Genomic DNA, 72,089 nt, shown 5'->3' on the forward strand with positions numbered 1-72,089 from the left:
GTTTTAAGTGACTCTTGAAGGTTCAGCACCACATCCTCTTTTACCACTGTTTAAAGAATTAATCTTACAGAACAGGTTTGAATGAATTTTGGATAGCTTGAATGGTTTTGTCGTGGTGATTTTTTGAAATAATAGTAAAAAAGGAACCAGTAAAAAAAAGTGCAGCTTCTAAACACTTCAAAAAAAATGTACACATAGAAGACAAGTCATTCTGAGGAAATATGCATAGTTTCATGACTATACAACATTATATGGATGACAGAAAATTAAAAAACATACATCTGATGTCACTCTGTCCCTCTGTCACTGTGTGTGTGTGTTTGTGTGTGTTTTAAGTGAATTAGGTGTGAAACTATCAGTGAGCATTTAGTCTCCAGCGCCAACATTTTACAGAACTGCCACTTTCCTGGAGTCTCAGAATTACAATGTGTCAGGTTCTGAGAGATCTAAGATTCCAAAAAAATATTTAATTAGAATACCATGAAGTATTGTGAAATACTATATATTAAGACTTTATATATAGGCTTAATGAACAGATTAGACTGACTCGTGAAGGACCAGCACCACCTCCTCTTGTCCGATGGTTTGAGGAATATATCTTCCAGAATCCGGGATTAAGATTTAGGAGCTCATTTTTATTCCACCTCCTTTCCTGAAAGTCTGTCTTGCAGAATTGACTAAAAATTAATCTTCACATTAATTCCTAATTCTTTTGCAATTCTTTTGTCAGTTCTTCTTGACCTGTTTTTCTCTTCCAGCTTTCCTGGACTATTGTATAGCACTCATAAATGATTAAATAAAAAATAATGGTAGTTATTAAGATTGATATGGTTTGGAATTGGTAAAATGTGCTTGGAAAAAAATCACAATAAAACAATGTTTTAATGTTTAAGTTTGGAATATTAACTGACATGAATGAATGCTATATAAATATTGTTCATGTTAACATAATGTTTATAAATGAAATCTTATTGTAAAGTGTTACTAAAGTTATATATATATATATATATATATTGTTCTGTGAATGTGATTTTAAAGTCTAGATGATTCGGATTAACCCTTTAACTGCCATATCAAGTTCAAGTTCAAGTTCAAGTTCAATTTATTTGTATAGCGCATTTACATCAGCCTCCTGGCTGACCAAAGTGCTTTAACATAAGAGCAAGAATATTACACATACATAAAAATAGACCAGACAAAAAATTTAAAACCACCCATTTCAAAATGTAGCATAACACAGTAGTCAGTACACTAAGGAAAATAAAAAAGTTTTTAGCAAAGATTTAAAAATAGACAAGGAAGGGGCCAGTCTGATCTCTAAAGGCAGGGTATTCCAGAGTCGTGGCCCAGCCACTGCAAATGCACGCTCCCCTCTACGCTCCCCTCTATCCTTTAAAACCTCACTGCCAGAGGGATATTGTGAATGCATGTGCCCGCTGGGCACAGTTTACCTGATGCCACCGGGGTGGTGATGGCATTGGTGGCTTGAGCCCGCCATCGCTGCTTGCAGCTATATTTAGGGCTCAAGCCTGGAGGGCGAGAGCCCTATTGTTTTCCTTAGGATTATTTGTTATTATTATTATTATTTTTCTTCAAGGTTTCGGGGGCCTTTGGGGCCCTTAACATGCTTAAAAAGTCTTGAAAATTGGCACACACATTGGAACCTGCGGCCATTAGGGCCGGGCAGAGACTGATACACGGGCGTGAAACAGGGGCTCTACAGTGCCCCCTGGAATACTGAGGGCCATATATCATACATACTTGCACGTAGACGCACGAAACTCGGTACACATGTAGATCTCATCAAACCAAACAACTTTCGTACTGCATGTCATAGGCTCCGCCCAACAGGAAGTTGGATATTTAGGGTTTAGTATTCATATTTTTCGTCAAAGTTGTGGGGGCTTTTGGGGTCCTTAAAATACTCAAAAACTCTTGAAAATTTGCGCACACTTTGGAATCTGTGGCCTTTAGGAGCCTGCAGAGGCTGGGACCCGGGCGTGGCACAAGGGCTCTACGGCGCCCCCTGGATCACAGTCAGAAATGTTGATGCATAGCTAACACATACTTGCACATATTAATATCAAACTCAGTACACATATAGATCTCATCGTGCTAAACAACTTTCGTATTGCATGTCATAGGCTCCGCCCAACAGGAAGTCAGCTATTTAGAGTTATGTAAAAAGCGCATGCTCTGGAATTTGAAATACTTGTCATAGGGTTTTTTGCCGATTGACACCAAACTCGGTCAACATGATCTCAAGACATTGGGGATGAAAAATTGCCAGGGGATTTTTGATATCTCGAACGGTTTGCTCGTAGCGAGGCGTTGAATTTATGGCGAGAATTGAGAAACAGGAAGTGTCTAATACCATCCACATACATTTCCTAATTGTAATCAAACTTCATCAGATTATTCATTGTATGATGTCGATCGCATATATGTGACTATTAGGAGTCAAAGTTATAGCGCCACCAACTGGCAGCAGGAAGTGTGTCATTTTCAAAATGCTTTGAATTCAGGATCTTATTTTTACTCGATTTGCTTCAAACTTCATCAGAATAATGTTAAAACACAGTCTATATAAATCTGCTGGGGGATATTGATATCTAAAAATATTGTTGCCGTGGCAACATGTCAAACTGGAATACTTCTCAGGTGATTTTGAGGCATATAACATGCTTAGAATTTCATCAAACTGAGAACACATATCAGTATTAGTGACAGCTAGACACTGGCAAAAGTTCATAAGAGGGCGTGGAAGAGGCACTCTATAGCGCCACCTTTTGTCAAAAGTGGGGGGGGTTAGTTTTAGCTACAGACACCAAAATCAGTACAAAAATTGTTCTTATCAAGACGGACAACTTTCTACTTGACAGTCATTAGCTACGACCAACAGGAAGTCGGCTATTTTGATTTGAATGTGGATTGTTTTTTACATTTAGCTGTGAATTAATGCATACTGCTCAGAGGAGAGTAACACTATAAACACCAAACTTTGTCTACATGTTGAAAAAACATTGAGGAACTTAAATTGTGAATGGGTTTTGGATAGCTTGGATGGTTTTGTCGTGGTGATTTTTTTAAATGACAGTAAAAATGGAATTATTAATTTTCCTGCATTTTTAAATTCCAAACACTTCAAAACCTTTTTTCATACAGAAAAAAAAGTTATTCTGAGTAAATATGCATAGTTTCATGACTTTACAACACTGTATGGATAACAGAAAATTAAAAAACTCTCAGACATCTCATCTCACTCTGTCCCTCTGTTTGAGTGTGTGTGCTTAGACTTCCATTGTCTGAGAGAAATAGCGCCCCTACAGGTGCATATCCTGAACTAAAAAAGGGAGGAGACTCTCTTTTGGTTTCACTTTTAAATCGGTTAAAATACAAATAAATACTTGGATTTAATTCACACTGACAAGCTAAACCAACATATATGATTATTATCAGGTCAGGGCTCATTAATAATCAGTGGTGGACGAAGTACACAAATCAAGTACTTGAGTAAAAGTACAGATACATATGTTAAAATATTACTCCAGTAAAAGTAAAAGTACTCCTTTTTCAATTTTACTCAAGTGAAAGTATAAAAGTACTCGAGTTTTTATGTACTTAAGTAAAAAAGTACTGCAAGATAGATGTTTGCAATTTTATATAGGCTACTTAATTTAATTTTATATTAGCACATATTCTTTTTATAATCCTACTGCTCAAAATACCTTGGATTTTTTCAAAATAACCACTATATGGAGTCAAGATATATTTTTGTTGTTGATATGGACTACGCTGATGAGAGTAATGTTCACTGTGAAGCACTTACACTGTGATGTACCCGAGAGAAAACAGAGATGACCATCTGATTTTCACCAGTAAGAAAAAAGTATTTTAAAGTTTGTTGTTTTACAGAATATCAAAGTTACAGTAAAGACCAAAAGTTTGGACACACCTTCTCATTCAAAGAGTTTCCTTTATTTTCATGACTATGAAAATTGTAGAGTCTCACTCAAGGCATCAAGGGCTATTTGAGCAAGAAGGAGAGTGATGGGGTGCTGCTCCAGATGACCTGGCCTCCACAGTCACCGGACCTGAACCCAATCCAGATGGTTTAGGAGTGAGCTGGACCGCAGACTGAAGGCAAAAGAACCAACAAGTGCTACGCATCTCTCTGAGAACTCCTTCAAGACTGTTGGAAGACCATTTTAGGTGACTACCTCTTGAAGCTCATCGAGAGAATGCCAAGAGTGTGCAAAGCAGTAATCAAAGCAAAAGGTGGCTTTTTTGAAGAACCTGCAATATGACATATTTTCAGTTGTTTCACACTTTTTTGTTATGTATATAATTCAATATATAATTCCACATGTGTTAATTCATAGTTTTGATGCCTTCAGTGTGAATCTACAATTTTCATAGTCATGAAAATAAAGAAAACTCTTTAAATGAGAAGGTGTGTCCAAACTTTTGGTCTGTACTGTATATATGACATGATAACAAGGCCTGAAGTTAGGAAGAACATTTTACGGAAAAAAATAATAAAAAAAATGTAAATCAAGATAATGATTTTTTCCTTCTCAAATCTTGTCTGTGGTTTAAAAACACCCCTGGCCAAACGGGGTGCATCTCTTCCCACTGATAATTACTGTAGTTAGCATGTTCTGAACATCACATCCTTTCTTTTCTAACCAGATGTAAACTATATTTTATATATATATATATATATATATATATATATATATATATATATATATATATATATATATATATATATAGGTGGCTGAATAAAAATATTTGGACATTATTTATAAAAATTACATCAATTTAGCACCAACAAGCTTGTTAGCTAGACAGTTAGCATCAGCTAACAATATTTACTTATTTTCAGTACGATGAACATTCATGTCTGTCTACTCGTCTAGTTAATCTAAACAATATACATATGTATAACGTTACTGTCGATAAACAATATAAAAACAGACGTAACATAGGACATTTTAATAAAACTGTTAACATTACGGCAGCGGGGAATTTGAACGTGCACGAGTTATTGTATTTAATCTGTGTTATTTTATGGGTTTTTTGTTGTTGTTGTTTTTTACCTAAAATTGATGTGTCTGCATCGTCTGCACTCGAGCATTTCAGTGGGCTTAAATAGATCACTCTTTACAACGGATTTAGTTTCCAAACAACTGACAGTTTTGACCTAAATATGATTTTCAGTTACAATAATTAATCCAAAATTTCGACATTAATAACTTACTTTTAGCAACGTCAGACGCACGCGCGCTCACAAGATCTCCCGGTTCTTACTTCTGGTGACTCGCACTAAACGGTTCATTTGAATCAGTGAGTGGTCGACTCCAGAACAGCTGCAATCGGATCATTCTAATTCCTAAACGAATCGTTTGGTGCGATTCGCGATCCGATTTAAAAGTTTATTTTGAAAAGACTCAGTTCATTCATGATGAATCAGACACCGCTTCTGCGTGTCGGAGCACGTGATATATTATAGGGAGTAACGATATGTTTTATGAAATGTAGTGAAGTAAAAAGTACGATTTTATGCTTTGGAATGTAGTGAAGTAAAAGTAAAAGTTGCTCAAAATAAAACTACTCCAGTAAAGTACAGATACTTGAAAAATGTACTTAAGTACAGTAACGAAGTAAAGCTACTCCGTTACTGTCCACCACTGTTAATAATGGATGTGTGGTCAGTGATACGTGAGAAACACGAGAGATGAATCACCGCTCTGAGCAAGAGCGTGTGGAATGATGAGCTCAGAAAAAACGAGTTTATTCTTGTTTTATAGCTATTAAAAATAAAGTATTGCAGCGATATCACACAATTCACCAATTAGAACACACCAAGAGCTAAATTAAGATGTTTTTGAACTGTTTGTGTGAAAATGAAATATTTGCGGCTGCCTATCTGAAATCACTGCCTCCGATCAGCGCGTACAGTGTCACAAGTTCAAAACAAACGAATTTATTCTTGTTTAAGAGCTTTTTAAAATAAATTATTGCCATAAATGCACACAATACACCCATTATAACACAACACGAGCTAAATACAGGTGTTTGTGACCCGTTTATGTGTGCAAGACTATTTGAAAGCGCGACTGGCAGAATAACATATATCTCTCGAGCTGCAGGATTCTGCCTTTCGTCGTAAGAACGAACACATCACGGACAAGATTATTTCAAAATAAATAATAGCTTGGCTAATATAAACGAAAACAGCCACGTGAACATAAACTGTTGAGAAATAAATCTGAAGTGGATCTACTGGATTTTAATATTAAGTGACCGCATATACCAGCTGCTTCTGTCTTCAATTTTAATCTATATAAAAAATTAAACTCATTAATCTTGGCTGCTTTTTTAATGTGTGTAGGTATTTATTTATTATTTTGCTCTAACAAGACTTAATCTATATTTAATTAAATCAATTACATTTTATTTTACATTTGATTTGTCCATTTCTGCATCTAAACGCCTAAAAACCTAAAACATGCTCTATTATACTATTGTTAGCAATTTCTTTATCGTCCAATTTATCTGGTGAACACACTTTTATTTTCATAATAAACTTGTTTGTTAGATTATACACAGTTACAGTGGTCTATAATAAATATTAACAGGTTTTATTCAAGCTGTTTAGAATGATTGCCGTAGGCTAATTTTTAAATGTAAATCCATACAGCTATAAATAGCTTGTTCTTGGTTTATAAGCACATTTATTAAAAAGGAGAGTAAAGGGTCAGTTATCTTCCTATGAAAAATAAAAAAATAAAAATAAACAAACAACAACACAGATTGATACAGAACTCAGAAATGTTATTGTGGATTTATGATAAACTCAGCCTGTAAATGAATTCATACTCCTCCAAGAAGACACAAGTAGTTCACACCTGTTTTACTGTTTTAACATGAAGCCATATACTGAAGATGTTCAATTTCGAATGGGTTTAGGATACCTTAAATGGTGTGGCCATAGCGATTTATTAAAGTAACATAAAAAAATACAAGTTATTTTACTATATCTTAAAATTTTTTAATTCCAACTCTTCATAATTTTTTATATACATAGAAGTCATCATTTGAAGGAAGCACAGTAAGTTTCATAGCTTTATCATTTTCAAGAGCCAGCATAAAATTAAAACTATCATAACATATAAATCAAGCTTGCAATTCTTAGTACCAATAATGGCCACCAGATGGAGCTATAGGATTACTTTTAAATAATTATTGTAGAAACAAGTATGATTTAAATCATTTATAGAAGTCTTTCAAAGAAAAATAATATGTATTTTATGTATTTTACTGATAAAAAGACCCTCACTTAATTAGAATAACAAGCTGAAGTATTGTGAACTGTATATTAAGAATAATTCTTTATAGGCTTTATGGACAGATAAGTTTTGAGTGACTCTTGAAGGTTCAGCACCACATCCTCTTTTACCACTGTTTAAAGAATGTATCTTACAGAACAGGTGCGAATGAATTTTGAATAGCTTGAATGGTTTGTCGTGGTGATTTTTTGAAATAACAGTAAAAAAGTAACCAGTAAATGTCTTCTATTTTATTTTTTTTAAGTGCAGCTTCTAAACACTTCAAAAAAATGTACACATAGGAAATATGTGAAATATGCATAGTTTCATGACTATACAACACTATATGGATGATAGAAAATTAAAAAAACTATCATACATCTGATATCACTCTGTCCCTCTGTCACTGTGGGTAATGTGTGTGTGTGTGTGTGTGTGTGTGTGTGTGTGTGTGTGTGTGTGTGTGTGTGTGTGTTAAGTGAATTAGGTGTGAAACTATCAGGGAGCATTTAGTCTCCAGCGCCAATATTTTACAGAACTGCCACTTTCCTGGAGTCTCAGAATTACAATGTGTCAGGTTCTGAGAGATCTAAGATTCCAAAAAATTATTTGATTAGAATACCATGAAGTATTGTGAAATACTATATATTAAGACTTTATATATAGGCTTTATGAACAGATTATAGTGACTCGTGAAGGACCAGCACCACCTCCTCTTGTCCGATGGTTTGAGGAATATATTTTCCTGAATCCGGGATTAAGATTTAGGAGCTCATTTTTATTCCACCTCCTTTCCTGAAAGTCTGTCTTGCAGAATTGACTAAAAATTAATCTTCACATTAATTCCTAATTATTTTGCAATTATTTTTGTCAGTTCTTCTTGACCTGTTTTTTTTTCTTCTTCTTTTCTGACCTCATGACCCAGTCAGCATTTTTGTACAATGGTCAAGTCTTAACTTATCCATTTCTGTATTGCATTTGTGTTTGATATTTCTCATGGGTATTTCATAATTTTCGACTTTGAGTTAAAACAGTTTGAGTTAAAACTCTTTTTTAGCGCATTTCATCTGTAAAAGAAAACATGCCTAATAATTCTGCACACATGAATATAAGGAGTTTTTCTCTTCCAGCTTTCCTGGACTATTGTATAGCACTCATAAATTATTAAATAAAAAATAATGGTAGTTATTAAAGGTGCTGTAGGGAACTTTTGTAAAAAAAATATTTTTTACATATTTATTAAACCTGTCATTATGTCCTGACAGTAGAATATGAGACAGATAATCTGTGAAAAAAATCAAGCTCAGCGGAGTAACCCACTACCTTTGTGATTCTTCATAGACATAAACAGAGAGAAGTAGCTCCAGCTACAATGTTCTTCCGCAAGACGCGAGCAGTTCTGTTTATTAACCGCTAGATCGTCAAAAGTTCCCTACTGCAGCTTTAAGATTGATATGGTTTGGAATTGGTACAATGTGCTTGGAAACAAATCACAATAAAACAATGTTTTAATGTTTAAGTTTGGAATATTAACTGACATGAATGAATGCTATATAAATATTGTTCATGTTAACAATATTTATAAATGAAATCTTATTGTAAAGTGTTACTAAATATATAAATATATATTGTTCTGTGAATGTGATTTTAAAGTCTAGATGATTCGGATTAACCCTTTAACTGCCATATCCTTTAAAACCTCACTGCCAGAGGGATATTGTGAATGCATGTGCCCGCTGGGCACAGTTTACCTGATGCCACCGGGGTGGCGATGGCATTGGTGGCTTGAGCCCGCCATCGCTGCTTGCAGCTATATTTATTATTCTTCTTCTTCTTCTCCCGAATGAATCGCATTTTTGAGGGCTTTAACATGCTCAAAAAGTCATGAAACTTTGCACACGCGTCAAACCTGGTGAAAATTTTCGTCTGATATAGGATTCAGAAGAGGGTGTGGCAAAATGGCTCGACAGCGCCACCTATACCAAGAAAATCAACAGCCTTCCAGCTATGTTTCACGTACATGCACGAAAATTGGCACACATATGTAACACACCAATACCTACAAAAAAGACTCTTGGAGCGAAATTCTAAAACCAACAGGAAGTCGGTTATTTTTAATATTATGAGCATATTTTGTGTAATTTTGGTCATTTCCATGTGTTGTATTTTAACGAACTCCTCCTAGAGAGTTCTTCAAATCAACACCAAATTTGGTATGCCTAATCTAAAGGCCTTTGCGATGTTAAATTGCGAAGATCTTGAGTTTTCGTTGAAGGGCGTGTCCGTGGCGGCCTGGCGAATTTCGATGATTCGCCATGAAAAATGAAGTTGCTATAACTCACACATACAATGTCCAATCTGCCCCAAACTTCACATGTTGGATGAGACTCCGAACCTGAACAGATTGACATGCCCATATTCAGTTATAGTCATAGCGCCACCTATTGGCAACAGGAAGTGACATATTTTACGCTGCGACGAACTACTCCTAGAAATTTTATGACATCAATGTCTTTTTTGTGGTCAGTCTAATCTAAAGGCCTGTGCGATGTTCAGTTGTGAAGATCTTGAGTTTTCGTTAAAAGGCTTGTTCATGGCGCCGTGACGAAGTTCGATGTCTCGCCATGGGAATAAAAGATGTTATAACTCAGGCATAAAATGTCCGATCTTCCCCAAACTTCAAATGTGTGATAAGAGTCCTGGCCTGAACAGATCTGCAGGCCAATATTCCACCGGGTGTGGCAGAATGGCTCGATAGCGCCACCTATACACTTTCAACGAAGTGCGCCTCGAGCTATGTTTCACGTACATGTACAAAAATTGGTACACACATGTAACACTCCAATACCTACAAAAAAGTCTCTTGGTACAATATCCGGATCCCAACAGGAAGTCAGTTATTTTGAATTTTCCCTTCAAAATTGGTGTTGTTTTTGCCATTTTCAGGGGTTGTACTTTAACGAACTCCTCCTAGAGATTTATTCAGATCAACACCAAACTTGGTCAGTGTAATCTAAAGCCCTTTGCGATAATAAATTGTGAAGGACTTGAGGTTCCGTTAAAGGGCGGGTCCATGGCGGCCTGACAAATTTCGATGTTTCGCCATGAAAAAGGAAGTTGCTGTAACTCAGACATACAATGTCCAATCTACCCCAAACTTCACATGTTGGATAAGACTCTTGACCTGAACAGATCTACATGCCAATATTCAGTTATAGTCATAGCGCCACCTATTGGCAACAGGAAGTTACATATTTTACACTGCGACAAACTACTCCTAGAAATTTTATGACATCAATGTCTTTTTTGTGGTCAGTCTAATCTAAAGACCTGTGTGATGTTTAGTTGTGAAGATCTTGAGTTTTTGTTAAAAGGTGTGTCCATGGCGCTGTGATGAAGTTCGATGTCTCGCCATGGGGATAAAAGATGTTATAACTCAGGCATAAAATGTCCGATCTGGCCCAAACTTCACTTGTGTGATAAGGGTCCTGGCCTAAACAGATCTGAAGGCGAATATTTCATCGAGTGTGGCAAAATGGCTCGATAGCGCCACCTATACACTTTCAACAGAGTGCGTATACACTTTAAACGGAGTGCGCGTCGAGCTATGTTTCATGTACATGTACAAAAATCGGTACATACATGTAACACACCAATATCTACGAAAAAATCTCTTGTTACGAAATCCGAATCCCAACAGGAAGTCAGTTATTTAGAATTTTCTCTGCAAAATTAGTGTTGTTTTGGCCATTTTCAGGGGTTGGACTTTAACGAACTCCTCCTAGAGATTTATTCAGATCAACACCAAACTTGGTCAGTCTAATCTAAACCCTTTTGCGATCTTAGATTGCGAAGATCTTGAGGTTTCGTTAAAGGGCGTGTCCATGGTGGCCTGACAAATTTCGATGTTTCGCCATGAAATAGGATGTTGTTGTAACTCAGGCATAAAATGTCCAATCCTCCCCAAACCTCACATGTTCGACAAAAGTCCTGCCCTGAACACATCTGAAGGCCAATATTCCACTATAATGATAGCGCCACCTGCTGGCAACAGGAAGATTGGCACATATTTGGAATAAACATTGATATATTCTACTTATATTTATGAGTTTAAACGCATATTTCTCACCGTTCACCTATTAACTAAAGCCACTCGCTGCTGGTGAGCCCGGGTGCGAGGGCCCGTTCATCGCTGCTTGCAGCTTTAATTACTCTGTGTATTTCATTGATCAACCTGAACATGTAGATTATTTTCATGTACTGTCATGACATACATTTGTTTTTTATTTACTAGCACCATCTTGTGGCAGTTTGATGTTATAACAAAGAAATTGATTATTGTAAACCATTTTCTTAGTGGTTGGTTTAGGTCATGTGACTCTTGGGTTAGAGGTTAACCAGGAAATAGCCACTGTGTTCCAGTTTCTTTCTGTGTGGTGGGCCAACAAGTCATCTCTCTGTTTTCTTCACGTTTTTGTGCCTCAGAAAGGCTTTGCCTGTAAGTTTATCTTTTTTGCAGTTTTTGCATGAATGTGTATATAAATATTTGTAATTCATTAGTTTGAGTTTAAAAACGAACTATTCAACAGTGATGGCAATTTGTGTATAATTACACTAAGAGAACTGATTATAGCCTTTAATATGTGCTCAGAGAATATTTGTAAACAGCAGAAATTCATTTGTGTTTATTTTGAGAATATTTTGTAACGAGACATTTGTAATCTTTGTATATTTCAGTTTTACAAAAAAAAGAGAAAGAAGAGGAAAGAACAAAACAGTAAAACTTTCAACTTTACTACTGCGTCTGCCCTTTTCTGACTCCTGTTAGCTATCTGTCAATGTTGCGTAGATGGAACACGCATCTAGGACAGAATAGTAAAAAGGCAACCGCTCAGTAGGTACTGAAGTTCAAAGAAAGCAAGCTTCAACTCCATCATTCCTCGTTCATCATCACGCCCTGTACTCCTAGACAGTATTAGCAATTCATGATGGCGGAGAAATCTACGGAGGCTGAGAAAGCTATGGAGGCTGGGGAAGCTACAGAGCGAAGTCAAGCATTTGAAACAAGATCTATAGCTTCTGCTTCAACTAATAGATCTAGAAGCTCATCGGCTAGCGCAGCTGCTGCCAAGGCTCGCGCTAAACTGGAAGCTGCACGGGCCAGGACTGAATTCCTTAAAAAAGAATCAGAAATCTTGATTGAGAAAGCTCAACTGAAAGTTACAGAGGCATGCATGGAAGCGTCACTGGCAGCTATAAAGCATGAAAGTGAGGTGGCAGCAGCCATTGCTGAGACGAAGGTTTTGGAGGCAGCAGCAGATAGTGAACTCGGAGAAAGGATTTCTGATGTGAGAGAAGTTTCTGATCGCACTCGTGATTACGTCATGAATCAGTCTCAACTGAGGTTATTGTCTCCAGCTGGAGATGAGCCATGTCAACTACCTCTAAAGCCCATTGTCCATGTGTTGAGGCCTGAGACACCTCCAAGGCATCATCGCTTAGCATCTTGGGATGTCAGAGATTCTAACAATAAACCTGATACTGAGAGTATAACGCAGCATCCTCAGAAGTCAGTGCAAACAACTAGTCAAAAATACCAAATTCCACCCTTCACTTCTTCTCCATATAAAACAACACCACAACCATCGTTCAACAACGACACTAATGTGAGTGAGGTCGCCAGGTACTTAGCACGCCGAGAGCTTGTTAATTCAGGGCTCTTCAAGTTTGACGATCGTCCCGAGAATTATTGGGCGTGGAAGTCCTCTTTCATCAACGCAATTGAAGGTTTGCATCTGTCAGCTGCTGAGCAGTTAGACCTTCTGTCTAAATGGTTGGGAGAACAGTCTTCACAACATGTGCGAAGGATCAGAGCTGTGCACACAGGTAATCCAAACGCAGGCTTGGGAAAAGCATGGGAGCGCTTGGAGGATTGCTATGGCTCTCCAGAGATTATAGAGAAATCCCTCTTTGACAGGATTGATAGCTTTCCAAATATCAGCAACAAAGATGCGAAAAAGCTTAGAGAACTTGGAGATCTTCTACAGGAAGTGGAGTCTGCGAAACATGAAGGCTACCTACCCGGTCTTACTTATCTTGACACCGCACGTGGTGTTGCTCCTATCGTAGATAAGTTACCTTACAGTCTTCAGGAGAGGTGGATGGCTCAAGGTTCTCAGTACAAATCAGCACATCAAGTCGCCTTTCCTCCATTCTCATTCTTCTGTGATTTCATCTGCAGAGAGGCTCGAACACGCAACGATCCAAGTTTTGCTCTGTCTTCAGGAATCCATAGTGTGTTGAAACCAGAGCAGCAATTCAAGAGACAAACGAAAAGCTCAGTCTATACTCACAAGACGGAAGTGTCAGCAGCGACTGTGAGTCAGACAAACAGCTCAAACTATGAATTGGATGATGTGAATAAGGTCTGCCCAATTCATAAGAAGCCCCACCCTCTCAATCGTTGTAGAGGTTTTATGATCAAACCTCTGGATGAGCGCAAGACTTTTCTAAAAGAGAAAGGTGTTTGCTATAGGTGTTGTGCAACAACCACTCATCTGGCTAGGGACTGTAAGGCAGCTATTAAATGTAAGGAATGTGGCAGTGATACTCATATCGCAGCGCTTCATCCAGGACCACCGCCTTCAAACTTATTTGATCATGGCGGGGAGGGAGAGAAAGACACGCCTCAACCTGCTATAACTTCCAAGTGTACAGAAGTCTGTGGTTACGGCGAATGTTCACGGTCATGTTCTAAGATTTGCCTGGCTAAGGTTTACCCAGAAGGCCACCCAGAAGAAGCAATCAAGCTTTATGTGATCCTGGATGACCAGAGCAATAGATCGCTCGCTAGAACCAAGTTCTTCGACTTGCTGCATGTCAAAGGAGAGAACTCAACATATACTCTACGTACCTGCGCAGGTGTGACAGAGACTGTGGGAAGAAGAGCTACTGGTTTCATTATAGAGTCTTTAGATGGAGTTATGAAGGTGAAATTGCCAACGTTGATCGAATGCAACAATATGCCAGACGACAGGGCCGAGATACCAACACCTGATGCGGCACGTTGGCACACTCACCTAAAGCCCATTGCGCATTGCATTCCTCCTTTGGATCCAGAAGCCCAAATTCTTCTCCTTTTGGGTCGTGACATCCTTCAGGTTCATAAAGTACGGGAGCAGCATAATGGTCCTAATAACGCACCCTACGCACAAAGACTAGACCTAGGATGGGTCGTAGTCGGAGACGTCTGCTTAGGATCTGTCCACAGGTCTGCAGCACTTAGTGCTTACCGTACCCATGTACTTGATAATGGACGTCCTTCTCTACTTCCTCCATGTCCCAACAAACTCAGCGTTAGGGAGAAGTTTGACATCAAGCCTCCGCCTGAGATATCTCTGGCGCACGGCACCTTCATCTTTGATGACTATGCCATAGGAGATACCATCTTTGAGAGGACAAAGGAGGATAATAAAGTTGGATTGTCTATTGAAGACAGGCTTTTTTTGGACATCATGGATAAAGACATGTTCATGGACGAGAGCAATAGTTGGGTTGCACCACTCCCATTCAGAACACCTCGTCAACGACTCCCTAATAATAGAGAACAGGCATTTACACGCCTAACCTCCCTTTTGCGCACACTGGAAAAGAAGCCTGAGATGAAGTCTCATTTTGTTACCTTCATGCAGAACATCTTTGATCGTGACCATGCCGAAGTAGCCCCTCCTCTTCGAGAAGGCCAGGAATGTTGGTATTTACCTACCTTTGGGGTGTACCACCCACAGAAGCCTGGTCAGATCAGAGTTGTCTTCGACTCCAGTGCGCAAAAACAGGGCATCTCCTTGAACGATGTTCTTCTCTCTGGTCCTGACTTAAATAATAGCCTCTTGGGAGTCTTACTACGTTTTAGAAGGGAGCTGGTAGCTGTAACTGCAGACATCGAACAGATGTTTCACAGCTTCATTGTGAAAGAGGAAGATAGAGACTTCCTTCGTTTTCTCTGGTTCAAGGATAATGACACCAGCAAAGGCATTATTGAATACCGCATGAAGGTGCACGTGTTCGGTAATAGTCTATCTCCTGCTGTAGCCATTTATGGTCTTCGACGAGCAGCAGCTTATGGTGAGGAGGAATATGGTTCAGACGCCAGACACTTTGTAGAGAGAGAATTCTACGTCGATGATGGACTTTTGTCAACACCCACAGCTGCGGGAACAATCGATCTGTTGACACGAACAAAGCAAATGCTGGCAACTTCAAATTTAAAATTGCACAAGTTTGCTTCTAATAGCAAGGAAGTAATGAATGCATTTCCGACCACAGATCATGCGAAGGGACTCAAAGATCTAAACTTGGAAGTTGACCCTACCCCCATCCAACGTAGTCTCGGACTTAGCTGGGATGTGAAAGAGGACACATTCACCTTTCATGTAACCAACATTAAGAAGCCCTTTACTCGGAGAGGGATACTGGCTACTGTCAACAGTCTCTTCGACCCACTTGGGTTCGTTGCCCCTGTCATCATTGAAGGGAAATTCCTGCTACGAGAACTCTCAGGTGAGACTTGTGACTGGGATTCTCCTCTCCCTGAAGACAAGGAAGAAGCATGGAATGCATGGAGGAGATCCCTACAAGATCTCAAACAATTGGAGATTCCTAGAACATATGTTTATACTACTTTCTCTACAGCTCTGAGGAAGGAACTCCACATTTTCTCGGATGCTTCTGTCAAAGCGATTGCAGCAGTGGCATATCTTCGTGTCATCAATGGCGAAGGAGCATGCCACACTGGGTTCGTATTGGGGAAGGCCAAATTAGCTCCACAAGCTGCTCATACCATTCCCAGGCTGGAACTAGGAGCTGCGGTTTTAGCTGCAGAGATAGCAGAGATAATCACAAATGAGCTGGACTTCACTTTAGATGCTGTGGAGTTTTACACGGATAGTAGAGTCGTCCTGGGGTACATTTATAACCAGACAAGACGGTTCTATGTGTATGTAGCCAACAGAGTGCAGCGTATCCATAGAGTGTCAAACCCAATGCAATGGCACTATGTGTCTACTAAGCATAACCCTGCAGATCATGCCACCCGCTCCGTTCCTGCAGCTCTGTTGGGCACCACCACCTGGTTTACAGGACCTGCCTTCCTGTCGCAAATGGATCAGAATCTGTCCCTGGAGGAGAGGGAATTTGACCTCCTCGGGCCAGAGTTGGACACAGAAGTTCGTCCTCTTGCTACTACTGTATCCGATGATTTTCATCTTGAATGTCAACGGTTCGAGCGATTCTCTTCTTGGAGGTCATTAGTCAGAGCCATAGCTTTTCTCATACATGTCGCTCAGACTTACAGTTCGTCTGATGATAGAGAAAGAGCCTGCAGCTCATGGCACTACTGTGCTAAGCCGCGTACAGTGAAAGAGTTGTTACAAGCAGAGGAAGTTGTAATCAAGAGTATTCAGAGGGAAGCTTACCAAGAAGAGTTCACCTGCATCGCCAAAAAAGATGACATCCCGAGGCACAGTGCTCTGAAAAAACTGAACCCTTACGTAGATAGTAGAGGTCTTCTCAGGATAGGAGGTCGGCTTAAAAATGCAACTTTGGATCTCCAAGAGAAGTTTCCTTTGATTGTTCCAGGACGCAGTCATGCTGCGAAGCTACTTGTGGAGTATTACCATGATCGAGTCAAGCATCAGGGTCGTGTGTTTACTGAATCAGCTATCCGCAATGCAGGGTATTGGATTGTTGGTGTTAAGAAGCTTATCAACAGCATTGTACACAAGTGCATCGTATGCAACAAGCTTCGTGGGAAGGTAACTGAGCAGAAGATGGCGGACTTGCCCATCGATCGCCTGAGCACTGAACCTCCCTTCACGAACGTCGGTCTTGATGTTTTTGGACCTTGGACAGTTGTTGCAAGGCGCACGCGAGGAGGACAAGCTCACAGCAAAAGATGGGCTGTTCTTTTCACTTGTATGAGTATTCGTGCCATACATATTGAGCTGATTGACAGTATGGATTCATCCCCCTTATAAACGCCTTGAGAAGGTTTTTTGCTCTACGAGGTCCTGTCAAACAAATTCGGTCTGATTGTGGGACCAATTTTGTAGGAGCCTGTAAAGAGCTGGAAATTGTGGTAAATGATCCTCAAGAGCCTAGTGTGAGGAAGTACCTGAGTGGAGAGGGTTGTTCATGGGTCTTCAATCCACCTCACGCATCCCACATGGGAGGAGCCTGGGAGCGGATGATAGGAGTCTCCAGGCGCATACTAGATTCCATGCTCCAACAGATCAGTCCTTCCCGCTTGACAAATGATGTGTTGTCCACCTTGATGGCAGAGGTTACAGGAATCGTCAATTCAAGACCCCTTGTTCCTATTTCAACAGACCCAGATTCACCTTTCTTGTTAACGCCAGCCATGCTCCTAACTCAAAAGGGTCATACACTCCTCCCACCTCCAGGTGACTTCAAGGAAACCAATCTCCATAGACAGCAATGGAGAAGGGTGCAACATCTTGCTAATACTTTCTGGAATAGATGGAGGCGTGAATACCTCTCAACGCTTCAAAGCCGAAGCAAATGGCAAGAGGAACAACGAAATCTAAGAGAGGGTGATGTTGTCCTTCTTAAGGATGCTCAAAGTAAGCGCAATGAATGGCCTATGGCTCTTGTGACCAAGACTTTTCCCAGCAGTGACAAAAGAGTCAGAACGGTTGAACTAAGAGTTGCAAGGAATGGGACAATCAAGACATTCCTCAGACCTATATTGGAAACCGTTCTGCTCATGCCGACGGAGGACTGATATTTGTGAGGTCTTATGTGAACATTCTCAGGTTATATGGTGGTATCTAAACAATACCAGGCGGGGAGTGTCATGACATACATTTGTTTTTTATTTACTAGCACCATCTTGTGGCAGTTTGATGTTATAACAAAGAAATTGATTATTGTAAACCATTTTCTTAGTGGTTGGTTTAGGTCATGTGACTCTTGGGTTAGAGGTTAACCAGGAAATAGCCACTGTGTTCCAGTTTCTTTCTGTGTGGTGGGCCAACAAGTCATCTCTCTGTTTTCTTCACGTTTTTGTGCCTCAGAAAGGCTTTGCCTGTAAGTTTATCTTTTTTGCAGTTTTTGCATGAATGTGTATATAAATATTTGTAATTCATTAGTTTGAGTTTAAAAACGAACTATTCAACAGTGATGGCAATTTGTGTATAATTACACTAAGAGAACTGATTATAGCCTTTAATATGTGCTCAGAGAATATTTGTAAACAGCAGAAATTCATTTGTGTTTATTTTGAGAATATTTTGTAACGAGACATTTGTAATCTTTGTATATTTCAGTTTTACAAAAAAAAGAGAAAGAAGAGGAAAGAACAAAACAGTAAAACTTTCAACTTTACTACTGCGTCTGCCCTTTTCTGACTCCTGTTAGCTATCTGTCAATGTTGCGTAGATGGAACACGCATCTAGGACAGAATATGTACAGAATTTAAAACTTATTTTAGCACTGTAGAAAAAGCTATCAAATAAGGGGACAGATATGTAACATTCACCTATTGTCACATAAATGTTCATGTTGTGTTCATACTAGCCACTAGGGGGACACATGTAGCTCACCCTTGTATTAAAAATAGGTAGTAGTAGTAGTAGAATAAATGCTAGTGTAACCCAGGTCACTAACCAGATCACTAGTAATTAATAAATTATTTTATTTTTTTATTAATATATCTTTAGTATTTATATGAAAATGCAGATTGAAGTTAATTTACATTATATTATAAATTTAGAAAAAGGAAATCGCTAAAGTTGATTAGTGAGGTGAAAGGTTAGTCCTGCCCCCCCTGCAAAAGATAGCGCACAAGCAATCAGAACGATAGCGAACTTGAACGAGAGCAGACGCAGTTGCGAATGATAAATGTAATAAGAATCATTTGAGTAATCAAATCTAGATGATTATCAGGTTTGAAGTATAAACCATTGATGTATATACTTTTTTGAATGTTAACTGATGTTAGAACGAGATTGTGATGAGACGGACGCAAGAGTTTCAATCAACATCTTTTCCGGGGAGAAACACTTTTATTTTTGTTTTCTGATTTATACCTTTCCTTGGTGAGTACAAATTTCATCATACAAAGTGTATTTAGTCATTCTGATTGTGAGTACTGTGAATTACAATGTGAAAAAAAAGAATCCAAAGGATAAAAAGTGATGTAAAAGTTTCCAAAAATGCTTTAAATGTGTTTTAATTTATGTGATTGTATTTAGTCATGTTTGTTAGATGTTCTACATGTTCAACAAAGATAATTTTTTATCGTGAAGTATGCACAATGCGGTGCTAGCTTTGCTAACACTGTGTATAGGCCCTAGTGTTAAATTGAGCACATGGTGATTAGCCTGTATGTTCTGATGTATGTGTAAATGATTGAGACGGAGTTTGATTTAATTTAAAATCATTTATTTTGACAATAATATTAATGTTTAATTTGGCTTTGTTGTCAAAAGGCCGGGTTTTTTTTCCCCCTTGCTGAAGACTTGTGTTCCTGAATCTGTCCTTGCCGAATATTCATATTCTGGTTTGGACTGGCAAGCCATTCCACCAACTCGTACCTGAAACAGAGAAAAGAGAGTGAAATCTGCTGAACTGGTAGGATCAAACTATTTTTTTTAAGCTTTGAGTTTTTTTTTTTTTTTTTGTCTCCAAGATTTTATTTTTGCCTGGATCTTCAGTGGATCTATCTTTTTTCTCTCCTGGATAAAATTTTTCCACTTTTGATGAACATTGCTTTACATTTTTGAATTTGAGATAAACACTGATCTTTAACTGAAACTCAACTGAACATTAAGACTGAGTTTGAATGGAAAAACTGAGAAACTGATTTTGAAATTGAATGTGTGGAAATTATTATTAATTTCTGTATTCTGAATCTGAACCTTGATATGGGGATTTTGAATTTTTTCATTTTTCTTATTCCTTTTGTTTGAGTTTTTATTATTCCATTTATTCATTGTTATTTTGGTATTTTGATTCTGTCATTTCATTGCCAATTTAAAAGAGAATGACTGAAGTCAACGAATAACCAATCAGAACAATACATCATTTTTCACTATTGGTTGTTGCTTTTCTTTATTTTACTTTATGCTGTGAAATTTGATTTATAGACTATTTCTAGATTACACTATTATGCATATCACTTACCTTTGCTCCAGTGAGACGATCCTTAACTTCTGATTCTGGTCCAAAAGCATTCCCAGTGACTTAGAATTTATTAATATAGAATTCATAGATTTTACACAATAGTAGGACCCCGTTACACTAGGTTATGTTTGAAGCTCCCTTCTTGACTTCTTAAACCTGTTCAAGAAACCTTTATGATACCTGCTTAAATGTAAAAACTTGCTTAGATACGTAAACTTGCTTAGATACGTAATGAGTACTGCATCTGCTAAGATACTTAGGGGAAAACTCTCAGAATACTGAAGCCTTTCAATAATGCAGTGTTACTGCATGCTGATTGGTTCGTGCATCGAATTAAAAGCTGCATGATCCTATGGTGACAAAGTTCACCAGAGCCCACCATTATGGGTGGGGCGTCCGGCTATATAAGTGGCAATGTGCCATAGGCTCTTCAGATTACTTCGACTGAAGTGACAACTGAGTCGTGCAGCTACATAGCATGGCAAAGTATGCAGTACTCATTCCATACCTCATAAACCGAGGATAGTAACAGAGCATGTTCCCTATCGATACTTCACGACATCTGCTAAGATGCTATCGGGAACCAATAAATCCTGAAGTGCTATGCTAGAGGAATGACTAATACTTGAACTTGCCGTAAGCACCCAAGAGGGCCAAATGTGACGAAGTATTTACAGGAAAGTCCCAATGGACTGTAGTGACTCGAATGGATTCAGAGCCATCAACACTGTGGGCAGATCCCATGTAGGAATGGTGATGGGGCGAGGTGGGTTGAGTCTTCTAGACCCATTCAGGAAATGAACAACTAAGCTGTTCCTTCCCACCTATTGGCCAAATATAGTGTGTATGCTACAGTAGGTAGCCAACCAAAGTGCCTACTACCACCGCCACAGTGCCTCAGCATTAACTGCAAGTCAGTCGTGCATTATAGTAATTCACAAAACTACCGCCAGGTGGCACAAAGGGACAGTTTGCAAACTCACTGCAATTATATTTTGTTTTGTTATGAAACCATTGAAACTACACAATTTCCTTATGTTGTATTAAGGGGCTTTTATTTTACAGGTTAATGAAAGTGTTTGAATGAAAAATCCTGACCATGGCCATTGGTCCACTGTTCAAGCATACATATCGATGTGTACAAGGCTGCATGTTCATGAGACATTTTTTGCATCATAAATTTATCTGACTCACACCATTAAAATAAATAAATAATAATAATAAAAAAAAAAACTTAAACAAATTAAGTTGTGACGATCGTGCATCAGAGAGACACAGGGAGATAAAGAGATCCAATTGCAGGTATTTATTCAATAAAGGGTAATCCAAATCGTTGTCAAACACAGCCAAGGTCAAAACCAAAAAGACAGTCCAAAATAAACAAATGGAGGGCCAGGTCCTTAAAGGGAAACCGAAACGAAAGACACAGACCAGAAACCCAGGAGGGAGGTGGACCGGCGGAGGATCAGGGGGAGGGACCGAGGGCCAGGTCCATAGGAGAAAACAGAAAGAAAGACACAGACAGAAGAACAACAAAAATAAACACAAAAAACACAAGTCCAAGAGCAGAAGACCACCACAACCATGTGGTCAGGGCAGAAGCCCCCCAGGGCAGAGCAGAAGACCACCATAACCATGTGGTCAGGACGAACGCCCCCCAGGGCAGAGCAGAAGACCACCACCACCGTGTGGTCAGGGCGGAAGCCCCCTGGGTGGAGCAGAAGACCACCACAACCGTGTGGTCAGGGCGGAAGCCCCCCCGGGCAGAGCAGAAGACCACCACAACCTGGGTGGAGCAGAAGACCACCACAACCATGTGGTCAGGGCGGAAGCCCCCCCGGGCAGAGCAGAAGACCACCACAACCTGGGTGGAGCAGAAGACCACCACAACCGTGTGGTCAGGGCAGAAGCACCCCCGGGCAGAGCAGAAGACCACCACAACTGTGTGGTCGGGATGGATGCCCCCCAGGGCGGAGAATAAGACCACCACAACCGTGTGGTCGGGCAAACAGGAGGACAAGTCTGGTTGGGCAAGTCTGAAACATAGAACATGAACATGTTAAGGGTAGCCTCCGTGACCACAACAGGATCAGTCGGGTGTTCAGAGAGTTCGACTGAGACGTGACGAGACTCTGGAAGTTCCGCAGAGGCGAGGAGAGACTCTGGTAGTTCAGCAGAGACGTGGAATGGCTCTGGCAGTTCATCAGAGACGTGGAGAGGCTCTGGTAATCCCATGGTGTTTATACTGGATTCCAGAAGATCAATGCTGACTTGACTCTGTTCATGAAGATTATTGGTGACTTGCATTTGTTCATGAAAATCCTTGGTGACTTGTATTTGTCAATGAAGATCAATGGTGACTTGAATCCTCCCATGAAGAACCCCGGTGACTTGACTCTGTCCTTGAAGATCACCAGTGACTTGGCTTAACTCTCGAAGGTCAAAGGTGACTTGCCTTGACTCTGGAAGGTCAGTGGTGATTAGTCCTGACTTTGGAAGGTCAACGGTGACTAGCCCTGATTCTGGAAGGTCAAAGGTGACTAACCCTGACTCTGAAAGGTCGACGGTGACTAACCCTGACTCTGGAGGGTCCATGAGCACCTGACTCGACTCTGGAGGGTCAACCGGAACCTGACTCAACTCTGGAAATTCAACGGGCACCTGACTTGACTCTGGAAGGTCAACAGGAACTAGCCCTGACTCTGGAAGGTCATCGGTGACTAACCTTGACTCTGGAAGGTCAACGGTGACTAACCCTGACTCTGGAGGGTCCATGAGCACCTGACTCAATTCTGTAAAGTCAACGGGCACCTGATTCGACTCTGGATGGTCAACAGGAACCTGACTTGACTCTGGAAGGTCAACCGGAACCTGACTCAACTCTGGAGGGTCAACGGGAACCTGACTCAACTCTGGAGAGTCAACGGGAACCTGACTCAACTCAGGAAAGCCTACTGTAGCTGCCATCCTCTGCAGTGGCTCCGGGCTGATGGCCATCTTGTGCTGTGGTGTTGGGCTGGCTTCCATCTTGCCTCGGCGAGGTCGGCGGCCATTCTGCGCAGCGGCACTGGGCTGGTGGCCATCTTGTGCAGCGGCGCTGGCTCAGCAGACTTGCGCCTCCTATCCCCTCTCCGTCCACAATGGTGTGACGGCGGTTCCCATCCGAACTCAGGGTCGACAGGGGGGCATATTGGAGAGTGATGCCGGACCTACTCTCAACCACTCACTCCTGCGCGACCTCCCCTGGTCCCACGAAACACGACCAGGCGAGTACCCTCGAAACCATTCCTCACCCGCTCGGTGACTGGGGAGGAAATATGAATAGACATACCACTGGATGTCCTTTGTGATGGAGTCCTTCTGTGACGATCGTGCACCAGAGAGACACAGGGAGATAGAGAGATCCAATTGCAGGCATTTATTCAATAAAGGGTAATCCAAATCGTTGTCAAACACAGTCAAGGTCAAAACCAAAAAAGACAGTCCAATAAAAACAAAGGAAAGGGGACAGGAAAGGGAACTTGGAAAACGAGCAGACTCGGAGGACGAGCAGACAGGAAGAATCTCGGGGCACGAGAATGCTGATACACAAAGGGTAATGACTCCATACAAACAACAGGGAAAGACTGGTATTAATAGGGAGGCTAATGACAATAAAGTGACTGCACCTGGTGCAATTAACAGGAGTGCAATTACTGTGAAGACAGGACCAGGCTAGAAGAATTCAGTGCCTAAGGGGAAGTGAGCCCACTAGTGGACACCCAGTGAAACAGAGACTAGACAGCGTGACAGTTGTGAGAAATCACAACTGGTTCTTCACAATAGGCTAAACCTGCCACATGAAAAACTAGAAATCGTACAAAAAATGGGATATTAACTTGGAATATATAGATTACATATAAGGATGTGTGCATTATGCCATAAAAAATAAAACAATTGAAAAGGTGGCTTATTGTTGCATGTTATAGTCTAGGCCTAGTTCTAACACATATTTTGGCACTATGGGCTAGGTTCACAAGATGGTGCCGGTGAGCTATAGCGACGAGAGTGTGTGAAAGTTGAAAAAGTGAAGTGACATTCAGCCAAGTATGGTGACCCATACTCAGAATCTGTGCTCTGCATTTAACCGATCCGAAATGCACACACACAGAGCAGTGAACACACACACACACTGTGAGCAAACACCCGGAGCAGTGGGCAGCCATTTATGCTGCGGCGCCCGGGGAGCAGTTGGGGGTTCGATGCCTTGCTCAAGGGCACCTAAGTCGTGGTATTGAAGGTGGAGAGAGAACTGTTCATGCACTTTCCCCACCCACAATTCCGTCCGGCCCGAGACTAGAACCCACAACCCTTCAATTGGGAGTCCAACCCTCTAACCATTAGGCCACGACTTCCCCGTACTGTGTGCTGTGTGCATACAGTACAGACCACAAGTTTGGAAACATTACTATTTTCAATGTTTTAGAAAGAAGTTTCTTCTGCTCATCAAGCCTGCATTTATTTGATCAAAAATACAGAAAAAAATGTAATATTGTGATTATATTATTACAATTTAAAAGAATTGTTTTTAAATTTATTATACTTTAAATTATCATTTATTTCCGTGATGCAAAGCTGAATTTTTAGGATCATTATCACATGATCCTTTAGAAATTATTCTAATATGATGATTCATTATCAAAGTTGGAAACAGTTCTGCTGCTTAATATTTTTTTCAGAACATGTGATACTTTTTTTAGGATACTTAATAAAAAGTAAAAAAAAAATATATATATATATATATAATATTATGTTTTTAAAATATAAATATTTTGTAATAACAATATACACTATTGGTCAGTAATTTGGGGTCAGTAATTTTTTTCTTTTTAAATAAAATCAATACTTTTATTCAGCAAGGATGTGTTAAATTGATAAAAAGAGATTGTAAATAAAATATATTATTAGAATATATATATTATATACTGTGTGTGTGTGTGTGTATGTATGTGTATATATATATATATATATATATATATATATATATATATATATATATATAATTATATATTTAATTAATATAATATAATTATATATTATAATATATATATAATTATATATTTAATTAATATAATATAATTATAACACTCATAATAAATCAGAATATTAGAATGATTTCTAAATGATCATGTGATAGACTGGATGTTACAAGTGACACTGAAGGCTAGAGTAATGATGTTGAAAATTCAGCTTTGCATCACACTAATAAATTATTTTTTTAAAGTATATTCAAATAGAAAACTATTATTTTAAGTTGTAATAATATTTCACAATATTACTGTTTTTTTCTGTATTTTTGATCAAATAAATGCAGGCTTGTTGAGCAGAAGAAACTTCTTTCAAAAACATTAAAAATAGTTTTGGTCTGTACTGTACTTATTTCCGGTCTTGTGACGTTCTCATTTACTTATGCTGCATTCCATGCAGGTTTTTGAGCCTGTAAGTAACGACTTCAGACCATGACTCATGACTTTGTAGCGTTCCAGGCAAGTCATGCCAAACTTCCTGAGCGCAAAGGAATTGTAGCTACATTATTATTTTTATTGCAACGTTACATTGTCCTAAAATATTTTTTTCAACATGTACCACTTGAATAAACACTGCATCCGTAGGGGCTGCCATTGTTGTTTCACGGGGTATGTGATGTCAGAGCTCGGAACTGGGAGTACATCGATTTAGTACGAGTTCAAGGGTGGGAAGTCACAGGTTTGACTGCTGTTCCAGTGCACTTTCACGGGTACAAAGATGGAAAAACATGGGTTACAGGTTGCCTAGAAGTTGGCATTAAATACGAAACTTGGCTAGATATAAATGATTAATGTTTTTCAAATTAAGAAGCGGTGCTTAGTCATTCAATGGGGATGTTATGTAGAGGTAAGGGAGGAACTCAATCGCAGACAGGAATCACAAAACACAGGATTTATTATCAACAAAAACAGGTAAAACAAAACCCACGAGGGGGAAAACAATGACTAGGGCAGAGACTAAATTACTTAAGACTGGGTTGACACGATAAACAAAGACTCTAAACACTAGACCACTAACTACAGATAAACAACAACAGGTATCACAACGTCTTCTTCAAAGAGCAACGCAGAGTAACAATATCATAGAAACAATGAACCGCACAGGACAGTGAACACAAGGGGATATAAATAGGAAGACTAATCAAGACACAACAGGTGGCACAGATAAGGCAATCACAACAAAACTAGGATAAAAAGGGGGCGGGGCAAGGGAACGAGACAACACAAGCACATGGCCCAACGACCAGGCCATGTGCTTGCACACAAAACACGGGTCTGTCATGATCCTGCCTCAAGACTAGAAGAAAATTAAGGACACAAGGGCAGAATCATGACAGGGGATCTCTTCATTTAAACACAAACCATCAAATCTGCAATACGGTACATTTTCAGTGAGTTGATTCTGTTTTATAAGATTATAATGTTTGCTACTGTCAAACGATAAATTTGAGATGCTCAGAGATTTATGCATGTATGTTTTATTATTTGATAACATAATTTATAACTAACTGTACAATTTAACAATGTAATTATGGTAGGCTGGCATTAATTAAAAGATTGGTTGCTTGCATTACCTGTGTTATTTTATTAATATCGGTTTTCTGAAAGATCTGTTGCATAAATAATTGTCTAAGCAGAGCATGTACATTTTTATGATTTATTTTGCATTAATTATCAGATAAAACAAATCTTTGATTTTGTCATGTATTAGTTGTATCCTTTTACAGGCTTGAAATGTACATTTAATAATTTGCTTATTTCAGCAGGTCACACATATTTATTCATTATCTGGCTTATTTTTAACACATTCTAGTCCTATGTACAGAGCACATGACATGCCGAAAATGATGTCCACAAATTAAGAAATGTATCACTTTTTTATCATTTATTTGTATTAATTAAAATGTGTTAAAATAATAATCCATTTAAAATGAATAAATAATACGGTTTCTCATACAGAAATGGGCCATGCGGGAAATTTGGGGAATCCATAAAATAATAAATAATTATTATTCTAATTAAAATAATTAAGTAAACAAATAAATAAATAAATAAATTACACCACACATTACAACTTAAGAATTTTGTCATTCAAGTATAAAACAGCCCCTGATTCATATCATTCGTTTCCAATCACAGAAATCAGGAAGCCTAAGCCCAATAGCAGCCCTTGGCCGTCAGCTAACCTGTTTCCTCAGCCCAAGTCAGACTGGAGCCCCTATATCTTTTCTCTTTCGCCGTTAAAATAGTTCAGTTTTGTTTTTAATTGAAAAGTTGTAATTCTTATTGTTTCATTATTAATTCATAATAATTTAATTATTAATTAATTGAGTTGATTACGTTTGATCAAGTTATCCATCTCAAAGGATAACTTGCTTAAAATAAAATCTGTAGATACAGAACACTTAAAGCATATTACAATGTTATTTTAAACATTTAAAAGTGCACTGTTAGGTGTATATCTAAGCGTTTGTGCAGAGAGTAGGGGTGGCACAGTTAAACTTTTTCATGGTTCGGTTTGTTTCACGGTTTTAGAGTCACGGTTTTGGTATAGTTTGGTATGTGCTATGTTTATGGAAAAACTATACTTTCTAATAAAAAGAAGAATACTCTATTCAACTACAAGCAACAGCACAAATAAATACAATATAGTAAAGATACAAATAATATAATTTTAATAATATACATATATATATATATATTACTTTTTAGGTAGATCTAGTATAAGTTTGTAGATACCGAAACTGAATAAGTACACTATAACAAGCATGATCCCAATCACCCAAGTACTGATCACCTGCACCTGCACCCAGTTATCACTCACCAGGATAAAGACACCTCGAACTTAGTACTCCGGTGTCCGGTCTAATGTTCACTATCCATTGAACTGGTGCCCGACCTCTTTCTACTAACCTGTCTTTGCTATATCCTCAGATATCCTCATGACGATCTCCTGTGAACTCCATAATAACCATATTCATTGAGTACTATCCAACAGAACCCTGTAATTTCCAAGCTTACCACCATGCCAGTCCAACTAGTCACCCCAGAATGCACTGTTTCTGTTTCAGCCCTGGTGGACTCGGGGCTCCTCGGGCAGCTTCATCTCACAACATCTCCTAAGCTGTCTCCAGTTGTCCAGGAGCTCCGAGTGAAAACTATCCAAGGAAAGATGTTAGGATGTGGGCGGGTTAAGTTTCAGGCACCCCTGTTAACTCTCAAGATTGGCCTCTTTCATGAAGAGGAGATGCTCTTCTTGGTACTGGAGGGACCCACGGTCGATATCATCCTTGGACACTCCTGCCTCACATTACACCCTCCAGAAATCAGGCATTCCAGGATGTGTTCAGCAAACAGGCAGCCACCCACTTACCACCTCACAGGCCATGGGACTGTGCCATCGACCTGCTGCCTGATGCTAAGTTCCCTAAGGGTCAAGTATATCCACTGTCTATACCGGAGTCAGGATTCATCCAACCGAGAGAACCGCAGCCTTATGAGGATTGTCAAGCAAAACCGATTCAAGAGTTTGAGTGAACTTCACAAGGAAAGGACTGAGGCTGGGGTCAAGGCATCAAAGACCACCACACACAGACTTGTCAAGGAATTTGGCTACAGTTGTCATATTTCTCTTGTTAAGCCACTCCTGAAACACAGAAAATGTCAGAGGCGTCTTACCTGGGCTAAGGAGAAGAAGAACTGGATTGTTGCCCAGTGGTCCAAAATCTTCTTTTCAGATGAGAGCAAATTTTGTATTCCATTTGGAAACCAATGTCCTAGAGTCTGGAGGAAGGGTGGAGAAGCTCATAGCCCAAGTCCAGTGTTAAGTTTACACCATCTGTTATGATTTGGGGTGCAATGTCATCTGCTGGTGTTAGTCCATTGTGTTTTTTGAGAACAAAAGTCACTGTATCCATTTACCTATAAATTTTGGAGCACTTCATGCTTCCTTCTGCTGACCAGCTTAAATGACCATGGTGTTGTTTGCTTGAGTAGCCAGCAACTCACCAGACCTGAACCCCATAGAGAAACAAGAGACCAAAAATTGCAGATAAGATGAAGGCCACTGCCTAGGGTTCCATATTCTATCGAGACATCCTCGTCCTCACCCACTTTACGTACGATGAAAATAGCCCCACCTCTGGCCAACACTTCTAAATCAGGTGATGATGATACAACTGATACAGGTCAGCAGTTTTCTCCAATTAAAGAACATATTACATAATTAGCTGTAAGCAAGGGCTTAAAAAGCATCCCTGTTATATCAAAATAAAGACGCACCATTCCATGCATCAGTGATTTTACAAAAATCAGAAGAGGCATTTGAGCAAAACCTTGTTCACTCACAATCTGTGTAATTGTGAAGTAAAATGTTCTAAGTATATTTTCTATTTCTATTTTAATACAGTTAATTAGTCAACATTTCAATGATTAAATAATATTTACTACAGTTGCTTTATTGTTTTACTGTTCAATAAATATTGCTCAAAAGCTATTAAAAGGATTATAATATTTGTATACACTGTATAAAATCTAATGAGCTATTTACTTAAATTAAGGTAACAATATTACACATACTTTTTTGAGTAGATTTCAGGCTTGATTTTGTGAAATCTCCTATATTAATCTATGACACAATGAATTTAATATAATTAGGGAAATGTGTAGTAGGAAACTACTTAAGAAATGTTGGAAAGTACTGCACTAGCACTAGCAAAGCTACTGCCCATTAAACAAGGCTTAATGCCTTAGAGGAGTAGTATTCATAACCATAAGCTCTACTCTTCTGCACAGTGGTAACGATTGCACTGTGCAATGGAAACTTTAATGTAACAGAAACTTACAAATGTCAAACGTAACTGAACATTAAACATTAATAGATGCTTCCCTTCACTCAAACACATTAAGTAGCATTTAATAAAAAAATGTACTCTCCATTTCCAGCCATATGCAAAGCATGCTTGGAGCTAACAGTCACCTCTAAAATAAAACTGCAAAATTGAGCTTATTATCTTGAAATAAATAGGCAGCCTTCTTTCCTTAATTATTTTAGTTTAATAACTTCTCCAATTATCCTTAAAACATGAGGAAATCTCTTGGTTTTATTAGTAGAAAGTCCTCATTATTTTCAGTACAACACTGAATCACAATTTCATTAATGAAATCCACACATTATTTTTAATCATCAGCTTAATTTCTTTGATGGAAATTACAAGACCCATGAATTTTTTTTTTTTTTTTTTTTTTTTTTTTTACAGTGAAGTACAGATGGTACTTGATATTTTTAGATCATATTTCAAGTTGGAGACAAAGAAAAGTCATGTAAATTTACCTTTTCCTATGGTATTTACAACTGGTACCTTGCTGGTAATATGTATTGAAAATATTTAATATAAAAGTTTTTAATATAAAGTCTATAAAACAAACAAATAAATTAATTCCATCTAAAAATCTATCAGTAGATTAATTAGTGCAGCAAAGTTATTTTATCATTCTAATAGAATATTAATTAACATACAACATACAACCTTTAACAACAGTGTTTTTCCAACATTTTCACTGACAATCAAAGAAAAGAATAACATAGATAAAATACATGCATCTAATATTGAGAACTTCTTTTTTTTTCCAGAGATCTGTATTATTTACAAAAATATAATACAGTCGGTATATTTAAAGTGTATATATATATATATATATATATATATATATATATATATATATATATATATATATATATATATATATATATATAAAAAATTAGGAATTCAACTTTTGTCTACACCAAATATTTACAAATTTCTGTCTTATTTCTTTGGTTTGTAAACCATATACTAAAGGATTTAGTCCTGGTGGTACAATATGGAACATTATACTAGCTAGTTTCCTGTTTTCAGAGTATTCAGGAAAACGATGAAGAAAAATAAAACTAGCACAAGAAACAAACATGATTATATAAACAGCTATGTGAGTGCCACAGGTTTTTATGGCTTTACTATTCAGTGATTTGTTTTTGCTGGTAATGCATACAGTAGCAATCTTGCCATATGTTATAAATACAGACCCAAGTGAAAAGGTAAAAACAATCACAGTATAAACAATTCCAAAGATATTATTTACAACCACATTTTCACAGGACAGTTTAAAAAGTGAGGCATTGTCACAGAAAGGGTTTTCAATTTTGGATCTGCAACGAGAAAGGCGTATAGTAAGACCTAACAGAATTGAAACCATGAATACTGACAACCCCCAGGCTGATGCTGATAGTTTAACCACCATTTTATTAGTCATTATAGCGGTGTATCGCAGCGGATTACATATAGCCTGATCTATCTCAACTGCTATTTGTACCCAAAAATACACATGAATTAGACAAAATTACTGACAACATGGGCACTATTTTCTCTAATACATTAGAAGCTGTTGCCCCAATCAAATTGAAAAAAGTTAGAGAAAAACGTACTGTACCATGGTATAACAGTAATACTCACTCTCTCAAGAAAGTAACTCGTAGTCTTGAACGCAAATGGAGAAAAACTAACTTAGAAGTTTTTAGAATTGCATGGAAAAACAGTATGTCCAGCTATAGACAGGCTCTAAAAACTGCTAGGGCAGAGCATATACACAAACTCATTGAAAATAACCAAAACAATCCAAGGTTTTTATTTAACACAGTGGCTAAGTTAACAAATTACCAGATGCCACCTGATTCAAATATTCCACCAACGTTAAATAGTAATGACTTTATGAATTTCTTCACTGATAAAATAGATAACATTAGAAATACAATAGCGAATGTAGATTCTACAGCATCTAACACTTCAGTTTCATCCATCGCACCCAAACATAAACTGCAGTGCTTTACAACCATAGGACAGGAAGAGCTAAATAAACTTATCACTGTATCTAAACCAACAACATGTTTATTAGATCCTGTACCCACTAAATTACTGAAAGAGCTGTTACCTGTAGCCGAAGAACCGCTTCTCAATATCATTAACTCGTCGTTATCTTTAGGACACGTCCCAAAACCATTCAAGCTGGCGGTTATCAAGCCTCTTATTAAGAAACCAAAACTAGATCCTAGTGTACTGGCAAATTATAGGCCTATTTCAAATCTTCCATTTATGTCTAAAATTTTAGAAAAAGTTGTGTCTGCTCAATTGAGCACCTTCCTGCATAAAAATGATCTGTATGAAGAATTTCAGTCAGGTTTTAGGCCCCACCATAGCACAGAAACTGCACTTGTTAAAATTACAAATGACCTGCTCCTTGCGTCAGACCAAGGCTGCATCTCATTTCTAGTCTTACTTGATCTTAGTGCTGCGTTCGACACCATAGATCATGACATACTCATAGATCGATTACAAAACTATACAGGTATTCAAGGGCAGGCTCTAAGATGGTTTAGATCCTACCTGTCCGATCGCTACCATTTTGTTTACTTAAATGGGGAGTCATCTCATTTATCATCAGTAAAATATGGAGTGCCACAAGGATCCGTCCTAGGTCCCCTTCTATTTTCAATATACATGTTGCCCCTTGGTAATATTATTAGAAAATACGGAATTAGCTTCCACTGTTATGCTGATGATACTCAGCTATATATATCAACGAGACCAGATGAAACTTCCCAATTATCTAAGCTAACAGATTGTGTTAAAAATGTAAAAGATTGGATGACAAAGAATTTTCTCCAATTAAATTCGGATAAGACGGAGATATTAATTATTGGACCAAAAAACACTACACAGAATCTTGTAGATTACAATCTGCAACTAGACGGATGTACTGTAACTTCCTCTACAGTCAGAAATCTGGGTGTTATATTAGACAGCAATTTGTCTTTTGAAAATCATATTTCCAATGTTACAAAAATTGCATTCTTCCATCTTAGAAACATTGCCAAGCTACGAAACATGTTATCTGTTTCTGATGCAGAAAAGCTAATTCATGCATTCATGACCTCTAGACTGGACTATTGTAATGCACTTCTAGGTGGTTGTCCTGCTTCTTCAATAAACAAGCTACAGGTCGTCCAAAATGCAGCAGCGAGAGTCCTTACGAGGTCAAGAAAATATGATCATATTACCCCAATTTTACAGTCTCTGCACTGGCTACCTATTAAGTTCCGCATCAGTTACAAATTATCATTACTTACCTATAAGGCCCTAAATGGTTTAGCTCCAGCGTACCTAACTAGCCTTCTACCACGTTACAACCCATCACGCACCCTAAGGTCACAAAACGCTGGACTTTTGGTAGTTCCTAGGATAGCAAAGTCCACTAAAGGAGGTAGAGCCTTCTCACATTTGGCTCCCAAACTCTGGAATAGCCTTCCTGATAATGTTCGGGGTTCAGACACACTCTCTTTGTTTAAATCTAGATTAAAAACACATCTCTTTCGCCAAGCATTCGAATAATGTATCTTTTTAATTGTGAGTGTAGTTGCATCTGATCAAAGGTGCATTTTTATTCATTAGCTTGGGTTAAACTAATTTTACTTTGTTGGATCAGCAGCTATGCTAATGATGTCTGTATTTTGTTTCTATGTTTTGCCACGGGATTCACATCCCGTGGTAACTAGGATTTACACAAGCTCCAGTCTGGATCCAGAACACCTGAGAAGAGATGATGCTGACCCTCAGAGGACCTCAGATGATGCTAACCCTGAATGAACAAACAGAACTAACAATTATTCCTAAATGTGTGACTTAATCATATAATAACTTAACTAATAATATTGATAGTTCATCGTCTAGCTGACTACGTCTTGTATTATTATTATTATTTAGTTTTTCTAAAATCCTGTCAAATGTGCACAAACTACTAGCTACTACTAAATATTGTAGAAACATAATTTTCTGTAAAGTTGCTTTGTAACGATTTGTTTTGTAAAAAGCGCTATACAAATAAACTTGAAAACTTGAATTGAATAGCCACATATCTGTCAAAGGCCATGATCATAAGCACATAATGGCATGCTACTGTAAAAACATGTACAAAATAAGCTTGAACAACACACTCTGGATATGATATATATCGCTCTGAAGTTTCTCTGAAAATGTCATGCATTAAGCGTGGCAAAATGACAGTGGTTCCCATTATATCATTCAGTGGCAAGTTACAAAACAGAAAGTGCATAGGATGATGTAGATTCTTCTCTGTTGAGATCAGAATTATGAGTCCAATGTTGGAAAGCATAATAAAGACATAAACCAACAGAAGCAGGATGAAAACAGGATAGAAAGATTGAGGTGTAACTGTTAGTCCCTCAACGAGGAGAATGCTGTTTGTGAAAGTCAGGTTGTCCATTGCTGCCCTGCAAAATTGTTGGTATAGAGTAACAAAGAGACATTGTCATTAATAACATATCATCTGGCACTACTGCATTCCACTATGAGAAAAATACATACAACATGTTTCAGATATTTAAGATTACTTGAAAGTATAAATATTTTAATGACATTTCACCTTCAGTTGCATGATTCTGTCGGTATAATCTGTATATATGGTTCATAAATGCAAATCTTGTCATTTGAATATTTCCATAGTGCAACACACCACATCCTGAACTGTTTTATCACTACATATCAAAAATGAAAAAAAGTAGTAACAAAAATACAGACCTTTTACTTATCTAATAAACCAACACTTACTTAACACGCTGTTTTTACCAAGATAGATGACAGTCAGGTTGATAGATGTTCAGTGAAGAACTGTTTACTTGCCCTTAGCTTTTATTTTGTGGTTCAGCGCTGTTTCTGATGCTGCAATCATCCCAGAGGGCAAAAGATCTCTGGTTATGGTCATAACCTCGGTTACCTGAGAGTGGGATCGAGACATTACAAATGTCATGATGGGAATCCCTCCCCTTTTCTGAAATCCTGAAACCCTATAGGATAAAACCAGTTAACCCCTTTACGTGCGAACATCGCCGACGGCCCCAGTTTATTATTGTTTCACTTTCACAGCACATTAAACATCACTGTCTTACTTCATCTGGACAAACTGTGCATCAATTGAAAGTTTAAAGACTCTAGCTTCGATATTTGACCAATATTTTGATAAAACATTGTTGCAGTGACAGATATTTAGTGATTTATGTCAGGAGTGCAAAATAATAAATCCGTATTATGCCACATTTTGAATAGAAATTCACCACTCACTCATATTCAGTCACGTCAGCAGCGGTTTATTTGTGTTCACATAGACTCACTGAACAGCGTCAATAAGGATTTTTAGACCAAAGATGCATATCTGCGGAGATATATGGATATATTTACTGATGTTTACTTCATATTTCTTCAGACAGAATAGTCATTTCTATTCATTTTCCACGGATTTACACGATCAGATGATAAACAGCCTCTCCCAACGATCTGTGTATGTGTTTGGTGTGCCGTCAGCTCGTGCTGTGTGTCACTCAGACTCCGATTGGGCCTTCCCAGTGTCAATCTTAGAGTGTCATATCTGGACACCGCCCCATCGTGTCACATGCTTCCTGCACACTTCCTGGTAGTTATCTGGCCAAAACAACACTGAAACACCTCTGTACACACAAAATATCTGAATAATAAACCCGCGATTACGATAGTAAAGCTTGGTATGAGAATTTCTTGAGATCTGGGGCGTTTTTATAAAAAAAATCGAAAATGTACATTGGAAATGCTAACTTGTGCAGCGATGAAAAAGGCTACAAATAACATATTTTTACAACAGTAAACGACCAAATTCCACCCCTGATCACTAAAGGAAGTTATTATAAACACTCGATCGGGGTTTAAAGTGAGTTTTGAGTAAAAGTGTACTAATAATTTCATAAATTGTCAGATGTAGCTTGATGCTAACTTTAGCACCAATGCTACTAATAGCAGGTGCTTTTCTTCTTCATAATGCATTTTTGTCTCAATAATTCACGTAAGGTCGTAAGAAAATGTTTTGTAGTATTTTTATAGTAAGACTTTTGATAAATAAGGGCTAAATGCAAAGAGAGACTGAAGTGAGATCGCTGCTTTGTTGCTTTGTAAAGCCTGAAAAACCACAATCAAGGCTAATAAAGGTGGAATAAAAACAAAAGAATAATGATAAAAGAATAATGCGGATAATGTGTCATACCTGGCGGAGGTGTGAAAGACTCGTTTGGTGAGAACAATAGAATAATGAATCGGGCAGCTTTCAACAGTGAAACATACACAAAGAGCACAGGAATGTTTACATGTGAGATCTTCTAGAGATGACAAGTGCCATAAATCAATCTGATTAACCTTCTCTAAAAACACACATGACATGGCCTTAGAAAATATTTCATAAAATTCACAGTTTTACAGATTTGATTATGAAATTTTTAATGAAGTTTTGGAAGACTTGTGGCCTTAGCTACACTGTGTTTTCAAACTCATTTCCTACATCAACATTTTTTTAAATACATTTAAAACATATGTTTTTTATATTTTTATTTTTGTTTTTATGTTTGAGCTTATATATCTCTATTATCATAACAGTCTGAGTGATTCTGATTCCTGAACAGTAAACTTTAAAGTGTCAGCTTTGTGAACAAAGGTTGATTATGTATCTAGTCAGAAAGAATCATGAGCAGAAACCTTTTTATTTTGGGTATGTAATTTCGGTCTCCATGCCAAAAAAGGGGGGTTACTAGTAAGGGGTTTAAATAAACTGGCCAATTGTCACTAACCTATGCAAATCACATGCAAATACTGATAAGTCGGTGGGCAGTGAAAAATGCTGTGAAAGTGACAATTGCTTCAGAATCTGAGACTGAAATGCTGCTGTAATGATCAAGCAATGAACATGAAAACCGTTGCAATTTCTCGGTCACACTCTCAGGGAACCAAAGTTATGACCGTAACCGGAGACGTTCCCTAATGAGTGTTTATGCCACTGGTGAAAAGAGTAACAAAACATTGTAGTTAAGTAAAAGTATTGCCACCTAAGTAATAATATACTTGAGTACAAGTAAAAATACTGAAAAATAATATAACTAAAGTAAGAGTAAAAAAGAAATAAGTTTGTTGAAAAACTACCCAATTTACAAAATATTTTCGTATAAATTTTATATCATTTACCCAGATTTATGTGATTATTAAATTAAACACTCCTGTACTTTCTCTTTCACAAGTGGGATTCGTAATTGTAATGTCTGTTTCACATATGACATTCCAGGAAATCTCTTATATGGACAAATGCATCACGTCACTACAGCTGAATAACATGCCATTTGAGGTATTTTCTTAACAATGATGTACATTTACAATGCAACGCTAAATGGCATAGCCTGTATCACAGAGTAGAATTTTATAAAATAATTTTTTCTGTCTCACTGTGTGAGAAAAAGCAAAATGGAACCACCAAAGCAAGTTATTTGAAACAGGACTGGTAATACAAAGTGATTTTGGATATAAACAATATAGATAAAGATATAATTAACAACCACATTTTCACAGGATAGTTTAAAAGTGAGGCATTGTCACAGAGAAAGTTTTTTTTTTTTTTTTTAATTTAGTTAATTCAGTGTCTCAATAATGCAAAATGATAGTTAAAGGCAGTTCATCATTGAATTCAGTTATGTCATCTCTGTTCAGTTTAAAGAGTGTCTGTGCATTTATTTGCAATCAAGTCAACGATATCGCTGTAGATGAAGTGACCCCAACTAAGCAAGCCAGAGGCGACAGCGGGCAAGGAACCAAAACTCCATCGGTGACAGAATGGAGAAAAAAATCTTGGGAGAAACCAGGCTCAGTTGGGGGGCCAGTTCTCCTCTGACCAGACGAAGCCAGTAGTTCAATTCCAGGCTGCAGCAAAGTCAGATTGTGCAGAAGAATCATCTGTTTCCTGTGGTCTTGTCCTGGTGGTCCTCTGAGACAAGGTCTTTACAGGGGATCTGTATCTAAGGCTCCAGTTGTCCTGGTCTCCGCTGTCTTTCAGGGCAGTAGAGGTCCTTTCTAGGTGCTGATCCACCATCATGTCTGGATACGTACTGGATCCAGGTGACTGCAGTGACCCTCTGATCTGGATACAGACTGTATCTGGTGGCCACGGTGACCTCGGAACAAGAGAGAAACAGACAAAGATTAGCGTAGATGCCATTCTTCTAATGATGTAGCAAGTGCATAGGGTGTTATGTGAAGTGTTTCCAGTTCCGGTTTACATAATTAATGCAGCCTAAAAATCCTTTTAACAGATCTGGATATTAAAAGCCACATAGAGCCACATATCTGTCAAAGGCCATGATCATCAGCACATAATGGCATGCTACTGCAAAAACATGTACAAAATAAACTTGAACAGCACACTCTGAATATGATATATATTGATCTGAAGTTCCTCTGAAAATGTCATGCGTTTAGACCTATCACAGTCTAGATCTTGATTTAAAAAAAAAAAAAAATCTGACTCATTGTGTGAGAAGCAGCAACATGGAAACACAGAAGTTAGTTATTTCAAACAGGACTGATGATACAAAGTGATTTTGGAGCTAAACATAACATAGATCAAGATCAAAAACACGAAGGCAAGGCAAAGCAAGTAAACGCGGGAAAACATGGGTACAAGAAAATATTAAAGGCTAACAATAATCAGCAGTGTATGTCCCTGTCCCAAACACTTCATCTGCACTTGCACTCTTACAGATATGCACCCTCAGTCCACACTTCTGTAGAGCCAGCACTGGGGCGAACTTTGCAGAATAATTCTACCCGACAGTCAAAGTGAAATTATGTAAAAAAAGTGCAGACTCTGAGAAAAACTGCAAGGACCTAGGGTGCCATTTGGGACAACCTTTAAAGTCTTCCTGATGGGAAACAGCTGGAGTCTGATAACAAGTTCCTAGGCAGAGAGTTATGGGAAATGCATTCCGGGGAGAGTGGTAACAGTAAGGGAAGGAATGAAGTGCCCTTTAGCAGAGCTCGTGGGCACTCCAGCTGGCAATCGTAACAGCCAATTCATGTCTTGCAATCTCTACTAATGAGCTGATGAGTTGAATCAGTTAGATCAGTGGTTCCCAACCTTTTTCAGCTCGCGGCCCACACAACCAAACTCATATGTTTGCGATGCCCACTTCAAAAAAATGAACTGACCCCGGTATTGTTGGGTTAATAACTTAGTACTAAGAAGCTAGATTCAGGGCCGTTTGAAGGAATTTGGGGGCCCCAAGCAAAATGGACATAGAGGCCCCCCGACGCAAAGCCTATAGGAACCACAGCATAGCCATACAGTTTAAGTTCACCCACACTTTATATAAATAAAAAAAGGTTTACAGTGCAAATACTGCTTGAAAAAATAGTTTGGTGGGAATTCAATAGTGATTTTTTTTTCTAATAATATGACAGCACACACTTATCAGTTGAAACTCTGGGCTGTGCAGGATATCAGCTATAATTATAGAGCTTGTGGTTCCTTGGCTATATAGAAGAAACATCAGCACTGAGAAGTGATGCATCTGTTGATGTTGAGGATGAAGTTGATGGTGTAGCTGGGAAAATAATAAATAAAAAAAAAAAATCTGAAATTACCTGTGAAGTACGTTTTACCATTTCACTGTTAGCATATTGAAAGAGGTCAATATTAACAGCTTAGGGGTGCGTTTCCCAAAACCATAGTTGCTAATTAAGTTAGATGGTAGATACTTTATAATATAACAATCATTAATAGATGGTAAATTGATAGTTAATTAATATTTAGTTAATTGTCATTTAACTGTTAGCAAACAGTATTTTTGCTTATTATAAAGTTTACCGAAAAATGTAAGATATGTTAGCATTTCCATATGTTTATATTAGAAGGGAAGGGATGCAGGCAGCTGCTTTCACTACCAATGCTTAAAAACATCCCAAGCTAATGTTTGATGCACATAATTTATTGTGTCGTTTTCCTAACCCCCATTTGGTAAATAGATTATCACGGTGGAATAGTACAGCATGCTATTTGCTATGCCACTTACATCTAGGGCTGTAGCTATCAAATTTTTTAGTAATCGAGAATTCAACCAAAAATTCCATCGATTAATCGAGTAATTGGATAAAATGTGTTTTTGCTTATATTAATATTAATTATGCAAGAGAAAATAAGACTCCTGGGTCTCTTAAAATGAACAACTAAGTTTCCTTTTTTAGAATTTATTTTTTATTTTTAAATGCATAGAATGCAATGCATACATCAAAAATAAATATTTATTTATCATCCATTGTTTCTCGGTCTGTACTTGTACTGTGAACAATGACAAAGTTAACAGATGAATTGAGTGCATTTAAGTGCCATTCAGTCGGGGTTTTAAATAAAGCATTTTCTGATATGCACATTAAACACAAAACATTAATTTAATTTATATTTTAATTATTGAAAATTAAGCAAACTTAACTTTTTGGTAAACAAAGGGGATTTACTATAAATCTATCTATATTCAATAAAACATGGAAGAAATTTTGTGTGATTAAACCTTAAAAAAAAAGTTAGATTTTTTTTTAGTAGTAGGCTATGTACAGTATTGTTCAAAATAATAGCAGTACAATGTGACTAACCAGAATAATCAAGGTTTTTCGTATATTTTTTTATTGCTACGTGGCAAACAAGTTACCAGTAGGTTCAGTAGATTCTCAGAAAACAAATGAGACCCAGCATTCATGATATGCACGCTCTTAAGGCTGTGCAATTGGGCAATTAGTTGAATTAGTTGAAAGGGGTGTGTTCAGAAAAATAGCAGTGTGGCATTCAATCACTGAGGTCATCAATTTTGTGAAGAAACAGGTGTGAATCAGGTGGCCCCTATTTAAGGATGAAGCCAACACTTGTTGAACATGCATTTGAAAGCTGAGGAAAATGGGTCGTTCAAGACATTGTTCAGAAGAACAGCGTACTTTGATTAAAAAGTTGATTAGAGAGGGGAAAACCTATAAAGAGGTGCAAAAAATGATAGGCTGTTCAGCTAAAATGATCTCCAATGCCTTAAAATGGAGAGCAAAACCAGAGAGACGTGGAAGAAAACGGAAGACAACCATCAAAATGGATAGAAGAATAAGCAGAATGGCAAAGGCTCAGCCAATGATCACCTCCAGGATGATCAAAGACAGTCTGGAGTTACCTGTAAGTACTGTGACAGTTAGAAGACGTCTGTGTGAAGCTAATCTATTTTCAAGAATCCCCCGCAAAGTCCCTCTGTTAAAAAAAAGGCATGTGCAGAAGGTTACAATTTGCCAAAGAACACATCAACTGGCCTAAAGAGAAATGGAGGAACATTTTGTGGACTGATGAGAGTAAAATTGTTCTTTTTGGGTCCAAGGGCCACAGGCAGTTTGTGAGACGACCCCCAAACTCTGAATTCAAGCCACAGTACACAGTGAAGACAGTGAAGCATGGAGGTGCAAGCATCATGATATGGGCATGTTTCTCCTACTATGGTGTTGGGCCTATTTATCGCATACCAGGGATCATGGATCAGTTTGCATATGTTAAAATACTTGAAGAGGTCATGTTGCCCTATGCTGAAGAGGACATGCCCTTGAAATGGTTGTTTCAACAAGACAATGACCCAAAACACACTAGTAAATGGGCAAAGTCTTGGTTCCAAACCAACAAAATTAATGTTATGGAGTGGCCAGCCCAATCTCCAGACCTTAATCCAATTGAGAACTTGTGGGGTGATATCAAAAATGCTGTTTCTGAAGCAAAACCAAGAAATGTGAATGAATTGTGGAATGTTGTTAAAGAATCATGGAGTGGAATAACGGCTGAGAGGTGCCACAAGTTGGTTGACTCCATGCCACACAGATGTCAAGCAGTTTTAAAAAACTGTGGTCATACAACTAAATATTAGTTTAGTGATTCACAGGATTGCTAAATCCCAGAAAAAAAAAATGTTTGTACAAAATAGTTTTGAGTTTGTACAGTCAAAAGGTAGACACTGCTATTTTTTTGAACACACCCCTTTCAACTAATTGCCCAATTGCACAGCCTTAAGAGCGTGCATATCATGAATGCTGGGTCTTGTTTGTTTTCTGACAATCTACTGGTAACTTGTTTGCCACGTAGCAATAAAAAATATACTAAAAACCTTGATTATTCTGGTTAGTCACATTGTACTGCTATTATTTTGAACAATACTGTACTCCCACAATAGAGATTGCTAATGTGTCGTCATCATGACGTATTCCCAGTGGTGAACGCAAAGCATTTTGGGAATCCGCGGCACAAACATTAGGCGCCAGACTTCTTTGCATGGAGGGAAGAACGCAGTGTTCAAGATGCCTTCTACCTGCCGTGTTATAAACTGCAATAGTCGTTCTCACGATAGAAGTGGCGTAAAGCTTAAGAACGGAATATCCTTCTATCGTTTTCCAGCGTGGAAAAATAATAGTACAAGCCATGTTTCAGAGGTGACAAAAAGGCGACGAATGGCATGGATAGCAGTGGTAAGGAAGCCAAGATTACCTTCGATAACACTCCACCACACATGATGGTGTGTTCAAAGCATTTTCACAAAGGTAAGTTACAATTACTCTCTGTAAATGTTAATTGTTAACTAGCATGACATGGCTAGAAAATGAGCTTAAGTTACCAATGTACTAAAGCGTAACGTTAATCAGTTTTAAATGCTGTACATCTAGGCTACATTGCAATTTATTTGGTGACTGTGTTTGCAGGCAAACCTGCCTATGAAATGTTGGAATCTGATCCTGCTTTGATTACAGGAATAAATTTGTTTAAAATATAAAAGTCATTTTACTACATATTACTGTTTTTATTATTATTTTATCAAATAAATGCAGCCTTGGTGAGCAGAAGATGCTTTTAAAAACTTTTTAAAATCTTACTGACCCTAAACTTTTCAACGGTAGTGTATGTTACTCCCTGTGCATAGCTAATCTGGATTCCTTAGGAATAGAGGTGATGACGACACAATTTCTTTATATTGTTACTGTTAGACACTACACCTCCACCTGAGATGGAAGGTCCTGTGAATCCACTCCCATCGCCGGGCACTGTCCACACCACTCATGAGACTGAGCTGAAGACTTTGCTGGATAAAATTGTGGTTGTGTGCTGTGCTTTGACCAATGTGTCCAAGTATTGTTGTGAAGGTGTCATGATAGAATTATACACCATGCTCACATCTAATATATAAATGTTTTTTTTTGTTTGTTTGTTTTCCAAAAGATTTTGTAATGTCTCTTCTCACATATAATGTTTTTTAGGAATGTCTGTAAATAAAATAAACACAGATTGAATGAAATTCTGCCTCCTTTATCTGAATTAAGGAAGAATTGTGCAAAATCAGTGTTCTTTGGTTGCAAACACAATTACATAACTTAAATAGTAGTAAGATCGGAATCGAGTCCTTTGATTCTCTTTATTTTCTCGTCATATCTCATCTTTGCATTAGGATTTAGTTTTAAGCGGTATGGTCCGACAATGTTTTCTTTAGCCCACTGCATTTTGTAGGAATATATCCTGTTTTTCATGCTAATTTTTCATTATTTTCATGCCAGAACACTAGCCTGCTATTCTATTTCAAACATACCCATAATTCTTTGCGTTCTGATGACGTTGCCGCCCAGTTGGTCACATGTGTTAGCGATCTCTATATCATGTAATACTGAAACAATTATAACCCTAACCTTTATCTCCATACTGAAATCCCACATGGAAAGTTAAAATATTAGTGTCTGAGACACTGAGCATAATTTTAATATATATATATATATATATATTTTTTTTATATGTTTATCTTAAATAGCCATGTTAACCTGTTAGCCAGCACCCCCCATTATGGGACTCACAGATGAAAGTGCTCTACCTAACTTATAATTGTAACAGTTTCCTACTTCAGGGTGTTACAAACATAATTTTGGTGTCTTTGGAGAGAAGACACTTTAGGCTTTACTTTTTATCAACCAGATTTGATAATGCTCAAAAATATTAATATAGTATAAAATAGTTATAGACACTGAAGTGCCTTGAAATGTTTTTTTTTGCCACACATATATATATATATATACACATACATACATACACATACACATACATACATATATATATATATATACACATACATACATACATATATATATATATATACACATACATACATACATACATATATATATATATATATACACATACATACATACATATATATATATATATATACACATACATACATACATATATATATATATATATATATATATATACATACATATACATATATACACATACATACATACATACATATATATATATATATATATATACATACATATACATATACATATACATACATATATATATATATACATATATATATATATATATATACATACATATATATATATATATATATATATATGTATATGTATATGTATATGTATATGTATATATATATATATATATATATATAAATAAATAAATATTTGGGAAGTCGTGGCCTAATGGTTAGAGGGTTGGTCTCCCAATCGAAGGGTTGCGAGTTCTAGTCTCGGGCCGGACGGAATTGTGGGTGGGGGGAGTGCATGAACAGCTCTCTCTCCACCTTCAATACCATGACTTAGGTGCCCTTGAGCAAGGCATCGAACCCCCAACTGCTCCCCGGGCGCCGCAGCATAAATGGCTGCCAACTGCTCCGGGTGTGTATTCACAGTATGTGTGTGTGTGTGTGTTCACTGCTCTGTGTGTGTGCATTTCGGATGGGTTAAATGCAGAGCACAAATTCTGAGTATGGGTCACCATACTTGGCTGAATGTCACGTCACATATACACATACATACATACATATATATATATATATATTGATATAAAAATACATGAAATGAGTCCTGGAGCAATCTAGAAAAGTAATGGGTTGAAAGCCACATGCCTCAGTTTCTATTTCAAATCTGAATAAAATATCATGAAAAATGAAAATAGTGCTCACAAATGGATGTTGATATAGTATTCTCAAGTGAAATGAGTAAAGGCTTGGACCCGGAAATAGCATTTTTATTCTAATTCTAATTTACTACCATTTACAACTTTTTTTTTTAAAGGCAATCATTATTTCAAGCTTTGAGTGGCTTAATAAAAGTCTTCTAAAAATACATATTTGATGATATATCATTTGACGATGAGCAATTTTATTTACATACATATAAACATTGCTCAATTACCATTACAAAAATCTCAATCTTTAACATTTGCTTATTCTGTGTATTTGTGTATTTTAAATAGGGTAATTTTGTTGCAAAAGCTTACAGCACAAGGAAGCTTGATTTAAACTTTGATTTCAAACAGAATTTAATTTATAAAGAAAGACAAGTACACAATCAGTAATCAAATTATAAAACAAATGACCTCGATTTAGTTGAGTTACTTGAAATATGACGCCACTGAATTTGAGCCATACACTATGTTATTTATTTAGGTAAATGGAACATCAGATCGCTTTGACCTGTAATGTTTGTAAAATGTAGTGATGCAGTGAGACATCACATGCACCCACTCACCCCCTCAAACTCATAGAGATAGAGTGAGATCAGGTGTCTGATAGATTTCTTTTAAATTATTTTCATCCACAGAGCTTTGGAAATTCATGAAAATATGCATGTTTCTTCAGAATGACTTGTTCTCTGTATGTAAAAAGTTTTGAAGTGTTTGGAAGCTGCACTTTAAAGATATAAGAAAATTACTATCTTTTTTACAAGCTAGTGTTAGCTCTCCTGCAGCTGCAGAAAAGGTGCAGTTATGCTTTATGATGCATTTTGTCAAAATAATTGACGTAAGGGCACAACATTTTTATTTTTTAGAAAGACTTTTGATACCTGACAGAATTGTGAAATGTTCGTGAAGTGAGAGCAATGGTATCATGAATGGGGCAGTTTGCCAGGTCAGATGTAAGGCAGCAGTTTGCAGGAGAGCTTACAGAGGGCCGTAAACTTTTTTTTTTATTAGCCTTCTTTAAAACACACATGACATGGTCTTACAAAATGTTTCATAACAAGCACAGTTTTACAGAGAACGTCCTCATATTTTAAATGAAGCATGAATAGACTGTAGCTTCATTATGTTGTGGCGGTAAATACTTAGAAACACAATTTATTATACGTTTAAAAACTATACTTTGAATATTTTATTTACATTTTTAAGTTTGAGCTGATATATTTCCAATATCATAACGAACTGCAAACAGCTTTATAAATGTATGTTGAGTCAGAAAGACTCATTAGCAGCAACCTTTTTATTTTGGGTATGTCATGTTGTGTCTGGGGCTGGGGGGTGACAGGTTAGGGGTTAAATTGGCTAAATGTTGAAACGTATATCTGACAGAACAAGAGACATCAGTGTGTTGTTACTAAATTACATTTTAAAACAGGATTGTGATTTTGTTAATAAAGGTATATATATATATACACATACATATACACACACATACATACACACACACACTTCAGGCATTCCTTTTAATTAATTTATTTCAGATTAACTTTATTTCTGTACCAAAGTTTTATAAACTTTTGTCTTATTTCTTTGGTTTGTAAACCATATACTAAAGGATTTAATCCTGGTGGTACTATATGAAACATTATACTAGCTAGTTTTCTGCTTTCAGAGTATTCAGGAAAACGATGGAGAAAAACCACGGTTGCACAGGAAACAAACATGACTATATAAACAGCTATGTGAGTGCCACAGGTTTTTATGGCTTTTCTGTTGAGTGCTTTGTTTTTGCTGGTCATGCATACAGTAGCAATCTTGCCATATGTTATAAATACAGACCCAAGTGAGAAAGTAAAAATAATTACAGTATAAATAATTCCAAACACATTATTAATGACTACACTTTCACAGGACAGTTTAAACAGTGAAGCATTATCACAGTAAGGGTTTTCAATTTTAGATCTGCAGCGAGACAGTCTTATAGTGAGACCTAACATAATAGACACTATAAGTACTGACAGCCCCCAGGCTGATACTGATAGTTTTACTACCATTTTATTGGTCATTATGGCTGTGTATCGCAGTGGATTACATATAGCAACATATCTGTCAAAGGCCATGATCATCAGCACATAGTGGCTTGCGGCCCCAAATATGTGTACAAAATATGCTTGAACAACACACTCCACATATGTCATGTAGCGCTCTGAGACTTCCCTTAAAATATCCTGTAGTAAGCGTGGCAACATGACAGTGGTTCCTAGTATATCGTTCAGTGGCAAATTGCAGAACAGAAAATGCATAGGAAGATGCAGATTTTTATCTGTTGAGATCAGTATTATAAGTCCAATGTTACATCCCATTGTAAAAACATAAATCAACAGAAGCAAGATGAAAATGGGATAAGAGGACTGAGGTGCAACTTTCAGTCCTTCCATGAGGAGAATGGTGTTTGTGAATGTCAGGTTGTCCATTAGTTGCTCTACAAAAACCTATAAACAGCATCGAACAAACATGTCAATGTCGTTAATAGCAGAAATTAATTGTAGAGTATATGATATAAAAAAAAACTGTATAATATGATAAAAAATATATATATATATATTTACAACATTGCTGTAAGCAGTAAAATTTAACTATAACATTTCCTGCTCTTGGTTTCCATCTGATGTTTTCCATTCTTTTCTTTAAAAGTGTAAGGTTTTTTTTTTTCTTTTTTTTGTACAAGAAAAGAACCTGGAATCTGTTGTGGCTAAAGTAATACCTTGAAGAAATATTGTTGTTTTGTCAAGATTGTTGACAGATCACTTCAAGTTGTCAAGTTAACTGATTAGCAGCCTATTCTTTATATTTCTTTTAAGGATAGATAAATTTAAAATTAGTTTTCTCTTAAGAAACTTTACATGCTTTTGCCTTTAAATATGTGGTTCAAAGAGGTTTCTGTGACGCTGTCAAAACCCAAGAGGGGAATTAAATAGACAAGAGGTTGCCATGAACACAGTCACTAAAACTGTAATGGTATTGTTTTGTTGTAAATCATGTGTCTCTAGCGAGCTTCAAATGTTTGCTATAAGAGCACTGACTTGGATCTGTTTTTAAATGATAGCCTCAGTTTGAATGATAATGTTCTTGTGGTTTATAGTTACACAACTTTGTGTGTCAATTCTATTATTCCTACTAAAACTTTGACAGTGTTTCCTAACAACAATGGGTAATGGGCCATGGGTAACCAAAGAACTCAAATATTCTTAATAAGAAAAAAGGGTATTCCTGTCAGGAACTAATGAGGAGGAAAACAATATTAATAAGGAAGTCAAAAGAGCAATTGGACATGCCAGACTAAATTATAGAAAAAATAAATAAAAGGAAAGGTTGTGCAAGGTGATATTATGGCTGTCTGGCAATCAAAAACATGTCAGATATAAAAACCATCTAAGAAGGAGCCTGTAAGGGTTCTCTGGGATAAAGTACTCAGATACAGTAATGCGACTCAAATTAATTAATTGAGTAATAGAGGATCAGAGTCCTGGTAGGAATCAAGGCCTAGACAGGTGACCACACCACACAGAAATAATCAACTCGCACAGACAAGATTAGGCTGATGTAAGAATTCAGGCTGATTCACACTAAGAACAGTCCTCTAGAACAGACAAAGACAAGACTCAGGGCAAACCATTTCTCTACTCGGGTTAGAGTAGCTCACATGAAAATGTTGAGCTCAAACTCCATAAGCCGCTGACCAGAGATTGCAGAGATAGCAGGCATCAGAAAAAGTAGCCGGGCAAACAAAACTCCTTAGCTAATGATTTGAATTTGTTTTTCACATGTTTTGATTTAATGATTCATGATTGAAGATGCAAATTGTGCACTTGAGGAGTTTAAATATACTTTAAAGTGGTCACTGAGGACAAAGTGGATTACCTACGTTTTTAAAGGGAATGCGCCCCCGATCTTCCTAAATGAGTCTATGATCCAGCTTCACTTACAGAAGAAGTGAGTATAAGGTTTTCTTTTTTTTTTCTTTTTTATTAAATGAATCTTTGTAAATCGCCTTTCCTAATAATGTGCTAGTTAGCAAGTTCAACAACAAATGCAAAGATGATATTACTATTGGAAAATGAGATGGTCTGTATTACTTAATATTAGGGAAAGCGTAATAGCTAATTTGGATCGTGTGTGCCTTAATAACCAATCACAGTACAGTCTTGGAGTCACAATAACACATTTCTAATATTCAAATATGTTAAAGGATTTTTAGGCTGCAATAATTAGGAAACACTGAACACTTCCCATAACATTCAATGTACTTGCTACATCATTAGAAGAATGGCATCTACCATATTTTTCGGACTATAAGTCGCACCTAAGTATAAGTCGCATCAGTCCAAAACTACGTCATGACGAGGAAAAAAACATAAATCGCACTGGACTATAAGTCCTATTCCTTTAGAACCAAGAACCAAGAGAAAACATTACCGTCCACAGCCGCAAGACCGTAATGTTTTCTCTTTGTTAATTTCTCTCAATTCATGTCAAATTATTTTTGATAGTTAAGTCGCATCTGACTATAAGTCGCAGGACCAGCCAAACTATGAAAAAAAAGTGTGACTTATAGTCCGGAAAATACGGTATGCTAATTTTAGTCCGTTTCTCTCTTATTCCGAGGTCACTGTAGCCACCAGATCCAGTCTATATCCAGATCAGATGGTCACTGCAGTCTCATTAGCATTTAAAGGAAAATGCACTGAAATGGGTCGCAGTGAACAGAGCTGTTGTTGACAAGGTAAAAAAAAAAAAAAGTGTTGTTTTACACTACAGTTGAAAAATATTAAACAAAATTGTTGAAAATGGGCATCCAATGATCCATTTAAGTCCCTCTGCCCCTTTGAAGCTGCACTGTAAAAAATGTACTGTAGAATTTACAGGATTTTACTGGCAAAAAAGTTGCCAATAAAATCCTGTAAAAATGCTGTTAATTGCTGTAAAATGGATTACAGGACATTTGCTGTATGTGAAATACAGTAGTTTGTAGTATTTTTTACAGTAACATTGAATTTTACAAGTAGTTTATTTTACAGCAATATTTTGTAAATTCACTAAAGTACAGTATTTACCTGGCAAAAAAGTTGCCAATAAAGTCCTATAAATATATTTTACAGCATTTTGTAATTTCATTAAATTACAGTATTTAACTGGCAACAAAAGTTGCCAATAAAATAATGTAAATACCCCTAAATTCAATATGATGTTGTAATTTAACAATGAAACTGCTTTAAAGACTAATTTTAACAATAAACTATAAAATACTGATATAAATGCATTATCATGAGCTCTATCTTAATACATTTACAAATGAATGAAAACCAAGTCAATGATGATGCAAATAAGGATTTATTAAAACTGGCAGAAAGACATTGCAAGGCTTTTACTGGTTAAATTAAAATTTTCAGTCTTTCAACAGTTAAATCTTATCATAAAAATAGCATAGCATCACAAATAATGGTTTAAAAAAAGCCATATTCAGAGTAGAACATTAACTTTCTATAAAAATAAAGGTCAATCAACAGAATTTGTAAAAAAATAAAAATAAACATTTAAAAAATATATGTTTTAAAGAAAAGGGTTCAAATAAAATGCTGGAATCAACATTAAATAACAAATTGTGTTGTTTGAGCTTATGTTCTATTAATTTAAGAATATTCCTGCAAAAGACAATTTAATAAATACATACTGAAAGTCCATCAACTTTCTGAGATGAGCACACACATGAGGGTTGTCCCTCTTCTGATACTTTTCCACTTGTTTTGCCTCTATGTGTCCGTCTTGTATCCAGTGAGTGTTGTGATTCCAAGAAAACATCTGCACATAAAAACAAGCAAAAGCATCAGGATAAAGTTATGTATCAAATGAAACTAGCTCAATAAAATAAATGTCAAAATGCCACTTATACAATACAATCAGCATTTACCAGTACTTAAAAGGTTACTCCACCCCAAAATGAAAATCTTGACATTAATCACTTACCTCAATGTCGTTCCAAACCCGTAAAAGCTTCGTTCGTCTTCGGAACACAATTTAAGATATTCTGAATGCAACTGGGAAGATTGTGACAGTCCCATAGACTCTCCAGTAAATACCACTGTAAAGGCCCAGAAAAGTATGAAAGGCATAATCAGAATAATCCATCAGTGGTTCAACCGTAACGTTATGAAGCGACGACAATACTTTTTGTATGCAAAGAAAACAAAAATAAGGATTTATTCAACAATTCGCCTCCTCTGCGTCAGTGTAGCGCCATTTGAGAGTATCTGTTGGACACACACTTCATAGCCTGTTCTGTGTCAGCTGGGTCACATGGACACGCTTTCTATGTTTATTTACGCTTTGATTTGAACGAAGACAGCTATGATAACGACTTTGTTGAATAAAGTTGTTCTTTTTGTTTTCTTTGCATAAAAAAATTATTCTTGTAGCTTCGTAAAATTACAGTTGAACCACTGATGGCAGATGGACTATTCTTACAATCCTTTTCATACTTTTCTGGGCTTAGACATTGTTAATTGTTTGGCTGTCAGTGGGACAGACGCAAGCCTCCCAGTTCTCATCTGAAATATCTAAAATTGTGTCCCGAAGATGAACATAGCTTTTACAGGTTTGGAACGACATTAACAGTTAACAGTGATGAATGACTACATTTCATTTTGGAAAAAGTAACCTTTTTCGTGAATGAAATTGCTTAAGTAAAACTTGTTACCTTTGAAAAAAATTTATGTGTGCAAAAGATGCCTGGTTCCGGGACGCACAATGTTGAGGTATGAATTCACAACCATCTGACCCTCAAATAGTCAAAAGCCACTGGGTGGACCTGAAATGTATAAATATAAGCAATAATGTAACCTACAATGCAGTATTACAAGTTTATCAAATTATTTAAATAATTAATATATTACCTAATAGAATCAGCTTCAGAGTCTTGAAGCATTGAACATTTCTCCACATCAGCTGTTATTCTTTGCACCTAAAAGACATAGAAAATAATCTTGTGATTTCTTTAAAGCATTAGTACTGTAAATGAGACAAAAATTAACACCCAAAAAGGCATATATATTAGAATAAATAATATTATATATTATATAATTTATAATTATAAATTGTAATATTACATTGTAGAGCTGTACCACCAATCAAATTAAATAATTAACAGTGCAAAATTATATGAAATTTGAAAATACAATTAATAAAGGTTGGAAAAATGCTATGCTACTTATTAAACCTGAAACTAATCCGCCATTAGGTGGCAGTAAATGACTTAATGAGCGAATCAACTGAGTCATTCATAGAACCGATCCGTTCAAAAAGATGAATCATTTAGCTCAAGTTTGGAGAGTTTTGATTTGACAATGAGCAAAATAGTTTTGCTTTGGTCTTTGTTTGGAACTATATTCGTCGGTGAAATACAACAACAGTTAATATTGTGTCTAAAAAAGTAAGTAACTTGTTAACTAATTGTTTATTGAACTATGTATTTGCAATCGTGATACTCAGCAAAACAGCTCACTTGTGATGCTTCTTATCTGTTATAAATAAACTTAACAGTTGAACATTTAACTTACCTCATGTATTTTCTATGAGTTTATGTGTGCGGTTAAGCTTTTTTGATGTTGAATGAAATGTTAACATAAAAAATTGGAAGCATCGAAACGCGAGAATGATTTTTATTATTTAATTTTATGAGGCTAACTTGTCCAGTCGGGCATATAAAGATGTCTTTCACTTATTATAGTAAGGCTTCGAGTCAATATGGGATAGTTGAACACATATAAACGAATGAAATTTCAAATTTTGCTCTTCGTCAGTTATTTAGATAGATAGTAACGTTAGTTACTAGGACAATCGTTCGTATTAAGTAAACACTACTTTTAAATGCTCTCAATAAGAACATTTTACTTCCAAGAATCGAAAATTTGGCGTAACTATGCTATGATAGCAATTCCCAGTTTACTGCACAGAAGTTACCAAGGCCACTAAATGTCAGGATAGGAGGCTATTGTGACATGAAATCGCTTATAGATTAACTTAAGACAAATAAAACCTTTTATATTCATTTAAGTATAATTAAGTGAACTTACCAGGAATTATGAATAAAGCCTCTTATCTTCAATCGTTCTCAAGCTGCTCCAGTCGGCTGGGTTTCTGAATTTGAATGATGCGCGCGCAATCCCATAATGCCACACTACGGTAAGCTAGTGTAGGAAACACCTGCTTCTTGTAAATGAATTACAGTTGACGTGGAAATATACTGTTAACAACTGTAAAACCTTATTTGACCCATAATGCATTGCGAATTACAGCAGCATCTTGTAAAATGTTTATACAGTAAGATTCTGTAAAATTTTGCTGTAGAAACTACAGCAATTTTTTACAGTGTGTGCTTTGTACATCATAACTAAACAGCTGAAAGCTATAACTTTTAATTAAAGGGGGGGTGAAATGCTATTTCATGCATACTGAGTTTTTTTACACTGTTAAAGAGTTGGATTCCCATGCTAAACATGGACAAAGTTTCAAAAATTAAGTTTTACGTTTGAAGGAGTATTTTTGTTCCCAAAATACTCCTTCCGGTTTGTCACAAGTTTCGGAAAGTTTTTTCGAGTATGGCTCTGTGTGACGTTAGATGGAGCGGAATTTCCTTATATGGGTCCTGAGGGCATGTATGCCGGAAGAGCGCGCGCTCCCGTATAGCGAGGCTGAGCAGAGACATTTCACTGATCTGAGCGAGAGCGTCGCGAAAAGTCACAAAAGAAGTGTGTTTTTGGTTGCCAGGACAAGACAACCCTGCACAGATTACCAAAGAAAAAAAAAAAAAAAAAAACAGCATTAAGGGACCAGTGGATGGAGTTTATTTTACAGAGCATCAACGGAGTTGTGCAAGTGTTTTTGTTTGTTCCCTGCATTTCAAAGATGCTGGTTTTACAAACAAGGCCCTGTTTGACGACGGATTTGCGTATCGTTTATTTCTTAAGGATGATGTAATCCCAACGAAAAAGGGTCACGATCGTGTGTTGGAACTGCAGGTGGTGAGTAAAACTGCTTCAAATATCTCTGCCTCCTTGTAAGTGTGTCCCCTCACATGCCGGAGACCCCGGTTCGAGACCCGCTCGGAGCGAGTCGTTGCTGCTGCTGCTCTCGTTCAGTTTCAGCCTCGGGATCTGATTCTGGATCATAAATAAACGGCTGAATCTGACTGTAAGCCAATGGTTTGTTTTGGATGATGGTTTTCCCTCACGATAATGTCACAGCTTCCACATGCTCTCAATGCAAAAGCCTACTGGCGCTCGTGATTCTTTAGCTCCGCCCACACGTCACGCCTCCAGCCGCTCGTGTTTTTCCGGGAAAAAAACGGTACAGACTATCTTTCTCTCATAAATATAATAAAACTAAAGACTTTTTGGAGTTATGAAGGATGCTGTACTACTCTATAGGTACTCAAGATTAACAGGATATTGAGTGAAAACGAGCATTTCACCCCCCCCCCCCCCCTTAAAGGTTTCAGCTTACCTCACATATCTTCATAAATTTAGAAGGAGTCTCTCGCATATACCACGGCAGGCCAAGCAATGCTGCAGTCCTCATTCTTTGGTTTGTTGTCTGTAAAATATAGAATGGTTAAAGTACCTGCTTTATTGGTTCAATCCTTTGTTTTTATTTTCATTTTCCTTTCACCCCCTCCCTGTCTCGAAAAATAAAAACATTAATTTCAAATATGTACACTTGTATACTTTTGTTGTAAATAAAATCACCAATGATGTGGAACAAAAACTGTTGTTTGTTACCTTTTTGTTCAGCACCAAAATAAGATTTAATAGTGGATGTAACCAGCTCATGTCACTTAACCAGGAGTGTCTAAGGCTAATTTCACACTGGGATCGTTTGTTGCGGTCTTATGGACTCCGAGCCCGATTGTTTCCGGCGACCCCCCCAGCATTGCTCTGTTTTCAGCATTGCTCTGATTTCACACTCAACTGGATGGTCACATTACTTCCTGAACAAGTGCGCACTTGTTCAGGAAGTAATGTGACCTGCGCATGCGTTTAAAGCTTATTATGATGTATTTAGTTACATATAATACATGTACAGGATGATAGTGTTGATGACTTACCTTGGATACGAGCGAGAGTTAGCCTTCAGTGTGTCCGTGCATAGCGTGTGGAATCAGACAACAAATTTGGAAATCCACGCTCTCCTCAAAAGTGTTTGTTTGCAGGCAGCGGAAAACCACCTTATGCATCACACACACAGTAAACCTGTGTTGTTCACTCAGCTGCGCATAATAGCACTGAATTAATAAAAAATATATATATACATATACAAATATATATACATATACAAATATATATACATATACAAATATATATACATATACAAATATATATACATATACAAATATATATACATATACAAATATATATACATATACAAATATATATACATATATATATATATATACATATATATATATATATATATATATACATACATATATATATACATACATACATATATATACATATATATATATATATATATATATATATATATATATATATATATATATATATATATATATATATATATATATATATATATATATATATATATATATATATATATATATATATATATATATATATATATATATATATATATATATATATATATATATAGACCCACATTCTGTTTTCTATCATGCGTCATGCACATTTGTGATGACATAATAACGCACCAGGGTTTGATAGAATCCAGTTGAGTGTGAAACCAGAGCAACGCTGCGGGGGTCGCCGGAAAAAAAAAGCACTCAGCTAGGACCACAGCAAACAAGCCCAGTGTGAAAGCAGCCTATACTGACCCTGGAGGGTTAGATGGTCGGTTTAACTCCAACCTGATTCAACACACCTGCCTGGAGGTTTGTAGTGATCCTGAACAACTTGATTAGCTGGTTCAGGTGTGTTTAATTTGGGTTGAAGCTAAACTCTGCAGGATGTTAACTCCCCAGGAGCAGGATTGGACACCCCTGCCTTAAATTCATTGGGGTTGTAACAACACTTTAAATCATTTTAAAGTTTAGGTTACCAAAGATGATTAGTCATTTACTCACCAACATGCCAGTCCAAACACATGCAAACATATTCATGACAATGAAAATGAACAATGGCTAGGCTGTTAAGATCTATAAAGGACAACTCATGTTGCCTATTTTAAAAGTTTTAAAAGTTTGTGTAAGGAACTGATCATATCATTTTTGATGTTACTACAGCATACTACAACAAAATCAAACCTCATTAGTTCTTCTGTCATGCAATTTGATCAAAAGACTGGCAAGAACCAATGAGGCTTGATATTTATGTAGTAGCTAATACAATAAAACATCATTGTAAACAAAGACTGAAATTTTTATGTTTTCATCATACAAAGACATTGTATGATTTCAGAAGACTTTGAATATGACATGGAAATTGAATGTTACTCTGAAGTCATTGTATGAAAAGATGTCACTATCAATAGGTTTATGATGTGAGTAGTGAGTAAGTGAGTAAAAGATCACAGAATTGTCATTTTTTGGAGAGAAAGACTGCTTTAAAATAAATTGACTCACATTCTTATCAAGGCTCTCCAGAATTGAAGTCATTTCTGGAATGTCCTCATAACACTTTGTTAGGAATAACTGTATCAGCTTTGAGAGATGACCATCTAGGCCTTCCAAAAAGGACTTGCTCAGATCCTTTGACACAAGCCTGGTGAATTCTTTGCTGATCTATAAAAACATAAATACATTTACAAATTGAACAAAGATCTTAGGGACAGTCTTAAAACATTAACAAGTTAAAAAATAAAAATAAAAATCCCTCAACATAATCTTAGGATATTAAGTTTGCCCATATCTTTCTAATAGAACAGCACAACTTTCACAGCCCAAGATTTTCTGATTATTTCAAAGCACACAGAAACAAATAAACACAATTTACCTGTCTCTCAGTGAAAATTGCTGGCCATCGGATTTTCATTTGTGGCACTGGTGGCTCCTCGTCAACGACTTCTTGCCTTCTCAAAGAATACGTGCTGCTCATAGCAGCATCAACAAATGTAATGTCTGGAGTCCTCTTCATCATCTCCACAGCCATTTGCTCTCTTTCCTTTTCTAGACTTTACTGGGCATTAAACAAGAAGTACATCACACATTTTTATTCGTAATGGTAAACACAAATATGGACTGGCGGCGGAGCTTCAGATATTAACGTTAATGGTCATTCTGTGTTTCTAACGATAATGAGATCCGATCAAGAACACGCTAAAAAGTAATTTATATGTACACTTTTTTTATCCATTTACCAACATTAACTTATACTAGTCAAAAATGACTTCTCTTTCTGCTCACGTCTCGACAGCAGCTCGGTGTCTAACACACTTTATATCTAGCAAAAATGTGCGTGTAGCTCCTGATTAACGTTACTAATCAAGTTGTCTTAGTTTGTCAAATGTGATAGCATGAAATCAATACGCGGTCGGTGAGCGCAAACGAAACATGCCTAATTTTTACATGAAAGAAAACATATCAGGGTATACTTACTATAAAAATCCATCTGTAGTCATTCAAATACGAGCTCCTTCGTCTTTTTCCTCACATCAGCAACTAGTGTCGTGATCTCGTCTTCTCGTGTAGAAAATGGTGATGTCGCGTCTGGCTCAAATTCCTTAAAATAGTACGTCATCATGACGTAGAGTTTCTGGCACATGCGCAGAAAATTGAAAGAACCTATGTTTTGTTGTTATATGAACACATTATTTTAAGTTTTCTATTTCCCTTCAAGTTGAGGTTGTTAAAACTCATTATATTGTGTAGTGAGACACTGCAAGTTGACAGGACATGATTTTACTTGTTCACCTAACTAAAACTCAGAATCACATTTTACAGTGTAGTTCTGGCACATCCAACTATTAATTTAATCAATGCATTGGCAGAGGGAGTCAATGGGGCTGTAGTCATTTGGAGATAAGGCTAGGTAAATCTGGGTATCATCAGCATAGCTTTGGTAGGCAATTTGGTTCTTTCTCATTATTTGACTTAGTGGAAGCATATACAGGCCAAACAAGAGCGGTGCAAGAATTGAGCCTTGTGGGACTCCGCATGTCATGGACATCCACTTAGACTTATGCTCTCATGAGCCCCTTTCACACTGCCATTCCGGCAAATACAGGGGTAAAGTGTTCCTGTAATTGTTCCCTGGTCGCTAGATTTGGCACTTTCACACTGCCAGTGATGACCCGGTATATGTGCGTGCTTTCACACACAACCCTTGAAGATCCCGTAACGACACGTGACATCAGCGCGTGACGTGTAATGTACGAGTCGACAACGCTTGGCACTTTATACTTTAACTGAAGCAAGCAAACGATCTCTGAGTCAGCACGGAAAGTGAGGAACTAACTTGCTTTCACACAGAAGGCGACCAGGCAATGTTACGGGAATATTGCGGGTCCGACGTGCAGTGTGAAAGGGGCTCTAGACTCACATAATAGCCTCTTCCTTCTAAGTATGACTTGAACCATTTGAGTACCATCCCAGAAAGCCCGACCCAGTTTTCCAGTCTCTCTAGTAGTATGTTAAGATCGACAGTGTCAAACGCAGCACTGAGATCTAGCAATACCAGCACTGATATTTTGCCAGAGTCACAATTTAAGCGAATATCATTTATTATCTTAATGAGTGCTGTCTCTGTGCTGTGATGCGGTCGGAAACCAGATTCAAAATTGTCCAGGTATCCATTTGAGTTTAAGTGTTTGTTCAGCTGATTAATAGGCAAAATTATAGAAAAGGTAGTTTTTAAAGGAAGATTAGATATTGGTCTAAAATTGCTCAAAATTGTGTTATCAAGATTGGTCTTTTTCAGGAGGGTCTTAACAACTGCAATTTTTAGGGAGTTTGGAAATGTCCCAGAAAGAAGTGAGGCATTCGCCACTTCTAAGAGATCTGCTTTTAATCAGTCAAGCACACTTTTGAAAAAAGATGTGGGAAGTGTGTCAAGACAACAGGTTGATGATTTTAGTTGCTGCACTATGTCTTCCAGAATTTTGCTATCAATTGTTTCAAAAATAGACATATTATCTTTTTGATATTTTGGCCGAATCTGTCTGACCTCTGCATTACTTGAGGATGTGCTAATCGCCTTCCTGATATTGATGATCTTCTCAGAAAAGAAGGATGCAAACTCATTGCATTTGCTGTCTGTGAGCATTTCACTGGGAATCTGACTTGGGGGGCTTGTCAGTCTCTCAACAGTGGCAAAAAGGGTATGAGTGTTATTTAAGTTACTGTTTATAAGGTTTGAGAATAAATTCTGTCTAGCTGTGGCTAGTTTCACATTAAAAGCATGAAGGCTGTCTTTATAGATGCTATAGTGAATTTCAAGTTTCGTCTTCCTCCACATCCGCTCGGCTTTTCTGCATTGTATTTTCATAGTCTGAACTGCTGTTGATCTTCTCCAAACTGATTTCTGTCTGTTTTCTTACTGACTATTATTCGTGCAATATCATCAATAACATTCTTAACTTCTGAGTTGAAGGAATCAAGGAGAATATTAACAGAGTCTGCAGAAATGTTTGGTGTTAAAGATATAGCCTCCATAAATACACTGTAAAAAATTACTCTTGAGGGTGTTAAATACAACCCATGAAAATCAGTTATAGTTTACTTAAGTATATGAGTTAGCAAGTAAAATTAAAAATAATGGGTACTTTGTACCTACACTATCTATTTTTTAACAGTATTAACTGCAAGCCTAAAAAAATAAGTAAAATTTACCCCTAAATATTAGCTTTGGCACTGCAAAGTGCGCATGCGTCAACATCCAGGCGGGAATCGCGGGAGACACCATTTTCCTTGTCATTGGCGGTGGATGAACATTTATTGGTGAACCTACAGGTACGTTTTTATTCAACTTGTTGATATCATCATCATGAATGCAAATGTTAAGTTGTTTAACGGTAAAATGTACCAGAACAATAGTCATTTCTCGGTCTCTGTTGACGCACCATCTGGTGATAGATCGACACGTTATAATTTGTTTTCAGTCAAGTTAGGATTGGAAGCTGAATACATTTTCCAGAAACGTTACTTTCCCCTGCGAATGCGAGCTAACATCTACGTTTATGATTGAAATATAGCTTCAATTATTGTAATGTTACATGTCTGAAATTCGTGAACAACGAAACTGTTACACATGAGTGGTTGAACTTGAGCAAGTAACGAGAGCGCAATGGATGGCTGGTGTAACGTTACTATACAGACGACAAGGCATTGGGAGCAGAAAAATAGCAGTAAAGCTGTCGATGTGGTATGCTAGATAATTACTGTTAAAGTTTTCTTGCATTTATCTGTTGATATTGAGTTTTGTGTTAGAAGGGATCAATTTATAAAAGCCATTTTATTATTATCATCATTTACGGATTTATAATTAACGTTTGCCTTTTTCCGTGTGCGTTTTTAAATTATTGTCTGTTTAAAAAATGTGTGTTGGGGGTTTATACGATCCAAATTTATTGTCAAGTAACGTTAATCAGCCTATGTTTGAAAATCGTTGTTTGTATAGGTGCGTGCATCTTCCAAATCCTATGTTTGAGCAATGTGCTTCATTCGTGATAATTTATATTAAGTATTTCAAATGCAAAAATGTCAGACTTTTACTACTGTGTTGTAAATAATACTGTGTAACGTTAAACTACTAACTGTGTGCTGGTGCTTAAGTTTATAAATTTGCATTACAGCTAATCAGTCTCCCACTGAGCACATGGTTAGCATTAATATGCAGCTATTAGCATGTGCTCTGCTAATGACAAAAAGCAAAGGATTGAAAATATGTAATTTTTTTTATGTTCCTTATCTGATCTGTGACATAGGCCTAACAGTTGTAATGTTTTTATAATTGATTTATGTGTTTGAGTTAACTTGGATTTTGAAATACATTGTACTAACTTCTAGTTGGTGTAATTATTAAGCAAAATATGAAAAATGTAAATGGATATGAATATAAATTATGTACAATTTATTTTACAGGAGTGTGATAATTAATAATTTCAATATCCTGTTTCTGACACATTTTTTTTTCTGCTGCAGAAAGATCTATATGAAGAAGAAAGAAGAATTCATAGCAGTTATCAAGACAAATTAACTTCAAGTACCCAAACTAACCACTGGGTCAATGGATGTTCTAGCTTATTGGAAATGAATTGGCTGTGCAAAATATGTAACTTTACATCATCCAAACGATTGGATCTATTAAAACACTACAGATTACAACATGGGCAGTTTAGTCGAAGCCAGTCCATACCCTGTCTCCATTCGAATTGCCCATGCACCTTTAGGACATGGGGTGCGTTACGGACACATTTGTCCAGATTTCATCCACAGACATCTAATCCAGGCCAGCTCCTTTCATTCACATGCATAGTGTGTAAATCAAGCCATTTCCACACAGAAAGGCAATATTTTGAGCACCTGGGTGGTCATCTTAAAAAGCATGAAACTGTGCCTTGTGTTTTCCGAGACTGTGATTACAAAACAAATGTCTACACAACCTTTCACAGTCATAAAAGCAGGAAACACAGCCCCCATTCAGTGGAAGATTTTAAGACCATTGTTTGTCAAGAACACCAAAGCCAGATTCATGAAGAAAGCGATTCTCTGGAAACTGAAAACTACTGTGGCATTGTCCTTAAGGAGGATGAAGACTTGAGCAAAACAATTGTCAAGAGACTGGGCTTGCTCCTTCTTAAATTGGAGTGCATTTTTAATGTGTCTAATACATGCATAGATGAAGTAGTAGAGGAACTTAATTTCCTTACATCGTCTGCATCTGGCCCTGTTATAAAAAACATTATACTTAACACTCTAAAGAGGCATGGCTGCATTTTCGAAGATTCTGTCATTTCAGAACTGGTTAAAGATCTTTGCCAGCTTAACCCTTTCTGTGCTGCTTTAGGATTGGACGGGCCTTTAAGTACACACTATAAAAGAGAACAATTTATGAAGGAGCATCTTTCACTGACTGAGCCAGTCGAGTACATACTTGATTGCAGCAAGAATGCAACCTTACAGTATGTTCCGATTCTCCCATTATTGTCTCAACTTTTGAATAATGGACACATTCAGGACACAATTTTACACAACAGGAGGCCGTGCAATGTGTCTTCAGAGTACAGGTCTTTGCATGATGGATCTTTCTACAAAGAAAACTGCTTTTTATCTGGAGATGAACTGAAACTCCCGTTGATTCTCTACATCGATGACTTCGAAATATGTAACCCTCTGGGGACATCACGCAAGAAGCATAAAGTCACTGGCGTGTACTGGGTACTTGCAGACATCCCTGCTACTCTTCGGTCTACACTAAGTTCCATTTATCTGGCCATTCTTTGTAAGGCAGATGATGTCAAGCAATATGGATACCCAAAAATGTTGTTACCACTGCTTAAAGATTTGAAATGCTTGGAGGATGATGGCATATTTGTACCAAGTCTGGGCAAAGTGGTGAAGGGCACTGTATTTGCCGTAGCAGCTGATAATCTTGGCGCTCACTCCATCGGTGGGTTTATTGAAAGCTTTTCTTCCTCTCATTATTGTCGCTTTTGCACTGGAAAGAGTTCAGACATCCAGGAACATGAAGTAAGAGCAGGAATGTTCCCTCTGCGAACTAAGTCCAGCCATACACTCCATGTCGAAGCAGCGTTGTTGGACACTGCAGAAGCTCATCATTGTGGAGTTAAAAGACAGTGTCCCATCTCTGACAAACTGAGTTACTTTCATGCCACATCAGGTTATCCCCCTGATGCTTTGCATGATTTGCTTGAAGGGATTGTTCCTCTTGAACTTGCACAGTGTCTTGACGTGTTAATCAAGAAGAAATACTTCTCTCTTCTTGAACTTAACTCTTCAATCCGTCGATTTCCCTACAAATGGAATGACAAAGTGAACTGTCCACAAGCTATCCCCCTGACTTTTGCATCACGTAAAAGTATAGGAGGCAATGCACATGAAAACTGGTGCTTGTTACGGATGCTACCTTTTATGATTGGCAACAAAGTGCCAGAAGAGGACTCAGCATGGCAGGTTTTGATGACCTTGAAAGATGTTGTTGAGCTTGTCATGGCTCCTGTTTACACAGATGAGACGCTAGGATACATGGAAAGCAAGATTAGTGAACACCGTTATAGGTATTTGGATTTGTTCCCAGAGGAGAAATTGAGACCGAAACATCACTTCCTGGAGCATTATCCTTGGCTCACAACTGCTTTTGGACCACTTGTGTTTCTCTGGACCATGCGATTCGAAGCCAAACACCGATTTTTTAAAAGGATTGTGAGGCAGACTGGGTCATTCAGAAACATTCTAAAAACAATGGCAAGAAAACACCAATCAATGATTGCATACCACATCCATGATGCTAACATTCTAAGACCAAAACTCTCTTTGTCAAGAATGACTCAAGTGGCAGTGGAGGTTCTAAAGGACAGCATTAAGGAGTCTTTTGTAAATAAGTTTCCCAGGGAAGCGGTTGTGAGTATGACAAACAAAGTCACCATTTTAGGCACTGACTACTGTGTTGGAATGTTGTTGCCTTTTGGATCAACAGGAGGATTGCCTGACTTCGGAGAAATACTCCAAATAATCATTGTGCATGAAAGTCCTGTCTTTGTTCTGAAGTTGCTAAGTGGGTGGTACCATGAGCACCTGAGATGCTTCAAAGTAGAGCCAAAAGGAGAGATTGAAGTCGTGCAGCATTCAGAAATGAAGGATGCATACCCCTTAGCTGCATATAATACTTTGCATGGTCGAATGGTGTCCCTAAAACACTTCATTTGTATATCAGAGTAGGTTTTTCAGTTTAATTATTCATGCCTTATCAATCGTATATTAATCATGCCAAGTATAATAATTATAAAAAATGCAATCTATTTTTCTGTCTCCCTACAGCTGAAGACAACACATACCCCAAAGGAAATGTCCGTCCAGTTGCGAGTCATCATAGAAGAAAACAATATCCGAAAGTTGACGCTTCCATCAGGAATTCCTAATAAGGTGGAAGATCTTGTTTCAGAAATCATTGAGACATTCCAGATACATGGTGAATTTGGACTACTCTATGAGGACAAAGACTTTGGGAACCAGTTTTTCACTCTACATTCTACTTCCGACCTGGAAGACAAGGGCACTGTGAAATTGGTAAGAAAAGATCCCTTGATAACCCTTGACTTGCATCCAGTAGATGAATCAGGACTGTCCTCTACACCAAGTACCTTGGAGACCCACCTTGTGGATGATCGAGTCAAGTCATATCATGCCTCTGGAACACATTTCCAGGATGCAAGTATTAAATCTGCAATAATGCAAGACTTAGCCAAAGCTGTATTTTCTTACACGGCCTATCCTTCAAGTATGCAAATATCCTCTGTGGCTGAAGCCCTTCTTGAAAAGTTTCCATGCCTAAAGGAGCCTGGGACCTTTGCAGGCACGTATGGCTGGCAGCAACGCCTAAAGTACAAGATGCACAATTTCCGTGCCAAGCTGAAATCACAAAAATATACATATCCAGAATTAGAAGTAAACACATTGAAGAGGAAGCGACCAACCGATGCAGCACCAGCTAAAAATGTGAAAAGGCCAAAGAAAGCAGAAGTGAATTATCTCCCTCCGCATCCTGTTGGAGAAAATGAGGACACATTGGAAAAGGTGAGGCTTGAGTTAGTCGATGAAACGAAGAAGAAGAACAACGCAAAAGTAATTGAAGAAAAAATGTCAAAAACCTTTTCAATTAGAAGACTGGAGGTTGTGACCACCGGCCCTGCTGTCAGTGTTTTAAGAGAGAGGTGGCCTGGATTATTCAGTAAGGCTCAGGTAAGGATGTTCTTTAGTTTAATTTTTTTCTTTCAAGAACTGTTGTTCATCTCATTTGTTTAATTTAAAATTGGTTTCAAACCTTATAATCTCTGACTATAATTGTGATAATTATTGTATTTTTATGTTCTTTTACTGATTTACTAGATCAAAGAGGAATTCAGACGTATAACAACAGTCTCCTTGGAGGAGACATTTATGCTGAATCTTGATGGGTACACACCACGTCTTCTGCAGTTGATGCGTGCCAAAGGAGGAGCATTTGGTACCAAGATGCATCCTCTCCTGAGCACTGTAAATGAGGTATCTTTCTGTTTTATCTCATTTCACAAAAAATACAAATTAAAACTCAACACACTGAACTTAAAAAGATGTGTAAACAGACAAAAGCAAAACAAGCAAATTAAAAGATTAGTCCACTTTTAAACAAACTTTTCCTGATAAATTTACTCACCCCCATGTACATTTATATTGTATTTATTTATTGCTTTTTTTGTTGTTAACAATTTGATACCTATACTTGCCTTGAGTAGTGAGATTGGTTTCTAAACTTAGGTCTGCCAACAAGTCCTGAAGAACTGATTTCCTGTTGAGTTTAGCTCTAAGGATGCTTTAAATTTTTGTTCAATTGCCTGGTCCAAACAGCAAACCTTTCTAAGGAGTGTTTAGCATTAGTATCCACTGAATACTTTTGTTGTCATTTTTGAAATCGAGCATTTGTTGTCAGACTAATAATGTTTTTTTTATTTTTTATTGATTTTTTTTATTTGCTTGTTATTTGTCTGTTTGCATGTTTTCCTAAGTTGCAGTGCAGAGCTCATAGAGTCACTGTATTGGCTCTAAAATGCATGTCTTTGTAGTTCCAGAGTATTGAGAAAAAAAGGGATGCATGCATCTGTTGCCTCATTGAGTATCTTGGGGAAAATCAAGAAGAGCTGTTCCAAGACTGTCAGGTATGTTATTACATAATTAATAATTTCAAGGTATTCAAATGGATACACATTGTTTCATTTCCCTTATCGATCACTGTGATTTAGCCAATAAACCAACACAATACCTAGCCTTTGATAAATAGTCAGTAGTGCATTTAAAAATATATTTGTGTATGTATTTATTTACCTATTGTGATAGAAATATTTTGTCACATATGAAATGTTCAGAAAATGCAGACTAAGGCCATGACACACTGGCTGTGTGGCGTCTCTGCTGCGTGTCAGGAGCATGGTGGCTGCCTCGCGTTTTCTGTGTCTTTACACCAGTAGCGTGCCTGGCCTGCGGCATAGAGGGAGACCGCTGACAGACCAGGATCTTGTCTTCATGACAACAATATCAACTTTTTTTTACACACCTACGCCTACTGATAAAGGACACCGTCAACAGTATTGATGGCATAATATACTATGTTTGACAGGTGAAATATTTGAAAATCGATAATTATTTATTTATTTTTTTAGTTACATTTATATCTGAATTTGTCAACCTATACACTTTCAAACATCAAAGTGTCATGAATTAATATGTTTTTGTATACAAAATGACATATTAACATATTTTCCTATTATATTTTGCCTGGAAACGCTTCCAACACGCGTGCGTCGCGTGAAAAATAGGCGTCGGTTCTATTTCTAGCATGCACGCGTTTTCTGCGCGACGCGCGTCTCACGCAGGCACTCTGCAAGCTCTAACCTGTTAACATGGGAGCTGAATTAAAACAGACACACCACGCAAACAGTGTGTCGCCGGCCTAAGGATGCTCAGGTCAAAGATCATGTAAACTTGCTTAACATAGAACTTATAATCACATGATTAGCTCAGATCATTAAAAAAACAATCATAATGAAAATACTTGACATTGATTTTTACTCACATATTTAGATGCATAAATTTAATGTAGACTTTTAATCTCATATACACATTGATCAACAAACTTAAAGTTCAAACTTACTTGCTTGACACACAAGAACAAACCTCATTGTTTTTTTACAGAGGCTCAAACATGCTGTGAGACAAGAAAATTTACTTCATTAGGTGTAACGTGTCAAGCAAGCATGCTTCAGCTTTAGTTTGTCTAAACTGGATGCTGCAAACATTGTTTAATTAATAATTGTGTCATTATGGGATACTCAGGTGAAGAATTTGGGTTTTGATTTTTGTTACTCATTTTTATTTAAGTGCTGATTAATACAGAAATCCTGCGTGTGAGCAAACAATTGGCATTAACCAAGAAAACGACTGTAATCAAACATGCTAATTTGCTTGAACTAACATAAAACCTTTTTTTTTCAACAGGAGGATGAACTTGAAGGCCACACAAATGAAATAATGAAGTTGGTGGTTATTCACAATCCCACAGTTGAGGAGACCCAGCAGATGTGTGTGTTGTAATCGAGGGCATCAAAGTGCTGAATGGTTGTGGAAACAGAACCACAGCGTGCATACTGTTGATGGGATTGATATATGCCCTCAACCTTGAATATCCAAAAAAAATGAAGTACACCTTTGAAGTCTTCCAGAAACTTTTTTTGAAACTTGACGGAGCAAAACTGCTGAAGAAGGTCCAAAGCCTCAAGTGTAAACTAATGGAATGAGCTGTTTGTACTGTAAGTTCAGCCTCAATGTAAACTGTTTTATTTGCAAATGGTAAATGTTCAAGAAGTAGCACGTTATATGTAATGTGAGTTATATTTGAAGTTTAATGTAACTTAAAATTTATTGTTTTACATTTAAATAGTAATTGTTCAAAAAGTTAAATGTAATGAGTTTTATGTAAAATGAAGTTGTATGTCACTTAAAATTGAATGTAAGAGCATTTTTTGCACTTAATTAGTTTTAAATGAAGTTTAAATGTTTGCATCGATGTAGAATGCTAATCTTTTGAGGTAAATGAGAGCATTTCAGTCTCCTTTTATTTTCTAGAGTTGCAAGTATTGTAGCCACACATTAAATCTAAACGCATATAGTTTGAAATGGTTACGTGAAGAAACAGTATTTAGGAGTTTTGCCTCTAATGTATGTTTTTTCATCTTATTTTTGAATGTAATATATTCAAAAAAGCTTTGTCACATTATGATTTTGTATTTCACTTGAAATTTATTGTATGGGGCTAATTTGTACTTTATATAATATAGTTTTAAATGTTTAAAAATACAAAATGTTATTTGATCAATAAAATAAGCAATTGATGCAATCTCCTGCGTCTGACCATTTTTATATAAATTCTACCTTCCCTGAATAAGTAATATGTAATTTTTCCTATTGGCTAATCATTATTACAAATAATTTAGTAGATTCACTGTTGCTTATTTACAATAGGGTTAATATTACTAAATTGTTATAAGTAATCAGTTATTTGATGTAATGAGAAATATTAGGTAGACCTTACCTAATCTCTTTTAGTCTGCCATAGCTGTTAAATTTAAGTATACTTTACTCAAATATATAAGATAGAATCTACCCAAACGAAGTGAGTGCAAATTGTTACCTCAATTTTATTGAGTAGATTCTATAGGTTGTTTTTTACAGTGTAGTACACTTGTGTTCTTGTTAATGCATCTCCTTCTGACAGAGACAGATCTAGATTCAGTGGTAGCAGAGATCAATAAATCAAAGAAAATACAGAAGTAATCAGATAGTGCTATGTCCTTAGTAACAATGGATGAAATGTTTAGACCCCTACTGATGATCAGATCCAGAATGTGTCCACCTTTGTGTGTGGGTCCATGCACATGCTGAATCAGGTCAAAAGTGTTTAGAACCGTTATCATTTCTTTTGTAGTTTTGTTTTCTGCATTATCTGTGTGAATATCAAAATCCCCTGCAATTGCAAAACAGTCAAACTCTGAGGAAATTATTGATAACATTTCTGTGACCTCTTCAACAAAGGCTGGAGAGTATTTAAATAATAGCCTGTAAATAATAATAAACAGAATGCGTGGGGCACCTTTCAGCACAATCCCTAGATATTCGAAAGACAAGTACTGACCAAATGACACTTAATTGCATTGATAGACATCTTTAAATAGAGCAGCTACACCCCCACCTCTCCTAACAGTCCTGCAAACCAGTGTTAATTTTGACACGAAATTTTAATTTAGTTTTAGTCTTAGTCTTTTGACTATAATTCTTTTTAGTTTTAGTCAAGTTTTAGTCATCTGATTTGTTTTAATTTTAGTCTTATTTTAGTCGACTAAAATTGCTTGGTATTTTAGGCGACTAAAATTGCTTGGTATTTTAGTCGACTAAAATAAGACTAAAATCAATAACAGATTTACTAGACAATTTTTTACAGCTGGTATAGGAAACAAACTTAACCAAAATATATAAAACACAATTCAACTTTATTTCAACACAACTGTGTCTTTATTTCGATTCAAAAGCTTTTATGCAGCAACAAACACTGTCATGATAATGTAAACAATAACTAGCTGCCAATTGACCATCAATAAAAGAAAATAACGTTAGGTCCAGGACCTTAAAGCTTACAGCTGAGCTGAACAATAAGTGCATACATTTAAAGTAAATATTTAATAAGTTGGCAGCTAGGTGGATAAAAAAAGTAACAAGATTTTATAAGGTATTCATTTGTCTAGCAATATTGTTTGTTTTAAATACTACAATATTGCTAGATTTGTATTTATAATGATAGGATGTGAACATTCATGTTTCACATGACTAATATAGAAATATTTGTGATATTGTCAACAAGTAGAACATTATAAAATATACTAAACATTAGTATTAATCAAATGTATTTATCATGATATTACGTATTAGTATTGTCCTCGCATCTAATTTGAAGAAGGGGCTATTTTACAGTACTTTTCAGTTCGTAATATTTAATGCTACAACATCTACGCACTGCACTATTCCAATTTTGCTTAGCTCAATAAACAAAAGAACATCGTTGTAAAATTACATTTGAGAAAATGTCCGGGTGGCTCGTCTGTAAATGTCTTTTCAAATTGGTTGTGTTCTTGCCACGAATGAGCGCTCTGCGTGCTTTACACTTTGTTTTTCTTTTGTTCGTCGTCAAACGTGAAGTGAGCTGTGGACATTTTGTCGCTCTTTTAGACAGTAGGGACTTTAAGCAACAGCTGCGAATGGAACGACTACAGCGACCGGAAGTTTGCCGTCACACCGCTGTAGCCAAGAACGTAAAAGTCACTAAGCAACGGTAAAACAGAACAGCGCAACGCAGCATTAATTCATTTATTGAGATCCAAAAAAATATATAATTTAAAAAAGCAAGAGAAGGATTGCTTTTGGCGTTAAATGACAATCTTTTGTCAGAAGAGGAGTTTTTAATATTGCATGATGTAAATAAGTCTAAAAACATAACATTTATTTACCTAACCTCTCACGTTGTAGCGACTCTGGCAAATCAGCTGTTCTCCCGTAGTAGACCGTTAAATTAGAACATCAGAAAGTAGCAGTTAAATTCGCGCAGGCGCAATACAACGCCAGAATGGCGTTGCCGTTCCACCAGAGGCTGTTGCTTAAAGTCCCTATCACCTCTTCGAATGCCGACTTCCCGGGAGCTCATAAAAACTGAAAACCTTCGCTTCACGTCTCAATAAGTCAGGCTCTGATTGGTTCTCTTCTCTCATGCAGTCTGTTCTGTTTTGCCGGTTCTTTTGCTCATTCCTCGCATCTCTCCCGTCTGCTGATTTGATTTTCGTCACAGTCTATTTTCGTCTCGTCCTTTATTCCTTGACAATAATGTCAATCAATTTAGTCAAAGTTTTAGTCTCCATCAGTGCCTTCTATTTTAGTTTTCGTTTCGTTTTCGTCGGCAAAAATATATTCGTGACGAAAATAATGACGAAAATATTTAGTCAACGAAATTAACACTGCTGCAAACACTAATGTAAGTGAAGTTAGGAGGGGCTGCTTCATTTAGGATTGTTGCACTGCAGCTGTCTTCTAGCCATGTTTCATTTAGAAACATAAAATCCAGATTGTTTGTGGTTATAAAGTCATTGATTAGAAATGATTTATTTTTTAGTGAGCGAATGTTTAAAAGTGCTAACTTGATGGCAGTGCTTTGTGTCTTTACATCAATCTTAGTTTGATGCATAATAGGCAGCAGATTAGATGAGTTTGCCCTTCGGCTTGAGAAGGCCTTAGACTTTCTATCACGTGATAAAACTGAAACAGAGAAAGCTACAGGCACACTGGGTTCCCGCTTGTTCTGTAAGCATTTGTGAATGTTGCTGCTATTATAGCGGGGACCCGACATATATCACTGAGTGCTGCTATCAGTTGCTTTTGGTTCACCTTCAGCAGATAGAGGGTTTGGGCCCTGGCGTTGTGGCAGTGGTCAGAGAGCACTCACAGGAACAGGGCCCATAGGCTTTGGTGGTTGGGGGGGCCCGCCGTTTTTTTGTTGATATCTGCGGGCTAGCAGTGAATGAGTGGGAGAGTTTAGTCCCAACATATACCAATTCCTCCATTTTCTGTGAGAAGCACAGAAGTGGAGATGCTGGAGAGAGGGATAATGTGTCTGGTGAGATGGGCTGTGTCACTGGTGTTTCCGGTGGCTGTGATGTGAATCTTGTAGCCAGTGTTGGGGAGTAACTAGTTAAATGTAACGGCGTTACGTAATTTAATTACAAAATT

General features: G+C 37.1%; 4 protein-coding genes across 4 annotated transcripts; 2 read left to right on the forward strand and 2 right to left on the reverse strand.

The window, feature by feature from the left end:
• The first annotated feature begins 11,601 nt into the window (after positions 1-11,601).
• LOC113070478 (uncharacterized) lies at positions 11,602-18,949 on the forward strand. The gene is made up of 3 exons (XM_026243777.1): positions 11,602-11,832; positions 12,072-18,440; positions 18,680-18,949. The coding sequence occupies exon 2, from the start codon at positions 12,320-12,322 to the stop codon at positions 17,366-17,368; it is 5,049 nt and encodes a 1,682-aa protein (XP_026099562.1). The 5' UTR covers positions 11,602-11,832; positions 12,072-12,319; the 3' UTR covers positions 17,369-18,440; positions 18,680-18,949.
• A 12,414-nt stretch (positions 18,950-31,363) lies between these two features.
• LOC113070466 (olfactory receptor 146-like) lies at positions 31,364-35,021 on the reverse strand. Its single transcript, XM_026243750.1, has 2 exons — positions 34,544-35,021; positions 31,364-31,927 (listed from the first exon to the last, which is right to left on the reverse strand). Exons 1-2 carry the CDS (start codon positions 34,916-34,918, stop codon positions 31,364-31,366), a joined length of 939 nt encoding a protein of 312 aa, XP_026099535.1. The 5' UTR covers positions 34,919-35,021.
• Positions 35,022-47,015: 11,994 nt separating this feature from the next.
• On the reverse strand, positions 47,016-48,000 carry LOC113070467 (olfactory receptor 146-like). Its single transcript, XM_026243751.1, has one exon. It carries the CDS (start codon positions 47,998-48,000, stop codon positions 47,059-47,061), a length of 942 nt encoding a protein of 313 aa, XP_026099536.1. The 3' UTR covers positions 47,016-47,058.
• A 14,350-nt stretch (positions 48,001-62,350) lies between these two features.
• On the forward strand, positions 62,351-68,150 carry LOC113070477 (uncharacterized). The gene is made up of 3 exons (XM_026243775.1): positions 62,351-65,774; positions 66,332-66,424; positions 67,761-68,150. The coding sequence occupies exon 1, from the start codon at positions 62,604-62,606 to the stop codon at positions 64,449-64,451; it is 1,848 nt and encodes a 615-aa protein (XP_026099560.1). The 5' UTR covers positions 62,351-62,603; the 3' UTR covers positions 64,452-65,774; positions 66,332-66,424; positions 67,761-68,150.
• The last annotated feature ends 3,939 nt before the right edge of the window (positions 68,151-72,089 follow it).

This window comes from Carassius auratus, unplaced genomic scaffold, assembly GCF_003368295.1.
Source record: "Carassius auratus strain Wakin unplaced genomic scaffold, ASM336829v1 scaf_tig00004433, whole genome shotgun sequence".
Taxonomy (NCBI): domain Eukaryota; kingdom Metazoa; phylum Chordata; class Actinopteri; order Cypriniformes; family Cyprinidae; genus Carassius; species Carassius auratus.

What these genes read in the sequence shown, in the direction of transcription:
- LOC113070478 (XM_026243777.1), top strand. Translation starts at nt 12,320, where the DNA reads ATGATGGCGGAGAAATCTACGGAGGCTGAGAAAGCTATGGAGGCTGGG.
- LOC113070466 (XM_026243750.1), bottom strand. Translation starts at nt 34,918, where the DNA reads ATGGACAACCTGACTTTCACAAACAGCATTCTCCTCGTTGAGGGACTA. An exon ending in TGGCCTTTGACAGATATGTG is followed by an intron (nt 31,928 to 34,543) that starts GCTATTCAATTC and finishes GAGATAGATCAG; the next exon opens with GCTATATGTAATCCGCTGCG.
- LOC113070467 (XM_026243751.1), bottom strand. Translation starts at nt 48,000, where the DNA reads ATGGACAACCTGACATTCACAAACACCATTCTCCTCATGGAAGGACTG.
- LOC113070477 (XM_026243775.1), top strand. Translation starts at nt 62,604, where the DNA reads ATGAAGGAGCATCTTTCACTGACTGAGCCAGTCGAGTACATACTTGAT.